General features: G+C 43.2%; 51 non-coding genes across 51 annotated transcripts; all 51 read left to right on the top strand.

The window, feature by feature from the left end:
- The first annotated feature begins 23,279 nt into the window (after positions 1-23,279).
- On the top strand, positions 23,280-23,351 carry TRNAP-UGG (transfer RNA proline (anticodon UGG)). The gene has a single exon. It is a non-coding gene; the product is annotated as a tRNA-Pro (tRNA).
- Positions 23,352-24,156: 805 nt separating this feature from the next.
- TRNAP-AGG (transfer RNA proline (anticodon AGG)) lies at positions 24,157-24,228 on the top strand. The gene has a single exon. It is a non-coding gene; the product is annotated as a tRNA-Pro (tRNA).
- An 89-nt stretch (positions 24,229-24,317) lies between these two features.
- TRNAP-UGG (transfer RNA proline (anticodon UGG)) lies at positions 24,318-24,389 on the top strand. The gene has a single exon. It is a non-coding gene; the product is annotated as a tRNA-Pro (tRNA).
- A 572-nt stretch (positions 24,390-24,961) lies between these two features.
- On the top strand, positions 24,962-25,033 carry TRNAL-UAG (transfer RNA leucine (anticodon UAG)). The gene has a single exon. It is a non-coding gene; the product is annotated as a tRNA-Leu (tRNA).
- Positions 25,034-25,839: 806 nt separating this feature from the next.
- On the top strand, positions 25,840-25,911 carry TRNAP-UGG (transfer RNA proline (anticodon UGG)). The gene has a single exon. It is a non-coding gene; the product is annotated as a tRNA-Pro (tRNA).
- Positions 25,912-26,483: 572 nt separating this feature from the next.
- Positions 26,484-26,555, top strand: TRNAL-UAG (transfer RNA leucine (anticodon UAG)). Its single transcript has one exon. It is a non-coding gene; the product is annotated as a tRNA-Leu (tRNA).
- Positions 26,556-27,201: 646 nt separating this feature from the next.
- TRNAP-UGG (transfer RNA proline (anticodon UGG)) lies at positions 27,202-27,273 on the top strand. Its single transcript has one exon. It is a non-coding gene; the product is annotated as a tRNA-Pro (tRNA).
- Positions 27,274-27,362: 89 nt separating this feature from the next.
- On the top strand, positions 27,363-27,434 carry TRNAP-UGG (transfer RNA proline (anticodon UGG)). Its single transcript has one exon. It is a non-coding gene; the product is annotated as a tRNA-Pro (tRNA).
- An 808-nt stretch (positions 27,435-28,242) lies between these two features.
- TRNAP-UGG (transfer RNA proline (anticodon UGG)) lies at positions 28,243-28,314 on the top strand. Its single transcript has one exon. It is a non-coding gene; the product is annotated as a tRNA-Pro (tRNA).
- Positions 28,315-28,403: 89 nt separating this feature from the next.
- On the top strand, positions 28,404-28,475 carry TRNAP-UGG (transfer RNA proline (anticodon UGG)). The gene has a single exon. It is a non-coding gene; the product is annotated as a tRNA-Pro (tRNA).
- An 808-nt stretch (positions 28,476-29,283) lies between these two features.
- On the top strand, positions 29,284-29,355 carry TRNAP-UGG (transfer RNA proline (anticodon UGG)). Its single transcript has one exon. It is a non-coding gene; the product is annotated as a tRNA-Pro (tRNA).
- Positions 29,356-29,444: 89 nt separating this feature from the next.
- Positions 29,445-29,516, top strand: TRNAP-UGG (transfer RNA proline (anticodon UGG)). The gene has a single exon. It is a non-coding gene; the product is annotated as a tRNA-Pro (tRNA).
- An 808-nt stretch (positions 29,517-30,324) lies between these two features.
- On the top strand, positions 30,325-30,396 carry TRNAP-UGG (transfer RNA proline (anticodon UGG)). The gene has a single exon. It is a non-coding gene; the product is annotated as a tRNA-Pro (tRNA).
- An 808-nt stretch (positions 30,397-31,204) lies between these two features.
- Positions 31,205-31,276, top strand: TRNAP-UGG (transfer RNA proline (anticodon UGG)). Its single transcript has one exon. It is a non-coding gene; the product is annotated as a tRNA-Pro (tRNA).
- Positions 31,277-32,084: 808 nt separating this feature from the next.
- TRNAP-UGG (transfer RNA proline (anticodon UGG)) lies at positions 32,085-32,156 on the top strand. Its single transcript has one exon. It is a non-coding gene; the product is annotated as a tRNA-Pro (tRNA).
- Positions 32,157-32,964: 808 nt separating this feature from the next.
- TRNAP-UGG (transfer RNA proline (anticodon UGG)) lies at positions 32,965-33,036 on the top strand. The gene has a single exon. It is a non-coding gene; the product is annotated as a tRNA-Pro (tRNA).
- A 969-nt stretch (positions 33,037-34,005) lies between these two features.
- Positions 34,006-34,077, top strand: TRNAP-UGG (transfer RNA proline (anticodon UGG)). The gene has a single exon. It is a non-coding gene; the product is annotated as a tRNA-Pro (tRNA).
- An 89-nt stretch (positions 34,078-34,166) lies between these two features.
- On the top strand, positions 34,167-34,238 carry TRNAP-UGG (transfer RNA proline (anticodon UGG)). The gene has a single exon. It is a non-coding gene; the product is annotated as a tRNA-Pro (tRNA).
- Positions 34,239-35,046: 808 nt separating this feature from the next.
- Positions 35,047-35,118, top strand: TRNAP-UGG (transfer RNA proline (anticodon UGG)). The gene has a single exon. It is a non-coding gene; the product is annotated as a tRNA-Pro (tRNA).
- A 572-nt stretch (positions 35,119-35,690) lies between these two features.
- Positions 35,691-35,762, top strand: TRNAL-UAG (transfer RNA leucine (anticodon UAG)). Its single transcript has one exon. It is a non-coding gene; the product is annotated as a tRNA-Leu (tRNA).
- Positions 35,763-36,247: 485 nt separating this feature from the next.
- TRNAP-UGG (transfer RNA proline (anticodon UGG)) lies at positions 36,248-36,319 on the top strand. The gene has a single exon. It is a non-coding gene; the product is annotated as a tRNA-Pro (tRNA).
- A 164-nt stretch (positions 36,320-36,483) lies between these two features.
- On the top strand, positions 36,484-36,555 carry TRNAL-UAG (transfer RNA leucine (anticodon UAG)). Its single transcript has one exon. It is a non-coding gene; the product is annotated as a tRNA-Leu (tRNA).
- Positions 36,556-37,202: 647 nt separating this feature from the next.
- On the top strand, positions 37,203-37,274 carry TRNAP-UGG (transfer RNA proline (anticodon UGG)). Its single transcript has one exon. It is a non-coding gene; the product is annotated as a tRNA-Pro (tRNA).
- An 89-nt stretch (positions 37,275-37,363) lies between these two features.
- Positions 37,364-37,435, top strand: TRNAP-UGG (transfer RNA proline (anticodon UGG)). The gene has a single exon. It is a non-coding gene; the product is annotated as a tRNA-Pro (tRNA).
- Positions 37,436-37,760: 325 nt separating this feature from the next.
- Positions 37,761-37,832, top strand: TRNAP-UGG (transfer RNA proline (anticodon UGG)). Its single transcript has one exon. It is a non-coding gene; the product is annotated as a tRNA-Pro (tRNA).
- A 647-nt stretch (positions 37,833-38,479) lies between these two features.
- TRNAL-UAG (transfer RNA leucine (anticodon UAG)) lies at positions 38,480-38,551 on the top strand. The gene has a single exon. It is a non-coding gene; the product is annotated as a tRNA-Leu (tRNA).
- Positions 38,552-39,198: 647 nt separating this feature from the next.
- Positions 39,199-39,270, top strand: TRNAP-UGG (transfer RNA proline (anticodon UGG)). Its single transcript has one exon. It is a non-coding gene; the product is annotated as a tRNA-Pro (tRNA).
- Positions 39,271-39,359: 89 nt separating this feature from the next.
- Positions 39,360-39,431, top strand: TRNAP-UGG (transfer RNA proline (anticodon UGG)). The gene has a single exon. It is a non-coding gene; the product is annotated as a tRNA-Pro (tRNA).
- Positions 39,432-39,756: 325 nt separating this feature from the next.
- On the top strand, positions 39,757-39,828 carry TRNAP-UGG (transfer RNA proline (anticodon UGG)). Its single transcript has one exon. It is a non-coding gene; the product is annotated as a tRNA-Pro (tRNA).
- A 486-nt stretch (positions 39,829-40,314) lies between these two features.
- On the top strand, positions 40,315-40,386 carry TRNAP-UGG (transfer RNA proline (anticodon UGG)). The gene has a single exon. It is a non-coding gene; the product is annotated as a tRNA-Pro (tRNA).
- Positions 40,387-40,475: 89 nt separating this feature from the next.
- TRNAP-UGG (transfer RNA proline (anticodon UGG)) lies at positions 40,476-40,547 on the top strand. The gene has a single exon. It is a non-coding gene; the product is annotated as a tRNA-Pro (tRNA).
- A 1,044-nt stretch (positions 40,548-41,591) lies between these two features.
- On the top strand, positions 41,592-41,663 carry TRNAL-UAG (transfer RNA leucine (anticodon UAG)). The gene has a single exon. It is a non-coding gene; the product is annotated as a tRNA-Leu (tRNA).
- Positions 41,664-41,987: 324 nt separating this feature from the next.
- TRNAP-UGG (transfer RNA proline (anticodon UGG)) lies at positions 41,988-42,059 on the top strand. The gene has a single exon. It is a non-coding gene; the product is annotated as a tRNA-Pro (tRNA).
- Positions 42,060-42,148: 89 nt separating this feature from the next.
- TRNAP-UGG (transfer RNA proline (anticodon UGG)) lies at positions 42,149-42,220 on the top strand. The gene has a single exon. It is a non-coding gene; the product is annotated as a tRNA-Pro (tRNA).
- A 561-nt stretch (positions 42,221-42,781) lies between these two features.
- On the top strand, positions 42,782-42,853 carry TRNAP-UGG (transfer RNA proline (anticodon UGG)). Its single transcript has one exon. It is a non-coding gene; the product is annotated as a tRNA-Pro (tRNA).
- Positions 42,854-42,942: 89 nt separating this feature from the next.
- Positions 42,943-43,014, top strand: TRNAP-UGG (transfer RNA proline (anticodon UGG)). The gene has a single exon. It is a non-coding gene; the product is annotated as a tRNA-Pro (tRNA).
- Positions 43,015-43,339: 325 nt separating this feature from the next.
- TRNAP-UGG (transfer RNA proline (anticodon UGG)) lies at positions 43,340-43,411 on the top strand. Its single transcript has one exon. It is a non-coding gene; the product is annotated as a tRNA-Pro (tRNA).
- A 325-nt stretch (positions 43,412-43,736) lies between these two features.
- Positions 43,737-43,808, top strand: TRNAP-UGG (transfer RNA proline (anticodon UGG)). The gene has a single exon. It is a non-coding gene; the product is annotated as a tRNA-Pro (tRNA).
- A 486-nt stretch (positions 43,809-44,294) lies between these two features.
- On the top strand, positions 44,295-44,366 carry TRNAP-UGG (transfer RNA proline (anticodon UGG)). The gene has a single exon. It is a non-coding gene; the product is annotated as a tRNA-Pro (tRNA).
- Positions 44,367-44,455: 89 nt separating this feature from the next.
- On the top strand, positions 44,456-44,527 carry TRNAP-UGG (transfer RNA proline (anticodon UGG)). Its single transcript has one exon. It is a non-coding gene; the product is annotated as a tRNA-Pro (tRNA).
- A 1,440-nt stretch (positions 44,528-45,967) lies between these two features.
- TRNAP-UGG (transfer RNA proline (anticodon UGG)) lies at positions 45,968-46,039 on the top strand. The gene has a single exon. It is a non-coding gene; the product is annotated as a tRNA-Pro (tRNA).
- An 89-nt stretch (positions 46,040-46,128) lies between these two features.
- On the top strand, positions 46,129-46,200 carry TRNAP-UGG (transfer RNA proline (anticodon UGG)). The gene has a single exon. It is a non-coding gene; the product is annotated as a tRNA-Pro (tRNA).
- A 164-nt stretch (positions 46,201-46,364) lies between these two features.
- On the top strand, positions 46,365-46,436 carry TRNAL-UAG (transfer RNA leucine (anticodon UAG)). Its single transcript has one exon. It is a non-coding gene; the product is annotated as a tRNA-Leu (tRNA).
- Positions 46,437-47,083: 647 nt separating this feature from the next.
- On the top strand, positions 47,084-47,155 carry TRNAP-UGG (transfer RNA proline (anticodon UGG)). Its single transcript has one exon. It is a non-coding gene; the product is annotated as a tRNA-Pro (tRNA).
- Positions 47,156-47,244: 89 nt separating this feature from the next.
- On the top strand, positions 47,245-47,316 carry TRNAP-UGG (transfer RNA proline (anticodon UGG)). Its single transcript has one exon. It is a non-coding gene; the product is annotated as a tRNA-Pro (tRNA).
- A 325-nt stretch (positions 47,317-47,641) lies between these two features.
- Positions 47,642-47,713, top strand: TRNAP-UGG (transfer RNA proline (anticodon UGG)). Its single transcript has one exon. It is a non-coding gene; the product is annotated as a tRNA-Pro (tRNA).
- Positions 47,714-48,199: 486 nt separating this feature from the next.
- On the top strand, positions 48,200-48,271 carry TRNAP-UGG (transfer RNA proline (anticodon UGG)). The gene has a single exon. It is a non-coding gene; the product is annotated as a tRNA-Pro (tRNA).
- An 89-nt stretch (positions 48,272-48,360) lies between these two features.
- On the top strand, positions 48,361-48,432 carry TRNAP-UGG (transfer RNA proline (anticodon UGG)). Its single transcript has one exon. It is a non-coding gene; the product is annotated as a tRNA-Pro (tRNA).
- Positions 48,433-49,153: 721 nt separating this feature from the next.
- On the top strand, positions 49,154-49,225 carry TRNAP-UGG (transfer RNA proline (anticodon UGG)). Its single transcript has one exon. It is a non-coding gene; the product is annotated as a tRNA-Pro (tRNA).
- Positions 49,226-52,440: 3,215 nt separating this feature from the next.
- On the top strand, positions 52,441-52,512 carry TRNAP-UGG (transfer RNA proline (anticodon UGG)). The gene has a single exon. It is a non-coding gene; the product is annotated as a tRNA-Pro (tRNA).
- Positions 52,513-54,049: 1,537 nt separating this feature from the next.
- TRNAP-UGG (transfer RNA proline (anticodon UGG)) lies at positions 54,050-54,121 on the top strand. The gene has a single exon. It is a non-coding gene; the product is annotated as a tRNA-Pro (tRNA).
- Positions 54,122-60,948: the final 6,827 nt, after the last annotated feature.

The raw sequence follows: 60,948 nt of genomic DNA, 5'->3' as shown, positions 1-60,948 counted from the left end.
TTAATTCACCATCGGTATGCGCGTCGCAACTTAATTCACCATCGGTATGCGCGTCGCAGCTTAATTCACCATCGGTAGGCGCGTCGCAACTTAATTCACCATCGGTATGCGCGTCGCAACTTAATTCACCATCAGTAGGCGCGTCGCAACTTAATTCACCATCAGTAGGCGCGTCGCAACTTAATTCACCATCAGTAGGCGCGTCGCAACTTAATTCACCATCGGTATGCGCGTCGCAACTTAATTCACCATCAGTAGGCGCGTCGCAACTTAATTCACCATCAGTAGGCGCGTCGCATTTTAATTCACCATCGGTAGGCGCGTCGCAACTTAATTCACCATCGGTAGGCGCGTCGCAACTTAATTCACCATCGGTAGGCGCGTCGCAACTTAATTCACCATCGGTAGGCGCGTCGCAACTTATTTTACCATCGGTAGGCGCGTAGCAACTTAATTCACCATCGGTAGGCGCGTCGCAACTTAATTCACCATTGGTAGGCGCGTAGCAACTTAATTCACCATCAGTAGGCGCGTAGCAACTTAATTCACCATCGGTATGCGCGTAGCAACTTAATTCACCATCGGTATGCGCGTCGCAACTTAATTCACCATCAGTAGGCGCGTAGCAACTTAATTCACCATCAGTAGGCGCGTAGCAACTTAATTCACCATCAGTAGGCGCGTAGCAACTTAATTCACCATCAGTAGGCGCGTAGCAACTTAATTCACCATCAGTAGGTGCGTAGCAACTTAATTCACCATCAGTAGGCGCGTCGCAACTTAATTCACCATCGGTAGGCGCGTCGCAACTTAATTCACCATCGGTAGGCAAGTCGCAACTTAATTCACCATCGGTAGGCGCGTCGCAACTAAATTCACCATCAGTATGCGCGTCGCAACTTAATTCACCATCAGTAGGCACGTCGCAACTTAATTCACCATCAGTAGGCGCGTCGCAACTTAATTCACCATTGGTAGGCGCGTAGCAACTTAATTCACCATCGGTATGCGCGTAGCAACTTAATTCACCATCGGTATGCGCGTCGCAACTTAATTCACCATCAGTAGGCGCGTAGCAACTTAATTCACCATCAGTAGGCGCGTAGCAACTTAATTCACCATCAGTAGGCGCGTAGCAACTTAATTCACCATCAGTAGGCGCGTAGCAAGTTAATTCACCATCAGTAGGTGCGTAGTAACTTAATTCACCATCAGTAGGCGCGTCGCAACTTAATTCACCATCGGTAGGCGCGTCGCAACTTAATTCACCATCGGTAGGCGCGTCGCAACTTAATTCACCATCGGTAGGCGCGTCGCAACTTAATTCACCATCAGTATGCGCGTCGCAACTTAATTCACCATCAGTAGGCACGTCGCAACTTAATTCACCATCAGTAGGCGCGTCGCAACTTAATTCACCATCAGTAGGCGCGTCGCAACTTAATTCACCATCGGTAGGCGCGTCGCAACTTAATTCACCATCGGTAGGCGCGTCGCAACTTATTTTACCATCGGTAGGCGCGTAGCAACTTAATTCACCATCGGTAGGCGCGTCGCAACTTAATTCACCATTGGTAGGCGCGTAGCAACTTAATTCACCATCAGTAGGCGCGTAGCAACTTAATTCACCATCGGTATGCGCGTAGCAACTTAATTCACCATCGGTATGCGCGTCGCAACTTAATTCACCATCAGTAGGCGCGTAGCAACTTAATTCACCATCAGTAGGCGCGTAGCAACTTAATTCACCATCAGTAGGCGCGTAGCAACTTAATTCACCATCAGTAGGCGCGTAGCAACTTAATTCACCATCAGTAGGTGCGTAGCAACTTAATTCACCATCAGTAGGCGCGTCGCAACTTAATTCACCATCGGTAGGCGCGTCGCAACTTAATTCACCATCGGTAGGCAAGTCGCAACTTAATTCACCATCGGTAGGCGCGTCGCAACTAAATTCACCATCAGTATGCGCGTCGCAACTTAATTCACCATCAGTAGGCACGTCGCAACTTAATTCACCATCAGTAGGCGCGTCGCAACTTAATTCACCATTGGTAGGCGCGTAGCAACTTAATTCACCATCGGTATGCACGTAGCAACTTAATTCACCATCGGTATGCGCGTCGCAACTTAATTCACCATCAGTAGGCGCGTAGCAACTTAATTCACCATCAGTAGGCGCGTAGCAACTTAATTCACCATCAGTAGGCGCGTAGCAACTTAATTCACCATCAGTAGGCGCGTAGCAAGTTAATTCACCATCAGTAGGTGCGTAGTAACTTAATTCACCATCAGTAGGCGCGTCGCAACTTAATTCACCATCGGTAGGCGCGTCGCAACTTAATTCACCATCGGTAGGCGCGTCGCAACTTAATTCACCATCGGTAGGCGCGTCGCAACTTAATTCACCATCAGTATGCGCGTCGCAACTTAATTCACCATCAGTAGGCACGTCGCAACTTAATTCACCATCAGTAGGCGCGTCGCAACTTAATTCACCATTGGTAGGCGCGTAGCATATTAATTCACCATCAGTAGGCGCGTCGCAACTTAATTCACCATCGGTATGCGCGTCGCAACTTAATTCACCATCGGTATGCGCGTCGCAACTTAATTCACCATCAGTAGGCGCGTCGCAACTTAATTCACCATCGGTAGGCGCGTCGCAACTTAATTCACCATCGGTATGCGCGTCGCAACTTGATTCACCATCGGTAGGCGCGTCGCAACTTAATTCACCATCGGTATGCGCGTCGCAGCTTAATTCACCATCGGTAGGCGCGTCGCAACTTAATTCACCATCGGTATGCGCGTCGGAACTTAATTCACCATCAGTAGGCGCGTCGCAACTTAATTCACCATCAGTAGGCGCGTCGCAACTTAATTCACCATCAGTAGGCGCGTCGCAACTTAATTCACCATCGGTAGGCGCGTCGCAACTTAATTCACCATCGGTAGGCGCGTCGCAACTTAATTCACCATCGGTAGGCGCGTCGCAACTTAATTCACCATCGGTAGGCGCGTCGCAACTTATTTTACCATCGGTAGGCGCGTAGCAACTTAATTCACCATCGGTAGGCGCGTCGCAACTTAATTCACCATTGGTAGGCGCGTAGCAACTTAATTCACCATCAGTAGGCGCGTAGCAATTTAATTCACCATCGGTATGCGCGTAGCAACTTAATTCACCATCGGTATGCGCGTCGCAACTTAATTCACCATCGGTATGCGCGTCGCAACTTAATTCACCATCAGTAGGCGCGTCGCAACTTAATTCACCATCAGTAGACGCGTCGCAACTTAATTCACCATCGGTAGGCGCGTCGCAACTTAATTCACCATCGGTAGGCGCGTCGCAACTTAATTCACCATCGGTAGGCGCGTCGCAACTTAATTCACCATCGGTAGGCGCGTCGCAACTTATTTTACCATCGGTAGGCGCGTAGCAACTTAATTCACCATCGGTAGGCGCGTCGCAACTTAATTCACCATTGGTAGGCGCGTAGCAACTTAATTCACCATCAGTAGGCGCGTAGCAATTTAATTCACCATCGGTATGCGCGTAGCAACTTAATTCACCATCGGTATGCGCGTCGCAACTTAATTCACCATCAGTAGGCGCGTAGCAACTTAATTCACCATCAGTAGGCGCGCAGCAACTTAATTCACCATCAGTAGGCGCGTAGCAACTTAATTCACCATCAGTAGGCGCGTAGCAACTTAATTCACCATCAGTAGGCGCGTCGCAACTTAATTCACCATCAGTAGGCGCGTCGCAACTTAATTCACCATCGGTAGGCGCGTCGCAACTTAATTCACCATCGGTAGGCGCGTCGCAACTTAATTCACCATCGGTAGGCGCGTCGCAACTTAATTCACCATCGGTAGGCGCGTCGCAACTTATTTTACCATCGGTAGGCGCGTAGCAACTTAATTCACCATCGGTAGGCGCGTCGCAACTTAATTCACCATCAGTAGGCGCGTAGCAACTTAATTCACCATCAGTAGGCGCGTCGCAACTTAATTCACCATCGGTATGCGCGTCGCAACTTAATTCACCATCAGTAGGCGCGTCGCAACTTAATTCACCATCAGTAGGCGCGTCGCAACTTAATTCACCATCGGTAGGCGCGTCGCAACTTAATTCACCATCGGTAGGCGCGTCGCAACTTAATTCACCATCGGTAGGCGCGTCGCAACTTAATTCACCATCGGTAGGCGCGTCGCAACTTATTTTACCATCGGTAGGCGCGTAGCAACTTAATTCACCATCGGTAGGCGCGTCGCAACTTAATTCACCATTGGTAGGCGCGTAGCAACTTAATTCACCATCAGTAGGCGCGTAGCAATTTAATTCACCATCGGTATGCGCGTAGCAACTTAATTCACCATCGGTATGCGCGTCGCAACTTAATTCACCATCGGTTTTCGCGTCGCAACTTAATTCACCATCAGTAGGCGCGTCGCAACTTAATTCACCATCAGTAGACGCGTCGCAACTTAATTCACCATCGGTAGGCGCGTCGCAACTTAATTCACCATCGGTAGGCGCGTCGCAACTTAATTCACCATCGGTAGGCGCGTCGCAACTTAATTCACCATCGGTAGGCGCGTCGCAACTTATTTTACCATCGGTAGGCGCGTAGCAACTTAATTCACCATCGGTAGGCGCGTCGCAACTTAATTCACCATTGGTAGGCGCGTAGCAACTTAATTCACCATCAGTAGGCGCGTAGCAATTTAATTCACCATCGGTATGCGCGTAGCAACTTAATTCACCATCGGTATGCGCGTCGCAACTTAATTCACCATCAGTAGGCGCGTAGCAACTTAATTCACCATCAGTAGGCGCGTAGCAACTTAATTCACCATCAGTAGGCGCGTAGCAACTTAATTCACCATCAGTAGGCGCGTAGCAACTTAATTCACCATCAGTAGGCGCGTCGCAACTTAATTCACCATCAGTAGGCGCGTCGCAACTTAATTCACCATCGGTAGGCGCGTCGCAACTTAATTCACCATCGGTAGGCGCGTCGCAACTTAATTCACCATCGGTAGGCGCGTCGCAACTTAATTCACCATCGGTAGGCGCGTCGCAACTTAATTCACCATCAGTATGCGCGTCGCAACTTAATTCACCATCAGTAGGCACGTCGCAACTTAATTCACCATCAGTAGGCGCGTCGCAACTTAATTCACCATTGGTAGGCGCGTAGCATATTAATTCACCATCAGTAGGCGCGTCGCAACTTAATTCACCATCGGTATGCGCGTCGCAACTTAATTCACCATCGGTATGCGCGTCGCAACTTAATTCACCATCAGTAGGCGCGTCGCAACTTAATTCACCATCGGTAGGCGCGTCGCAACTTAATTCACCATCGGTATGCGCGTCGCAACTTAATTCACCATCGGTAGGCGCGTCGCAACTTAATTCACCATCGGTATGCGCGTCGCAGCTTAATTCACCATCGGTAGGCGCGTCGCAACTTAATTCACCATCGGTATGCGCGTCGCAACTTAATTCACCATCAGTAGGCGCGTCGCAACTTAATTCACCAATCAGTAGGCGCGTCGCAACTTAATTCACCATCAGTAGGCGCGTCGCAACTTAATTCACCATCGGTATGCGCGTCGCAACTTAATTCACCATCAGTAGGCGCGTCGCAACTTAATTCACCATCAGTAGGCGCGTCGCAACATAATTCACCATCGGTAGGCGCGTCGCAACTTAATTCACCATCGGTAGGCGCGTCGCAACTTAATTCACCATCGGTAGGCGCGTCGCAACTTAATTCACCATCAGTAGGCGCGTAGCAACTTAATTCACCATCAGTAGGCGCGTCGCAACTTAATTCACCATCGGTAGGCGCGTCGCAACTTAATTCACCATCAGTAGGCGCGTAGCAACTTAATTCACCATCGGTAGGCGCGTCGCAACTTATTTTACCATCGGTAGGCGCGTAGCAACTTAATTCACCATCGGTAGGCGCGTCGCAACTTAATTCACCATTGGTAGGCGCGTAGCAACTTAATTCACCATCAGTAGGCGCGTAGCAACTTAATTCACCATCGGTATGCGCGTAGCAACTTAATTCACCATCGGTATGCGCGTCGCAACTTAATTCACGATCAGTAGGCGCGTAGCAACTTAATTCACCATCAGTAGGCGCGTAGCAACTTAATTCACCATCAGTAGGCGCGTAGCAACTTAATTCACCATCAGTAGGCGCGTAGCAACTTAATTCACCATCAGTAGGTGCGTAGCAACTTAATTCACCATCAGTAGGCGCGTCGCAACTTAATTCACCATCGGTAGGCGCGTCGCAACTTAATTCACCATCGGTAGGCAAGTCGCAACTTAATTCACCATCGGTAGGCGCGTCGCAACTAAATTCACCATCAGTATGCGCGTCGCAACTTAATTCACCATCAGTAGGCACGTCGCAACTTAATTCACCATCAGTAGGCGCGTCGCAACTTAATTCACCATTGGTAGGCGCGTAGCAACTTAATTCACCATCGGTATGCGCGTAGCAACTTAATTCACCATCGGTATGCGCGTCGCAACTTAATTCACCATCAGTAGGCGCGTAGCAACTTAATTCACCATCAGTAGGCGCGTAGCAACTTAATTCACCATCAGTAGGCGCGTAGCAACTTAATTCACCATCAGTAGGCGCGTAGCAACTTAATTCACCATCAGTAGGCGCGTAGCAAGTTAATTCACCATCGGTAGGCGCGTCGCAACTTAATTCACCATCGGTAGGCGCGTCGCAACTTAATTCACCATCGGTAGGCGCGTCGCAACTTAATTCACCATCAGTATGCGCGTCGCAACTTAATTCACCATCAGTAGGCACGTCGCAACTTAATTCACCATCAGTAGGCGCGTCGCAACTTAATTCACCATTGGTAGGCGCGTAGCATATTAATTCACCATCAGTAGGCGCGTCGCAACTTAATTCACCATCAGTAGGCGCGTCGCAACTTAATTCACCATCGGTAGGCGCGTCGCAACTTAATTCACCATCGGAATGCGCGTCGCAACTTGATTCACCATCGGTAGGCGCGTCGCAACTTAATTCACCATCGGTATGCGCGTCGCAGCTTAATTCACCATCGGTAGGCGCGTCGCAACTTAATTCACCATCGGTATGCGCGTCGCAACTTAATTCACCATCAGTAGGCGCGTCGCAACTTAATTCACCATCAGTAGGCGCGTCGCAACTTAATTCACCATCGGTAGGCGCGTCGCAACTTAATTCACCATCGGTAGGCGCGTCGCAACTTAATTCACCATCGGTAGGCGCGTCGCAACTTAATTCACCATCGGTAGGCGCGTCGCAACTTATTTTACCATCGGTAGGCGCGTAGCAACTTAATTCACCATCGGTAGGCGCGTAGCAACTTAATTCACCATCAGTAGGCGCGTAGCAACTTAATTCACCATCAGTAGGCGCGTAGCAAGTTAATTCACCATCGGTAGGCGCGTCGCAACTTAATTCACCATCGGTAGGCGCGTCGCAACTTAATTCACCATCGGTAGGCGCGTCGCAACTTAATTCACCATCAGTATGCGCGTCGCAACTTAATTCACCATCAGTAGGCACGTCGCAACTTAATTCACCATCAGTAGGCGCGTCGCAACTTAATTCACCATTGGTAGGCGCGTAGCATATTAATTCACCATCAGTAGGCGCGTCGCAACTTAATTCACCATCAGTAGGCGCGTCGCAACTTAATTCACCATCGGTAGGCGCGTCGCAACTTAATTCACCATCGGAATGCGCGTCGCAACTTGATTCACCATCGGTAGGCGCGTCGCAACTTAATTCACCATCGGTATGCGCGTCGCAGCTTAATTCACCATCGGTAGGCGCGTCGCAACTTAATTCACCATCGGTATGCGCGTCGCAACTTAATTCACCATCAGTAGGCGCGTCGCAACTTAATTCACCATCAGTAGGCGCGTCGCAACTTAATTCACCATCGGTAGGCGCGTCGCAACTTAATTCACCATCGGTAGGCGCGTCGCAACTTAATTCACCATCGGTAGGCGCGTCGCAACTTAATTCACCATCGGTAGGCGCGTCGCAACTTATTTTACCATCGGTAGGCGCGTAGCAACTTAATTCACCATCGGTAGGCGCGTCGCAACTTAATTCACCATTGGTAGGCGCGTAGCAATTTAATTCACCATCGGTATGCGCGTAGCAACTTAATTCACCATCGGTAGGCGCGTCGCAACTTAATTCACCATTGGTAGGCGCGTAGCAACTTAATTCACCATCAGTAGGCGCGTAGCAATTTAATTCACCATCGGTATGCGCGTAGCAACTTAATTCACCATCGGTATGCGCGTCGCAACTTAATTCACCATCGGTATGAGCGTCGCAACTTAATTCACCATCAGTAGGCGCGTCGCAACTTAATTCACCATCAGTAGGCGCGTCGCAACTTAATTCACCATCGGTAGGCGCGTCGCAACTTAATTCACCATCGGTAGGCGCGTCGCAACTTAATTCACCATCGGTAGGCGCGTCGCAACTTAATTCACCATCGGTAGGCGCGTCGCAACTTATTTTACCATCGGTAGGCGCGTAGCAACTTAATTCACCATCGGTAGGCGCGTCGCAACTTAATTCACCATTGGTAGGCGCGTAGCAACTTAATTCACCATCAGTAGGCGCGTAGCAATTTAATTCACCATCGGTATGCGCGTAGCAACTTAATTCACCATCGGTATGCGCGTCGCAACTTAATTCACCATCAGTAGGCGCGTAGCAACTTAATTCACCATCAGTAGGCGCGTAGCAACTTAATTCACCATCAGTAGGCGCGTAGCAACTTAATTCACCATCAGTAGGCGCGTAGCAACTTAATTCACCATCAGTAGGCGCGTCGCAACTTAATTCACCATCAGTAGGCGCGTCGCAACTTAATTCACCATCGGTAGGCGCGTCGCAACTTAATTCACCATCGGTAGGCGCGTCGCAACTTAATTCACCATCGGTAGGCGCGTCGCAACTTAATTCACCATCGGTAGGCGTGTCGCAACTTAATTCACCATCAGTATGCGCGTCGCAACTTAATTCACCATCAGTAGGCACGTCGCAACTTAATTCACCATCAGTAGGCGCGTCGCAACTTAATTCACCATTGGTAGGCGCGTAGCATATTAATTCACCATCAGTAGGCGCGTCGCAACTTAATTCACCATCGGTATGCGCGTCGCAACTTAATTCACCATCGGTATGCGCGTCGCAACTTAATTCACCATCAGTAGGCGCGTCGCAACTTAATTCACCATCGGTAGGCGCGTCGCAACTTAATTCACCATCGGTATGCGCGTCGCAACTTAATTCACCATCGGTAGGCGCGTCGCAACTTAATTCACCATCGGTATGCGCGTCGCAGCTTAATTCACCATCGGTAGGCGCGTCGCAACTTAATTCACCATCAGTAGGCGCGTAGCAACTTAATTCACCCATCAGTAGGCGCGTCGCAACTTAATTCACCATCAGTAGGCGCGTCGCAACTTAATTCACCATCGGTAGGCGCGTCGCAACTTAATTCACCATCGGTAGGCGCGTCGCAACTTAATTCACCATCAGTATGCGCGTCGCAACTTAATTCACCATCAGTAGGCACGTCGCAACTTAATTCACCATCAGTAGGCGCGTCGCAACTTAATTCACCATTGGTAGGCGCGTAGCATATTAATTCACCATCAGTAGGCGCGTCGCAACTTAATTCACCATCGGTATGCGCGTCGCAACTTAATTCACCATCGGTATGCGCGTCGCAACTTAATTCACCATCAGTAGGCGCGTCGCAACTTAATTCACCATCGGTAGGCGCGTCGCAACTTAATTCACCATCGGTATGCGCGTCGCAACTTAATTCACCATCGGTAGGCGCGTCGCAACTTAATTCACCATCGGTATGCGCGTCGCAGCTTAATTCACCATCGGTAGGCGCGTCGCAACTTAATTCACCATCGGTATGCGCGTCGCAACTTAATTCACCATCAGTAGGCGCGTCGCAACTTAATTCACCATCAGTAGGCGCGTCGCAACTTAATTCACCATCAGTAGGCGCGTCGCAACTTAATTCACCATCGGTATGCGCGTCGCAACTTAATTCACCATCAGTAGGCGCGTCGCAACTTAATTCACCATCAGTAGGCGCGTCGCAACTTAATTCACCATCGGTAGGCGCGTCGCAACTTAATTCACCATCGGTAGGCGCGTCGCAACTTAATTCACCATCGGTAGGCGCGTCGCAACTTAATTCACCATCGGTAGGCGCGTCGCAACTTATTTTACCATCGGTAGGCGCGTAGCAACTTAATTCACCATCGGTAGGCGCGTCGCAACTTAATTCACCATTGGTAGGCGCGTAGCAACTTAATTCACCATCAGTAGGCGCGTAGCAATTTAATTCACCATCGGTATGCGCGTAGCAACTTAATTCACCATCGGTATGCGCGTCGCAACTTAATTCACCATCAGTAGGCGCGTAGCAACTTAATTCACCATCAGTAGGCGCGTCGCAACTTAATTCACCATCGGTAGGCGCGTAGCAACTTAATTCACCATCAGTAGGCGCGTAGCAACTTAATTCACCATCGGTATGCGCGTCGCAACTTAATTCACCATCGGTATGCGCGTCGCAACTTAATTCACCATCAGTAGGCGCATCGCAACTTAATTCACCATCGGTAGGCGCGTCGCAACTTAATTCACCATCAGTAGGCGCGTCGCAACTTAATTCACCATCAGTAGGCGCGTCGCAACTTAATTTACCATTGGTAGGCGGATGGCAAAATTAGTAAAAAAAATTGCTTTGCACAAGCTAACATCTTAAACTGACTTTTGTAGCGGGTTTTACCATGATTTATTAATTAAATAAAATAAATTACTTTGACTTAATCGTTCTTAATAAATCTTCAGAAGGTTAACTTTTTGCTTGATAAATCAAAAGTGTTTCGAACCTTAACTAGCGATCGGCTAGGGTTACGAGAAACGTCTATCTTTCCAAAGGCAGGGCTTTCACCAAAGCTTCACGCAATTGCGGATTTTCTTTATCATTTACTGTGAATCAATCACCTTATATACCCTAAATTTCCAAAAATTGTTATAGAGTCAAACGCTTCAATTCAAACGTCAACAATAGCTATGCTTAAAATGATTTAAGGAATAAAGCTACATAAAACGATTTAACTAGAATTAAAGTAAATTAATGACGATTAAAAAATATAAATTAAATTTATATTAATTATTTAAGAAAAAAACCTCTTAACTGCGTTTCGACTCTGAGAGTTTTATTTTGGTTTCCCAAGCTTGTTTTTTTTTCTCATACGTTTCTGATTTGTTAACTGCTGACGTTGTGAAATAGTAAGTGGCCCTTACACTAAAGTGTGACAATGCTTCAGTGCTTGATACCACAAGGACCGCATTTGCACAGCTATGGGCACTAGATATCTGGCTATCCGGCTGTATGAATGCTCTAGTTTACTTAAAAAAATTTAGCGGTCAAGTGGGGGGACACTTTTCGAATAAACGGATCAGAGTATTTGGAACAGCAAAAATTAGATATGAAGATAACCCCAAACATCTTTCAAGGTTTCATTACAACGGTCACTCGGCGTAATCGGTATACCTTTGACAGTACTAAATTTATTCAGGGGTCCTTGATGTGTGCTTGCGGACAAATTAAGCCGGTAATGATAGGGCTTGATTGTACAGGTTAAATATGGTTGGAATTCAACTTACATTTTAGTGCGAATATGCCAAGAACTTCCAAGAATTTCAAAAAGAACAAGATCTTGACGTTGTTAATGGAGTATTCAACCCTGGTAAGTCGGGCCAACACACATAATAGTAATGCGAAAATTAGTAATGTAATCAATATCAACAAGTAAATCTATAAAGAAATGCAAACACAATTTTATTAATGTCTCCTATACCGTTTTAGCCCGCTATAAACAGAATTTCTTGGAACTTATTAGTGAAGGAATAACTCGGTGCTTCATCTAAATTGATCACACTAGCCCAAAATCCCACTTTTTCGAAATATTTGATTAGAATTATAATATTTGATAATAATGGCACTACAAGGTGGAAACGGGGAATAGGTGATCAAATTTCCTGCTATAGACCGACTTGAAATTCGAAAATTAAATATATATAACTATACTAAAACGATAAAAACATACAGTATAGTTTCATTTTAGATAACCTTTAGCTTATGGTCTTGACAATGAAGAAACCCAAAGATCATCAGTGGCCTGGTTAGTTCCATTGAACGCTTCTCGAAATAACGTGTCCGAATTTAAAGGTAACGTTAACAAAACACAGTTTATATCCAATTTGATTATAAAAAAGTAAACAATAAAAATTTCTAAAAAACTTATGTATTATACTTCCCACACTTTTAGAGTATCTGAAGACCGAGTTTCGTCAATAGGCCAAAAATGACGTTAAAGTCTAATTTTTAGGCAAAAGATGGGGAGCGCATCTTGCTTCCGCTTATTGGCTGTAGGTGATGGTATTAAGATATGTTAACACTCACTGGGGAACCTGGTTCGAAATGATACCGATAATCGAGAAACTAGTTGCAAATGTGGCTACTTGAAGTTGCTTTGCAAATCAACTAAAATAAGTTTTGGATGCTAGTGCCGAGTTTTCGGGGCATTTTATTCTGAGATGAGACTTGTTTGGATGCTAGTTTCAAAGTTATTTCACCTGTTGGTCAAAAGGGTATTTACACTTGCCTTAGTAGACAACACCAAAGGAAGTCCAATCAGAGAGAACCAATAAAGTCGTAAACCATTCCATTAATTAGCAGAAAGATGATGCGCTCCTGCATTTCTTTTCTCAGAAAATAATACTTTGACGTAATTTTTGGCCCATTGACTCTACTCGATCCATAGATAAGATCAAGCCCCTATAAACTTAGAACCTATTGTAATAACATGGAATCTTACCTGTGGGGTAAATGCCCCGTATATATCAGAACTAACATCTGTTATGTAAGGATGTGCTGTTAACGTTGTTATATGTTCGTATTTATGTGGCATCGATGTATGATTCAAGTTCTCCGAGTCATAGCTTACTGTAATAATGCGCCTCTAAAATAAGAAATTGGTTTTTCCAATTCACACACCCAAATTTAGATATAAAGTTTTGAAACAAATGAATTTTGTGGTTTTAAATTTAATTATGGTTAAAGCAAAAACAAAATGTCTTACCCTAAATAAAAGTTCATTCTTGAATTGGTGAAATCTACAAAAATTATTTAATTATGATAATTGCTTCTTTTTTCACTAGTACATTATTGTTTAGTGAATCGTAGAAAAGCCCGTTGCTGGTAATACAACGGACGCTAGCATATCCATGTGCGCAAAAGAAACGCTTTTTCGGGGTTATCTTTATTTAGCATCAGAAATAGAAAATCAATAAAGTTACCATTGAAAATTTAAAGCATATTACTAGCACTTAGCCCCCAACCTCGTTCGAGTAGAGCTAGTACCTTTGCTATGATGGGTTATTTAAGTAAGCTAGATCAACTTCCAAATTATGTATAAGCATATGTGTATATAGTAATGATATACTGTATAAGTAAATTTATGTAGTGAGTGCTTAGATAAAGCCATAAATGTGTCTCTTATTTTGCTGTATTGCGAAATGTAGTTAAAAATATTAAAAAGTACAGCCATACAGCAATTTTCCTTTTTTGTCAACGTGGTAGTCGGTAACATTTTTGTCGGAAAACTTAGAAAATATCCATCATTTATAGAGAGATTATTTTATTTTGGCATATTTAACTCTAAAACGTTTGAAAAGATTTACTCTGAAGACACTTACTCGGGTAACCGGTTCGAAGCAATTTAAACCGCTTCCAAAAATAGTGTGAATAAATGCGATAGTGCAGAAACCAGTTACAAACGCGGTTTTTCGAAGTTGCATCACGCACCAACATGTTACATTACATGAATCAGGTTTGGAGGCTAGTTCTAGATTTCACAAGTGATGAGACTCGTTTTCAGGGATATTTCACCTGGGATGAGACTAGTTTTCAGGGATATTTCACCGAGGAAGAGACTAGTTTTCAGGGATATCACCTGGGATGAGTCTAGTTTTCAGGGATAATTCATCTGGGATGAGTCTAGTTTTCAGTGATAATTCATCTGGGATGAGTCTAGTTTTCAGTGATAATTCATCTGGGATGAGTCTAGTTTTCAGGATCATTTCACCTTGCACCAGTAGCACGTTAAGTCCCAATGACAGTCATGGTAGTGCCTGAGACGTAAAATTTTTAAATTTTATTAGAGGCAAAAACACCTTATCGGCTGACAGCGTTTTCCAGTGTATATCTATAACTTTATTTGGGCTCGAATTTTATGCGGTCGGCCATATTTTTGAGGATCACAGTCCAACAAATTTTCCTTTTCATGGGCGGATGGATTAGTCGGTTTGTAGTTTGTACGACATTCCAACTACTGGTACATATTGAGTCATGTGGACGTCCTGTGCCGAGTCGAAATGTCCTACCCTCCGACTTCTTTTATCTTCATTAAAAACAGACCATTGTCCTTCACTTATCTTTACTGTCATACTGGCCGAAAATATTTTCAGTAGTTAACCGATGCCATTATATGAAAGCATAAGGTTTCATTAGCCAACTTTAGTATCTTAGACCTGCCGATTAATGGCCGGCAGAAATTTAATCTTCAGCCCAACTTTTAAATGCCGTTAAAAAATCAATTGGTTCGGACTTCATTTGTAGGTTTGCAAACTAAAACGTGTTTTTCCTAAACCCTGTTCTGTTGAACGGAGGTTAACCAGACCTAAAATAAATATATTCTGTATATTCTTGGTTCTATAAGTTAAGGTTAGTGTTGGTTAGCTCAAATTATTTAAGGTTGTGTAACTCAAAGTTACTGGGTGTTCAACCATTAGTTTAAATGAAATAGAGTATAAAATAAAATGAAGACAATTCTAATTGTTAAATAAAGCAAAATATTTAGAATAAAATCAACGCTGTCTTGCATTAAGTTAATTCGCTCAGAAATAAACATAATTTATTACTTTTAATTATCATTTTAGATTAATAATTTCTATGCAATATATGCGGTGTTTTATATTTCGTTTAAAGGTACAAAAGCCTTTGTCTAATTAATCAAATCTGATTCTACATTGCGTTCCCGTGATTTAAAATAATTTTGGAGTGAACCGGGTATATTTGAGCTATGTTGTATTCTTGTTGAGCACATGTACTCGTCGGAGAATGCAATTTCAACACCATTGTATGCGTTGTATTATATAGGTTTTAGCTTAGATTTATAATCTGAGGTTGTAGCTACCTTCAACAGAGCATTAGGCTATGCGTTTTAAAAACGAAGTACAAAAGAGAAATAATGTTTTCATTACAAAAGGCCTATCACATGCTATTTATTATAAACGTAGTAAAAGATTTGGCTGCATGCTGTAATTTAAGTCTAAAAGCAGTATATTGGAAAAAGTTTCAAAATGACCGGCTTAAATTGATTTTATAACGGTATTAAGCGACGTCCAACAGTCGTCGACTAAAGTCAACCAATAAAACCTTTTGCTTGCATATATGGAATCGGTTAACTAATACAATTCCCATCCGACAGAATAACAGTTAAGAGAAGGTCAAAGGTCTGTTTTCGTTCAACGAAAAGTAGATTGGCAGGTAGGACATTTCGACGTCGCACCGGCTAGCCACAAAAATAAATTTGTACCAGTCATTGGAAAGCCGGGCGGACTGCCAGCCGACTGGTTGGGCCGACTCTGTTGTGCTACAGGGGATAGTTTTTAGGGATGTTCCTCCTGGAATGAAACTCGTTTCCAAGGACATTTCTCCTGGGACGCGATTAATTTTTAGAAATACTTCACCTGGCATGGAACTAGTATTAAAGGTATAGTGAAATACAAAATCAAGCGATTTTTTATCGATACTTCTATTATCATAAGACCAATCTGCATAGTGAAACATCCAAGAAATAACACCAAATAATTTTAAAATTAAGATTAGTTTATAATTTTAATAATAATTTTAAATAACTACCTCTGACCAATCGCGTAACGCCCAGCCATTTCATTAACAAAATTCTCGCGGCATGCTCCATGTCTCGAGCCACGATTGTCATATCAAGCGCAAATTTTGTCAAATCTAGCGATAAATTTCATTTCACAGAAGAATCGACAAAAAATTACTTGATTTTCCTTTTCATTATCCCTTCGAGGGTATTTTCGCCGACCTTGGCTGACAGCACTAACGAAAGCAGACAACACTGACAGAACCGTCTTAAAGTTTGAGCATGGACAAAGCAATACTGAAGGACGGATGTCAGTGGTAGAAAAATGAAAAATACTTGTTAATTCGGCTTCTAGCTGAAGATACTAGCAAACCGGATTATGGGGGAGCATATGGGGGAAATCAACGTTCTAAAGAGGGAAGCAGCTAACGTCTTATTTTGTCTAGATGGTGCTGGCTTTTTACGGGATTTGACTCAGTATTTTTATAATCCCCCGTCCATTTTGGGGCTGAAAAGAGGGAAGGGAAGCTTATCATTGGTTGTTTAGTGGCTAAGTATGGGGTCTATGAGCTGCCATCGGTCCTTCAGTATTGCCTGTTTGAGCCACGGCTATTGAATTCCCTTCAAAGTGGTAATGAAGATGATTCCAAAACTAAATGAGCAAATCACTTTCGAACCGACTCCCATATAAGTGTCAACATATCTTAAGTCTAATCACTAGACGCTGCGGAAAACTAATATGGCCGTAGCCATCTTGTGCTACCTAAACGTGGAGGATGCTGGGAGGACTTCATTGACGTTGATGAGGATACAAAGGCTACTTTATATGTATAGAGATTCTATTCTATCACATTCTCTTCTCCAGGAAGCACTGCCACTAGTGCAAAAGCTAATTAGTCTATTTATTCACATCTTAAACTTTATGAAAGGTAAGCACGCTGATAGAATACGTTCCTTGTGTACAAACGAAGTTTCAAATATATTCCCTAAACATATTAGGGCCTATATGCATTCGATTTAAGTGTTTTAAATATAACAGATTCGAAACTTCAGTATGTCTGGTTTTAAATTTTTCCTCTTGTCAAAACTACTTACTTTGAATGCATTTTCAGATGGTCATAAATCATGGTGTCATTCATGGCTGATTACCTTTAAAAAATTAAAAATTTACAATTAAATGCAAATTTATGCTTGATACAAAAAGCGTCATAAACCGGATAAACCTGATACGATTATTAAAGGGAGCACAAACCAGGGCTATTTGCCCTATACTCTCCTATGGACCAATCATGGGTTAGGTACGTATAATCATACAGGTAGTGCTTAATTTGTTTCATTCCGGTCAAACTGTTCGTAGTTGACCGAAAAGTAATTACTAGAGGCCGGAGATGATATGAATTAAATGAAGTTTAGTTATTCGTGTCTGCTATGTAGTGATCTTAACGGTTCACAGTGATCCGAGCCCACATTGGACAAATTTCTAAACGATATTAAACTAAAATAAAACCCACCCAAAAACATGAGACATTTTTCTTAAACTAATCATATTTAAGTCGTTTAGTTAATTTCGGCTCGCGTTTTAACTAATTAAAAACCACTGCAGCTAATGAATATTAGTCAAAAATTTTAAATAAATATGACTCGTTCTATGTTATATAGGAAGCAATGATAACATTATTATCACGATCTTTTTTGACCTACAGTGGAAGAGCTAAATATCAAATTTTAGTTCATTTTATTTGAAATTGTTTAATACGGAATAAGGAGGAAGTAGCATAAAAATGCTTTTGTTTCCAGAAAAATATTTATTATGAATTTTGATTCAAAAATTAATTAATTATCGAGCGTAGGCCCATGTGAAGGACGATATTTTGGAAAAAGTGTCAAATTATTCCTGAATTTGATAAATGTGAAGATCGATACTTTGGAAAAAGTGTCAAATTATTCCTGAACTTGATAAATGTGAAGGACGATATTTTGGAAAAGGTGTCAAATTATTTGGAAATATTCCTTTTTTCTATTAATGGCTTTTAAATTATTTTCATGTACTTATTTTTCTTTCAAAGACATCGTTCTTTCTATTCTGTCAAATTTTACTCTCAAAATCAAGCGTGAAAGACTAGCAGACGAAGACAAATTAACCACCGATCAATGCGCCGACTTAACAAATGCTTGTCATTGGATTACAAAAGTCACATGACATTCCGATTAAGCTGAACTAGTGCGAAAAAATCTACCCTGGCAGATCGCGAGCTTATTCGGAAAATCAGCTTCATCTCTAGGCTAAAGCTCGCTCAAGTGATATTCTGGCGGGCATGTGAACGGTCACGCTAGAAACAGAAACACGAGGCAGCTTCATCTCTCATCTTTAAGCTTCATATTCTCGCGCTTGTGTAAACGAGCCTTAACATTTCTATAAGAATACAATGAAGTTCTCGATATATTAATTTCAAAGCCCTAAGAGAAGGCGCCGTCTACTACCACTTTCCACCCGCCTTCCCTCCTCTCGACTATTCGGAAGAAAATGCTGGATACATTAAGACAGTGGGGCTGAGTAACTTCTAGAGAGCTAATGTCGGAGTCATGATGTTAGGTTTTATAAATATATTCGTTTTCACATTCTAGTTCATGCAAGACAACTGTCCAGCGCACACGGCCAGGGTGGTAACGGCCATATATGAGAACGAATGTGGCCTAGCGTGTCAAGTCGCCAGATTTGAACCCGGTCGACAACCTTTGGTCAGCAGTAGTTCAATGCATTGAGAAACGTATTCCGAATAATAACGAAGATCTACTGCTCATGGTTCAAAACGCTTATAATTTCACTTAAAAAATCATTTTTTCCAAGGAAATTCTTTAGGAATTCTGAGATCAATATTCAAAGAAGGTTTAGGGTTTATTTTCTAAAAAAAAATCTTTAGAAATTTTAGAGATAAATTTCCAAAGGTCTAGGGATTGTTTTCCAAAGAACGTCTAGGGAATATTTTCCAACGAAATTCTTCAGGAATTCTTTCCAACGAAATTCTTCAGGAATTCTTGTGATCAATTTCCAAAGAAGGTCTAGGGTTTATTTTTGAATGAAATTCTTTAACTAAATATCCAAAGAATGTCTATGGAATATTTTCCAACGAAATACTTCGTGAGATATAAATCCAAAGAAGCTCTAGGGTTTATTTTCCAACGAAATTCGTTTGCAACTCTAGAGATAAATTTCCAAAGAAGGTCTAGGGTTTATTTTTTAATGAAATTCGTTAAGAATTCTAGAAATGAATTTCAAAGTTCCAGATATATTTGCAATTAATTTTGCTTTACATTTCTAAATAGTTTTGCCCAAATTGTTTAGCTTAAAACTTCCTACATAGACATTGACTTGATGGCTAAAAAATGAAAAACGTTTCACTAGGGCTTGTCACGTAGCTAAGGCTCAGCAAGTGCTGAAATGGTGTATTATATTTACCTATTTTTTACCTTTAATAATCCGTGAGGTCTTTATGAAAAGGATAAATTAGAATAAAAGTAAAATACTCCTAATTAAAATCGTGATGTTAAGATTTACAGGGAGTATAAGCTGGCAGTTGAAACTTTTGCTTATACGAACTTTCTCTTTTGAAAAGTAAAATAAACTTAAAATTAATTCTTTTGTGACATGCTTTACCTTTATTTCGAGCGTAATAAGAGTTCAAATTAGATATTTTTTAGACAATATTGTAGATAAAATTAGATTAAAAGCGATTCTGGTACTCGAAAAACTGTCAGTGAAAATACATTATTAAACTTAACAACAACATCTGTATCTAATGCTTGGCCATTGAAGCGTCCAAAACCGACTTAGTACCCCATAAATTTGCAAAAGATTAAAACTTGCGGCCGCTTTCGGATGTTTTTAAATCGATTAAATGTCTGACTTTATAGGCAGTTTCACACTGCAAGCGAGAACTGCGTGCACGATAAAGGGTGCAGATCAGCATATAAGAACTGCACTCCCGGTTTTGGAATATGGTTCTTCATGTGAGAACTATCCTCGTTTCTAGAATGCTAAATTAATTTACACCATAATGTTCCCTATATTTCCCAAGAAAATTCCTATGATATTTCCCAAGAGAATTCCAAAGATATTCCCTAAAAAATTTCAAACATATTTCCCAAGCATTTTCCAGAGAACAAGTTGGAAAAACCAAAATTTACCTCTCCGAGTCAAAAGGAGGACTACTACTACAAACTTATTGACCTAGATTCAGAATTATTTCTCTTTTTTAAAGTAAAAATTTACGAATTATTAAAGCAATATTCCAAGAATAGCGAACAGACGACATTTACATCCAATAAAGATATGTCTTGGAAACATGGAAATCAGCGTTCATTGTTACCCTTTAAGGGGAAAACAATCGAAACCCGCCTAAGTGGGGGGAAAAATCTAATTGAATTGAAACCCGCCAGCGGGCTATATTTAATATAACTTGATTATTTTATCGTTCGGTCGAATAGGAATTCGCTCCTACGGGGCAGTACCTGTCCAATGTTTTTCAAAATATCAATTATTTCGGAAAAATCTTATAAAACCGCACAGTTATGACGTAGCTTTGTTGCTTTAGTAAGAGAATCGCACTCTTCATGCTCTATGGAGGCTTGGGTTAACCGCAGAAATGTCATTATTAAGTATTTAAAACTACCCTTTATGTCCCAATACGGATTTAAGGGCAAACTTTTAGCAATTTAGGGTTTGTGATAAATAAGTAATAGTCACGTCATAAGTTTATAACACTACATATACTTCGTACTGCTAGAGACTTACTGAGAGCTAGTTCGAGAACGACGCGAGAATTGACTGCACGTGGATTTGAAGCCCATCTTCATATTTATTGTGTACTAAGCCTTTGAAAGTTCCTCATCACTCAGACGTCGCTTTACGAGAATCTTTGAGGCTTCATATATGTCACTTCAAGAAAAGCTTTCAGTAGCCAGAGACAAACTTACGGAACATATCTTATGAACTAATGGTCATACCCACCATGAACTCAATGAAAAACAATTAATATTTACGCGCAAAACATTTCAGGGGTGTACAATAACTTGCCCAATTCCCCTAGGTTTTTTTTTTGGAAATTCTATTAGCACGTCTCTACTCACATCGAATGTGCTTTCGGGTGTTCAAAAATCATACTCTTTGTCATTTTTGCTTGCCTTTAAAAAATTAAAATTTTCTCCTTACTTACGTTTCGTATGCTAAACGACGGCTGCTTTCGGGAATTAAACACAAAATATATGGATAGATGACAGGCCACGAATGAGCGTCACCATTCGTGATATGTTTCAGCGCGCTATGGCGAACACCGTGGGTCAGAAAAAGTGCAGTATTCGATTAATGTTTCTATATTTGAAAAGGTAATGCTTTATTCAATAATTTCTCGTGACGCAAAAACGTTTCTTTGTCCGCTTTTACGCCTCGCAATTACGAACAAAAGTCTAGCTGTTGTGGTTGGATGCGATTTATTTAGAAAGAAGTTAAACTCGTGAGTTTCGCTTTATTCAACGCAATTGCGTGATTTAAATCATTTCTGGGAACCTTTCCAAAAACTTGATATTTCAATTATAACGCCATAAAGAGCAATTTCGAAAGAACTTTATTTAGTCAAGCGAGTTTTTACACGCGAGAAATGAGTTTGTTTTTTCCCGCATATAACTTACTGAGTCCGTTCTTTTGGTCCAAATTCATTTGCAAATCTCAATATTAGAAATAATTTGATATCGTATTGTGTCAGGGTATTTTCTATACTCTGAAAGCACTCCCTCGAAATAATCTAATCTGACAATTCCGGAATTGGATATAACAAATAAAATAGAAATTAGGCGAAACATCATAAACAACATGGCCCAAGGGTTGGGCCTTAATAGTAGTAGCCACATCGTTACATGTTTAATTAGCATATAAAAAGAAATTTATAGACCAAATGACTCAAATTCAAAAGAATACGATCCCACAAATAGGGTCCTCCCTCATTTCCGACCCTTTAGAGATAAATTAAAAGAAGAAAACTCGCAATTTTTGTCAAGCCCTTATGGTACAGTGGTAGAATGTCTTACTGCTGCGCAAGCGACCCGGGATTGATTCCCAGCTACGACTAAGAAATATTTTAAACGAGCTCAGTTCCATCTATGGGTGGGCTGAGGTACTAAAGCGAAAGCTCCGGCCACAACCACAACTACAACTAGCTACGATGTGGCTAAAAAGTCAGGGTACGCTGTTGTCTTCAGGGCTGAAGCTTCAATTAACTTCAAATTGCGAGTGGTCCCGGGTTAAAATACCGCACCGACCCAACTTTTTGCAGAAATATTTTAGTGACTATTTAAATACAACTGATTACTGGGTTGGACTATGAGCTGACCATGTTTCAGTTGCATACATGGTCCGCTGGTCTAGGGGTATGATACTCGGTTTGGGTGCGAGTGGTCCCGGGTTCAAATCCCGGACGGACCCGACTTTTTGCAGAAATAATCTAATGACTATTTAAAGGCAACTGATTACAGGGTTGGACTATGAGTTGACCATGTTTCAGTTACATACATGGTCCGCTGGTCTAGGGGTATGATACTCGCTTTGGGTGCGAGTGGTGCCGGGTTCAAATCCCGGACGGACCCAACTTTTCGATAAAGTAATGTAGTGACTATTTTAATGCAACTGATTACAGGGTTGGACTATGAATTGATCATGTTTCAGTTACAGACATGGTCAGTTGGTCTTCGGGTATGATACTCGCTTAGGGTCCGAGTGGTCCCGGGTTCAAATCCTGGACGGACCCGACTTTTTGCAGAAATAATCTAATGACTATTTAATAGCAACTGATTACAGGGTTGGACTATGAGTTGACCATGTTTCAGTTACATACATGGTCCGTTGGTCTAGGGGTATGATACTCGCTTTGGATGCGAATGGTCCCGGGTTCAATCCCGGACGGACCCGACTTTTCGATGAAGTAATGTAGTGACTATTTTAATGCAACTGATTACAGGGTTGGACTATGAGTTCACCATGTTTCAGTTACATACATGGTCCGTTGGTCTTGGGGTATGATACTCGTTTTGGGTGCGAGTGGTCCCGGGTTCAAATCACGGACGGACCCGACTTCTCGATGAAGTGATGTAGTGACTATTTTAATGTAACTGATTACAGGGTTGGACTACGAGTTGACCATGTTTCAGTTACATACATGGTCCGTTGGTCTAGGGGTATGATACTCGCTTTGGGTGCGAGTGGTCCAGGGTTCAAATCCCGGACGGACCCGACTTTTCGATGAAGTAATGTAGTGACTATTTTAATGCAACTGATTACAGGGTTGGACTATGAGTTGATCATGTTTCAGTTGCATACATGGTACGTTGCGCTAGGGGTATGATACTCGCTTTGGGTGCGAGTGGTCCCGGGTTCAAATACCGGACGGACACAACTTTTTGCAGAAATAATCTAGTGACTATTTAAATGCAACTGATTACAGGGTCGGACTATAAGTTGACCATGTTTCAGTTGCATACATGGTCCGCTGGTCTACGGGTATGATACTCGCTTTGGGTGCGAGTGGTGCCGGGTTCAAATCCCGGACGGACCCAACTTTTCGATAAAGTAATGTAGAGAAAATTTTAATGCAACTGATTACAGGGTTGGACTATGAATTGATCATGTTTCAGTTACAGACATCGTCAGTTGGTCTAGGGGTATGATACTCGCTTAGGGTCCGAGTGGTCCCGGGTTCAAATCCCGGACGGGCCCGACTTTTTGCAGAAATAATCTAATGATACTTGCTTAGGGTCCGAGTGGTCCCGGGTTCAAATCCCGGACGGACCCGACTTTTTGCAGAAATAATCTAATGACTATAATGCAACTGATTACAGGGTTGGAGTATGAGTTGACCATGTTTCAGTTACATACATGGTCCGTGGGTCTAGGGGTATGATACTCGCTTTGGATGCGAGTGGTCCCGGGCTCAAATCCCGGACGGACCCGTCTTCTCGATGAAGTAATGTAGTGACTATTTTAATGTAACTGATTACAGGGTTGGACTATGAGTTGACCATGTTTCAGATACATACATGGTCCGTTGGTCTAGGGGTATGATACTCGCTTAGGGTGCGAGTGGTCCCGGGTTCAAATCCCGGACGGACCCGACTTCTCGATGAAGTAATATAGTGACTATTTTAATGTAACTGATTACAGGGTTGGACTATGAGTTGACCATGTTTTAGTTACATAAATGGTCCGTTGGTCTAGGGGTATGATACTCGCTTTGGATGCGAGTGGTCCCGGGTTCAAATCCCGGACGGACCGGACTTTTCGATGAAGTAATGTAGTGACTATTTTAATGTAACTGATTACAGGGTTGGACTATCAGTTGACCATGTTTCAGTTACGTACATGGTCCGTTGGTCTCGGGGTATGATAATCGCTTAGGGTGCGAGTGGTGCCGGGTTCAAATCCCGGACGGACCCAACTTTTCGATAAAGTAATGTAGTGACTATTTTAATGCAACTGATTACAACGTTGGACTACGAATTGATCATGTTTCAGTTACAGACATGGTCAGTTGGTCTAGGGGTATGATACTCGCTTAGGGTCCGAGTGGTCCCGGGTTCAAATCCCGGATGGACCCGACTTTTTGCAGCAATAATCTAATGACTATTTAAATGCAACTGATTACAGGGTTGGACTATGAGTTGAGCATGTTTCAGTTACATACATGGTCCATTGGTCTAGGGGTATGATACTCGCTTTGGGGGCGAGTGGTCCCGGGTTCAAATCCCGGACGGACCCAACTTTTCGATAAAGTAATGTAGTGACTATTTTAATGTAACTGATTACAGGGTTGGACTATGAGTTGACCATGTTTCAGTTACATACATGGTCCGTTGGTCTAGGGGTATGATACTCGCTTTAGGTGCGAGTGGTGCCGGGTTCAAATCCCGGTCGGACCCGACTTCTCGATGAAGTAATGTAGTGACTATTTTAATGCAACTGATTACAGGGTTGGACTATGAATTGATCATGTTTCAGTTACAGACATGGTCAGTTGGTCTTGGGGTATGATACTCGCTTAGGGTCCGAGTAATCCCAGGTTCAAATCCCGGACGGACCCGACATTTGCAGAAATAATCTAATGACTATTTAATAGCAACTGATTACAGGGTTGGACTATGAGTTGACCATGTTTCAGTTACATACATGGTCCCTTGGTCTAGGGGTATGATACTCGCTTTGGGTGCGAGTGGTCCCGGGTTCAAATCCCGGACGGACCCGACTTTTCGATGAAGTAATGTAGTGACTATTTTAATGCAAATGATTACAGGGTTGGACTATGAATTGATCATGTTTCAGTTACAGACATGGTCAGTTGGTCTAGGGGTATGATACTCGCTTAGGGTCCGAGTGGTCCCTGGTTCAAATCACGGACGGACCCGACTTTTTGCAGAAATAATCTAATGATACTCGCTTAGGGTCCGAGTGGTCCCGGGTTCAAATCCCGGACGGACCCGACTTTTTGCAGAAATAATCTAATGACTATTTAAATGCAACTGATTACAGGGTTGGAGTATGAGTTGACCATGTTTCAGTTACATACATGGTCCGTTGGTCTAGGGGATGATACTCGCTTTGGGTGCGAGTGGTCCCGGGTTCAAATCCCGGACGGACCCGACTTTTCGATGAAGTAATGTAGTGACTATTTTAATGTAACTGATTACAGGGTTGGACTATGAGTTGACCATGTTTTAGTTACATAAATGGTCCGTTGGTCTAGGGGTATGATACTCGCTTTGGATGCGAGTGGTCCCGGGTTCAAATCCCGGACGGACCCGACTTTTCGATGAAGTAATGTAGTGACTATTTTAATGTAACTGATTACAGGGTTGGACTATCAGTTGACCATGTTTTAGTTACGTACATGGTCCGTTGGTCTCGGGGTATGATAATCGCTTAGGGTGCGAGTGGTGCCGGGTTCAAATCCCGGACGGACCCAACTTTTCGATAAAGTAATGTAGTGACTATTTTAATGCAACTGATTACAACGTTGGACTACGAATTGATCATGTTTCAGTTACAGACATGGTCAGTTGGTCTAGGGGTATGATACTCGCTTAGGGTCCGAGTGGTCCCGGGTTCAAATCCCGGATGGACCCGACTTTTTGCAGCAATAATCTAATGACTATTTAAATGCAACTGATTACAGGGTTGGACTATGAGTTGAGCATGTTTCAGTTACATACATGGTCCATTGGTCTAGGGGTATGATACTCGCTTTGGGGGCGAGTGGTCCCGGGTTCAAATCCCGGACGGACCCAACTTTTCGATAAAGTAATGTAGTGACTATTTTAATGTAACTGATTACAGGGTTGGACTATGAGTTGACCATGTTTCAGTTACATACATGGTCCGTTGGTCTAGGGGTATGATACTCGCTTTAGGTGCGAGTGGTGCCGGGTTCAAATCCCGGTCGGACCCGACTTCTCGATGAAGTAATGTAGTGACTATTTTAATGCAACTGATTACAGGGTTGGACTATGAATTGATCATGTTTCAGTTACAGACATGGTCAGTTGGTCTTGGGGTATGATACTCGCTTAGGGTCCGAGTAATCCCAGGTTCAAATCCCGGACGGACCCGACATTTGCAGAAATAATCTAATGACTATTTAATAGCAACTGATTACAGGGTTGGACTATGAGTTGACCATGTTTCAGTTACATACATGGTCCCTTGGTCTAGGGGTATGATACTCGCTTTGGGTGCGAGTGGTCCCGGGTTCAAATCCCGGACGGACCCGACTTTTCGATGAAGTAATGTAGTGACTATTTTAATGCAAATGATTACAGGGTTGGACTATGAATTGATCATGTTTCAGTTACAGACATGGTCAGTTGGTCTAGGGGTATGATACTCGCTTAGGGTCCGAGTGGTCCCTGGTTCAAATCACGGACGGACCCGACTTTTTGCAGAAATAATCTAATGATACTCGCTTAGGGTTCGAGTGGTCCCGGGTTCAAATCCCGGACGGACCCGACTTTTTGCAGAAATAATCTAATGACTATTTAAATGCAACTGATTACAGGGTTGGAGTATGAGTTGACCATGTTTCAGTTACATACATGGTCCGTTGGTCTAGGGGTATGATACTCGCTTTGGGTGCGAGTGGTCCCGGGTTCAAATCCCGGACGGACCCGACTTCTCGATGAAGTAATGTAATGACTATTTTAATGTAACTGATTACAGGGTTGGAGTATGAGTTGACCATGTTTCAGTTAAATACATGGTCCGTTGGTCTAGGGGTATGATACTCGCTTTGGGTGCGAGTGGTCCCGGGTTCAAATCCCGGACGGACCCGACTTTTCGATGAAGTAATGTAGTGACTATTTTAATGCAACTGATTACAGGGTTGGACTATGAGTTGACCATGTTTCAGTTGCATACATGGTCCGTTGCGCTAGGGGTATGATACTCGCTTAGGGTGCGAGTGGTCCCGGGTTCAAATACCGGACGGACATGACTTTTTGCAGAAATAATCTAGTGACTATTTAAATGCAACTGATAACAGGGTCGGACTATAAGTTGACCATGTTTCAGTTGCATACATGGTCCGCTGGTCTAGGGGTATGATACTCGCTTTGGGTGCGAGTGGTGCCGGGTTCAAATCCAAGACGGACCCAACTTTTCGATAAAGTAATGTAGTGACTATTTTAATGCAACTGATTACAGGGTTGGACTATGAATTGATCATGTTTCAGTTACAGACATGGTCAGTTGGTCTAGGGGTATGATACTCGCTTAGGGTCCGAGTGGTCCCGGGTTCAAATCCCGGACGGACCCGACTTTTTGCAGAAATAATCTAATGACTATTTAATAGCAACTGATTACAGGGTTGGAGTATGAATTGATCATGTTTCAGTTACAGACATGGTCAGTTGGTCTAGGGGTATGATACTCGCTTAGGGTCCGAGTGGTCCCTGGTTCAAATCACGGACGGACCCGACTTTTTGCAGAAATAATCTAATGATACTCGCTTAGGGTTCGAGTGGTCCCGGGTTCAAATCCCGGACGGACCCGACTTTTTGCAGAAATAATCTAATGACTATTTAAATGCAACTGATTACAGGGTTGGAGTATGAGTTGACCATGTTTCAGTTACATACATGGTCCGTTGGTCTAGGGGTATGATACTCGCTTTGGGTGCGAGTGGTCCCGGGTTCAAATCCCGGACGGACCCGACTTCTCGATGAAGTAATGTAATGACTATTTTAATGTAACTGATTACAGGGTTGGAGTATGAGTTGACCATGTTTCAGTTACATACATGGTCCGTTGGTCTAGGGGTATGATACTCGCTTTGGGTGCGAGTGGTCCCGGGTTCAAATCCCGGACGGACCCGACTTTTCGATGAAGTAATGTAGTGACTATTTTAATGCAACTGATTACAGGGTTGGACTATGAGTTGACCATGTTTCAGTTGCATACATGGTCCGTTGCGCTAGGGGTATGATACTCGCTTAGGGTGCGAGTGGTCCCGGGTTCAAATACCGGACGGACATGACTTTTTGCAGAAATAATCTAGTGACTATTTAAATGCAACTGATAACAGGGTCGGACTATAAGTTGACCATGTTTCAGTTGCATACATGGTCCGCTGGTCTAGGGGTATGATACTCGCTTTGGGTGCGAGTGGTGCCGGGTTCAAATCCAGGACGGACCCAACTTTTCGATAAAGTAATGTAGTGACTATTTTAATGCAACTGATTACAGGGTTGGACTATGAATTGATCATGTTTCAGTTACAGACATGGTCAGTTGGTCTAGGGGTATGATACTCGCTTAGGGTCCGAGTGGTCCCGGGTTCAAATCCCGGACGGACCCGACTTTTTGCAGAAATAATCTAATGACTATTTAATAGCAACTGATTACAGGGTTGGAGTATGAATTGATCATGTTTCAGTTACAGACATGGTCAGTTGGTCTAGGGGTATGATACTCGCTTAGGGTCCGAGTGGTCCCTGGTTCAAATCACGGACGGACCCGACTTTTTGCAGAAATAATCTAATGATACTCGCTTAGGGTTCGAGTGGTCCCGGGTTCAAATCCCGGACGGACCCGACTTTTTGCAGAAATAATCTAATGACTATTTAAATGCAACTGATTACAGGGTTGGAGTATGAGTTGACCATGTTTCAGTTACATACATGGTCCGTTGGTCTAGGGGTATGATACTCGCTTTGGGTGCGAGTGGTCCCGGGTTCAAATCCCGGACGGACCCGACTTCTCGATGAAGTAATGTAATGACTATTTTAATGTAACTGATTACTGGGTTGGACTATGAGTTGACCATGTTTCAGTTACATACATGGTCCGTTGGTCTAGGGGTATGATACTCGCTTTGGGTGCGAGTGGTCCCGGGTTCAAATCCCGGACGGACCCGACTTCTCGATGAAGTAATGTAGTGACTATTTTAATGCAACTGATTACAGGGTTGGACTATGAGTTGACCATGTTTCAGTTGCATACATGGTCTGTTGCGCTAGGGGTATGATACTCGCTTAGGGTGCGAGTGGTCCCGGGTTCAAATACCGGACGGACATGACTTTTTGCAGAAATAATCTAGTGACTATTTAAATGCAACTGATAACAGGGTCGGACTAGAAGTTGACCATGTTTCAGTTGCATACATGGTCCGCTGGTCTAGGGGTATGATACTCGCTTTGGGTGCGAGTGGTGCCGGGTTCAAATCCAGGACGGACCCAACTTTTCGATAAAGTAATGTAGTGACTATTTTAATGCAACTGATTACAGGGTTGGACTATGAATTGATCATGTTTCAGTTACAGACATGGTCAGTTGGTCTAGGGGTATGATACTCGCTTAGGGTCCGAGTGGTCCCGGGTTCAAATCCCGGACGGACCCGACTTTTTGCAGAAATAATCTAATGACTATTTAATAGCAACTGATTACAGGGTTGGAGTATGAATTGATCATGTTTCAGTTACAGACATGGTCAGTTGGTCTAGGGGTATGATACTCGCTTAGGGTCCGAGTGGTCCCTGGTTCAAATCACGGACGGACCCGACTTTTTGCAGAAATAATCTAATGATACTCGCTTAGGGTTCGAGTGGTCCCGGGTTCAAATCCCGGACGGACCCGACTTTTTGCAGAAATAATCTAATGACTATTTAAATGCAACTGATTACAGGGTTGGAGTATGAGTTGACCATGTTTCAGTTACATACATGGTCCGTTGGTCTAGGGGTATGATACTCGCTTTGGGTGCGAGTGGTCCCGGGTTCAAATCCCGGACGGACCCGACTTTTCGATGAAGTAATGTAGTGACTATTTTAATGCAACTGATTACAGGGTTGGACTATGAGTTGACCATGTTTCAGTTGCATACATGGTCCGTTGCGCTAGGGGTATGATACTCGCTTAGGGTGCGAGTGGTCCCGGGTTCAAATACCGGACGGACATGACTTTTTGCAGAAATAATCTAGTGACTATTTAAATGCAACTGATAACAGGGTCGGACTATAAGTTGACCATGTTTCAGTTGCATACATGGTCCGCTGGTCTAGGGGTATGATACTCGCTTTGGGTGCGAGTGGTGCCGGGTTCAAATCCAGGACGGACCCAACTTTTCGATAAAGTAATGTAGTGACTATTTTAATGCAACTGATTACAGGGTTGGACTATGAATTGATCATGTTTCAGTTATAGACATGGTCAGTTGGTCTAGGGGTATGATACTCGCTTAGGGTCCGAGTGGTCCCGGGTTCAAATCCCGGACGGACCCGACTTTTTGCAGAAATAATCTAATGACTATTTAATAGCAACTGATTACAGGGTTGGAGTATGAATTGATCATGTTTCAGTTACAGACATGGTCAGTTGGTCTAGGGGTATGATACTCGCTTAGGGTCCGAGTGGTCCCTGGTTCAAATCACGGACGGACCCGACTTTTTGCAGAAATAATCTAATGATACTCGCTTAGGGTTCGAGTGGTCCCGGGTTCAAATCCCGGACGGACCCGACTTTTTGCAGAAATAATCTAATGACTATTTAAATGCAACTGATTACAGGGTTGGAGTATGAGTTGACCATGTTTCAGTTACATACATGGTCCGTTGGTCTAGGGGTATGATACTCGCTTTGGGTGCGAGTGGTCCCGGGTTCAAATCCCGGACGGACCCGACTTTTCGATGAAGTAATGTAGTGACTATTTTAATGCAACTGATTACAGGGTTGGACTATGAGTTGACCATGTTTCAGTTGCATACATGGTCCGTTGCGCTAGGGGTATGATACTCGCTTAGGGTGCGAGTGGTCCCGGGTTCAAATACCGGACGGACATGACTTTTTGCAGAAATAATCTAGTGACTATTTAAATGCAACTGATAACAGGGTCGGACTATAAGTTGACCATGTTTCAGTTGCATACATGGTCCGCTGGTCTAGGGGTATGATACTCGCTTTGGGTGCGAGTGGTGCCGGGTTCAAATCCAGGACGGACCCAACTTTTCGATAAAGTAATGTAGTGACTATTTTAATGCAACTGATTACAGGGTTGGACTATGAATTGATCATGTTTCAGTTACAGACATGGTCAGTTGGTCTAGGGGTATGATACTCGCTTAGGGTCCGAGTGGTCCCGGGTTCAAATCCCGGACGGACCCGACTTTTTGCAGAAATAATCTAATGACTATTTAATAGCAACTGATTACAGGGTTGGAGTATGAATTGATCATGTTTCAGTTACAGACATGGTCAGTTGGTCTAGGGGTATGATACTCGCTTAGGGTCCGAGTGGTCCCTGGTTCAAATCACGGACGGACCCGACTTTTTGCAGAAATAATCTAATGATACTCGCTTAGGGTTCGAGTGGTCCCGGGTTCAAATCCCGGACGGACCCGACTTTTTGCAGAAATAATCTAATGACTATTTAAATGCAACTGATTACAGGGTTGGAGTATGAGTTGACCATGTTTCAGTTACATACATGGTCCGTTGGTCTAGGGGTATGATACTCGCTTTGGGTGCGAGTGGTCCCGGGTTCAAATCCCGGACGGACCCGACTTTTCGATGAAGTAATGTAGTGACTATTTTAATGCAACTGATTACAGGGTTGGACTATGAGTTGACCATGTTTCAGTTGCATACATGGTCCGTTGCGCTAGGGGTATGATACTCGCTTAGGGTGCGAGTGGTCCCGGGTTCAAATACCGGACGGACATGACTTTTTGCAGAAATAATCTAGTGACTATTTAAATGCAACTGATAACAGGGTCGGACTATAAGTTGACCATGTTTCAGTTGCATACATGGTCCGCTGGTCTAGGGGTATGATACTCGCTTTGGGTGCGAGTGGTGCCGGGTTCAAATCCAGGACGGACCCAACTTTTCGATAAAGTAATGTAGTGACTATTTTAATGCAACTGATTACAGGGTTGGACTATGAATTGATCATGTTTCAGTTACAGACATGGTCAGTTGGTCTAGGGGTATGATACTCGCTTAGGGTCCGAGTGGTCCCGGGTTCAAATCCCGGACGGACCCGACTTTTTGCAGAAATAATCTAATGACTATTTAATAGCAACTGATTACAGGGTTGGAGTATGAATTGATCATGTTTCAGTTACAGACATGGTCAGTTGGTCTAGGGGTATGATACTCGCTTAGGGTCCGAGTGGTCCCTGGTTCAAATCACGGACGGACCCGACTTTTTGCAGAAATAATCTAATGATACTCGCTTAGGGTTCGAGTGGTCCCGGGTTCAAATCCCGGACGGACCCGACTTTTTGCAGAAATAATCTAATGACTATTTAAATGCAACTGATTACAGGGTTGGAGTATGAGTTGACCATGTTTCAGTTACATACATGGTCCGTTGGTCTAGGGGTATGATACTCGCTTTGGGTGCGAGTGGTCCCGGGTTCAAATCCCGGACGGACCCGACTTCTCGATGAAGTAATGTAATGACTATTTTAATGTAACTGATTACAGGGTTGGAGTATGAGTTGACCATGTTTCAGTTACATACATGGTCCGTTGGTCTAGGGGTATGATACTCGCTTTGGGTGCGAGTGGTCCCGGGTTCAAATCCCAGACGGATCCGACTTTTCGATGAAGTAATGTAGTGACTATTTTAATGCAACTGATTACAGGGTTGGACTATGAGTTGACCATGTTTCAGTTGCATACATGGTCCGTTGCGCTAGGGGTATGATACTCGCTTAGGGTGCGAGTGGTCCCGGGTTCAAATACCGGACGGACATGACTTTTTGCAGAAATAATCTAGTGACTATTTAAATGCAACTGATAACAGGGTCGGACTATAAGTTGACCATGTTTCAGTTGCATACATGGTCCGCTGGTCTAGGGGTATGATACTCGCTTTGGGTGCGAGTGGTGCCGGGTTCAAATCCAGGACGGACCCAACTTTTCGATAAAGTAATGTAGTGACTATTTTAATGCAACTGATTACAGGGTTGGACTATGAATTGATCATGTTTCAGTTACAGACATGGTCAGTTGGTCTAGGGGTATGATACTCGCTTAGGGTCCGAGTGGTCCCGGGTTCAAATCCCGGACGGACCCGACTTTTTGCAGAAATAATCTAATGACTATTTAATAGCAACTGATTACAGGGTTGGAGTATGAATTGATCATGTTTCAGTTACAGACATGGTCAGTTGGTCTAGGGGTATGATACTCGCTTAGGGTCCGAGTGGTGCCTGGTTCAAATCACGGACGGACCCGACTTTTTGCAGAAATAATCTAATGATACTCGCTTAGGGTTCGAGTGGTCCCGGGTTCAAATCCCGGACGGACCCGACTTTTTGCAGAAATAATCTAATGACTATTTAAATGCAACTGATTACAGGGTTGGAGTATGAGTTGACCATGTTTCAGTTACATACATGGTCCGTTGGTCTAGGGGTATGATACTCGCTTTGGGTGCGAGTGGTCCCGGGTTCAAATCTCGGACGGACCCGACTTTTCGATGAAGTAATGTAATGACTATTTTAATGTAACTGATTACAGGGTTGGAGTATGAGTTGACCATGTTTCAGTTACATACATGGTCCGTTGGTCTAGGGGTATGATACTCGCTTTGGGTGCGAGTGGTCCCGGGTTCAAATCCCGGACGGACCCGACTTTTCGATGAAGTAATGTAGTGACTATTTTAATGCAACTGATTACAGGGTTGGACTATGAGTTGACCATGTTTCAGTTGCATACATGGTCCGTTGCGCTAGGGGTATGATACTCGCTTAGGGTGCGAGTGGTCCCGGGTTCAAATACCGGACGGACATGACTATTTGCAGAAATAATCTAGTGACTATTTAAATGCAACTGATAACAGGGTCGGACTATAAGTTGACCATGTTTCAGTTGCATACATGGTCCGCTGGTCTAGGGGTATGATACTCGCTTTGGGTGCGAGTGGTGCCGGGTTCAAATCCAGGACGGACCCAACTTTTCGATAAAGTAATGTAGTGACTATTTTAATGCAACTGATTACAGGGTTGGACTATGAATTGATCATGTTTCAGTTACAGACATGGTCAGTTGGTCTAGGGGTATGATACTCGCTTAGGGTCCGAGTGGTCCAGGGTTCAAATCCCGGACGGACCCGACTTTTTGCAGAAATAATCTAATGACTATTTAATAGCAACTGATTACAGGGTTGGAGTATGAATTGATCATGTTTCAGTTACAGACATGGTCAGTTGGTCTAGGGGTATGATACTCGCTTAGGGTCCGAGTGGTCCCTGGTTCAAATCACGGACGGACCCGACTTTTTGCAGAAATAATCTAATGATACTCGCTTAGGGTTCGAGTGGTCCCGGGTTCAAATCCCGGACGGACCCGACTTTTTGCAGAAATAATCTAATGACTATTTAAATGCAACTGATTACAGGGTTGGAGTATGAGTTGACCATGTTTCAGTTACATACATGGTCCGTTGGTCTAGGGGTATGATACTCGCTTTGGGTGCGAGTGGTCCCGGGTTCAAATCCCGGACGGACCCGACTTCTCGATGAAGTAATGTAATGACTATTTTAATGTAACTGATTACTGGGTTGGACTATGAGTTGACCATGTTTCAGTTACATACATGGTCCGTTGGTCTAGGGGTATGATACTCGCTTTGGGTGCGAGTGGTGCCGGGTTCAAATCCAGGACGGACCCAACTTTTCGATGAAGTAATGTAGTGACTATTTTAATGCAACTGATTACAGGGTTGGACTATGAGTTGACCATGTTTCAGTTGGATACATGGTCTGTTGCGCTAGGGGTATGATACTCGCTTAGGGTGCGAGTGGTCCCGGGTTCAAATACCGGACGGACACAACTTTTTTCAGAAATAATCTAGTGACTATTTAAATGCAACTGATTACAGGGTCGGACTATAAGTTGACCATGTTTCAGTTACAGACATGGTCAGTTGGTCTAGGGGTATGATACTCGCTTAGGGTCCGAGTGGTCCCGGGTTCAAATCACGGACGGACCCGACTTTTTGCAGAAATAATCTAATGACTATTTAATAGCAACTGATTACAGGGTTGGACTATGAGTTGACCATGTTTCAGTTACATACATGGTCCGTTGGTCTAGGGGTATGATACTCGCTTTAGGTGCGAGTGGTCCCGGGTTCAAATCGCGGACGGACCCGACTTCTCGATGAAGTAATGTAGTGACTATTTTAATGCAACTGATTACAGGGTTGGACTATGAATTGATCATGTTTCAGTTACAGACATGGTCAGTTGGTCTAGGGGTATGATACTCGCTTAGGGTCCGAGTGGTCCCTGGTTCAAATCCCGGACTTACCCGACTTTTTGCAGAAATAATCTAATGATACTCGCTTAGGGTCCGAGTGGTCCCGGGTTCAAATCCCGGACGGACCCGACTTTTGCAGAAATAATCTAATGACTATTTAAATGCAACTGATTACAGGGTTGGAGTATGAATTGATCATGTTTCAGTTACAGACATGGTCAGTTGGTCTAGGGGTATGATACTCGCTTTGGGTGCGAGTGGTCCCGGGTTCAAATCCCGGACGGACCCGACTTCTCGATGAAGTAATGTAGTGACTATTTTAATGTAACTGATTACTGGGTTGGACTATGAGTTGACCATGTTTCAGTTACATACATGGTCCGTTGGTTTAGGGGTATGATACTCGCTTTGGGTGCGAGTGGTCCCGGGTTCAAATCCCGGACGTACCAGACTTTTTGCAGAAATAATCTAATGATACTCGCTTAGGTTCCGAGTGGTCCCGGGTTCAAATCCCGGACGGACCCGACTTTTTGCAGAAATTATCTAATGACTCTTTAAATGCAACTGATTACAGGGTTGGAGTACGAGTTGACCATGTTTCAGTTACATACATGGTCCGTTGGTCTAGGGGTATGATACTCGCTTTAGGTGCGAGTGGTGCCGGGTTCAAATCCCGGTCGGACCCGACTTCTCGATGAAGTAATGTAGTGACTATTTTAATGCAACTGATTACAGGGTTGGACTATGAATTGATCATGTTTCAGTTACAGACATGGTCAGTTGGTCTTGGGGTATGATACTCGCTTAGGGTCCGAGTGGTCCCAGGTTCAAATCCCGGACGGATTCGACTTTTTGCAGAAATAATCTAATGACTATTTAATAGCAACTGATTACAGGGTTGGACTATGAGTTGACCATGTTTCAGTTACATACATGGTCCCTTGGTCTAGGGGTATGATACTCGCTTTGGGTGCGAGTGGTCCCGGGTTCAAATCCCGGACGGACCCGACTTTTCGATGAATTAATGTAGTGACTATTTTAATGCAACTGATTACAGGGTTGGACTATGAATTGATCATGTTTCAGTTACAGACATGGTCAGTTGGTCTAGGGGTATGATACTCGCTTAGGGTCCGAGTGGTCCCTGGTTCAAATCACGGACGGACCCGACTTTTTGCAGAAATAATCTAATGATACTCGCTTAGGGTCCGAGTGGTCCCGGGTTCAAATCCCGGACGGACCCGACTTTTTGCAGAAATAATCTAATGACTATTTAAATGCAACTGATTACAGGGTTGGAGTATGAGTTGACCATGTTTCAGTTACATACATGGTCCGTTGGTCTAGGGGTATGATACTCGCTTTGGGTGCGAGTGGTCCCGGGTTCAAATCCCGGACGGACCCGACTTCTCGATGAAGTAATGTAATGACTATTTTAATGTAACTGATTACTGGGTTGGACTATGAGTTGACCATGTTTCAGTTACATACATGGTCCGTTGGTCTAGGGGTATGATACTCGCTTTGGGTGCGAGTGGTCCAGGGTTCAAATCCCGGACGGACCCGACTTCTCGATGAAGTAATGTAGTGACTATTTTAATGCAACTGATTACAGGGTTGGACTATGAGTTGACCATGTTTCAGTTGCATACATGGTCTGTTGCGCTAGGGGTATGATACTCGCTTAGGGTCCGAGTGGTCCCTGGTTCAAATCCCGGACTTACCCGACTTTTTGCAGAAATAATCTAAAGATACTCGCTTAGGGTCCGAGTGGTCCCGGGTTCAAATCCCGGACGGACCCGACTTTTTGCAGAAATAATCTAATGACTATTTAAATGCAACTGATTACAGGGTTGGAGTATGAGTTGACCATGTTTCAGTTACATACATGGTCCGTTGGTCTAGGGGTATGATACTCGCTTTGGGTGCGAGTGGTCCCGGGTTCAAATCCCGGACGGACCCGACTTCTCGATGAAGTAATGTAATGACTATTTTAATGTAACTGATTACTGGGTTGGACTATGAGTTGACCATGTTTCAGTTACATACATGGTCAATTGGTCTAGGGGTATGATACTCGCTTTGGGTGCGAGTGGTCCCGGGTTCAAATCCCGGACGGACCCGACTTCTCGATGAAGTGATGTAGTGACTATTTTAATGTTACTGATTACTGGGTTGGACTATGAGATGACCATGTTTCAGTTACATACATGATCCGTTGGTTTAGGGGTATGATACTCGCTTTGGGTGCGAGTGGTCCCGGGTTCAAGTCCCGGACGGACCCGACTTCTCGATGAAGTAATGTAGTAACTATTTTAATGCAACTGATTACAGGGTTGGACTATGAGTTGACCATGTTTCAGTTGCATACATGGTCTGTTGCGCTAGGGGTATGATACTCGCTTTGGGTGCAAGTGGTCCCGGGTTAAAATCCCGGACGTACCAGACTTTTTGCAGAAATAATCTAATGATACTCGCTTAGGTTCCGAGTGGTCCCGGGTTCAAATCCCGGACGGACCCGACTTTTTGCAGAAATAATCTAATGACTCTTTAAATGCAACTGATTACAGGGTTGGAGTACGAGTTGACCATGTTTCAGTTACATACATGGTCCGTTGGTCTAGGGGTATGATACTCGCTTTAGGTGCGAGTGGTGCCGGGTTCAAATCCCGGTCGGACCCGACTTCTCGATGAAGTAATGTAGTGACTATTTTAATGCAACTGATTACAGGGTTGGACTATGAATTGATCATGTTTCAGTTACAGACATGGTCAGTTGGTCTTGGGGTATGATACTCGCTTAGGGTCCGAGTGGTCCCAGGTTCAAATCCCGGACGGATTCGACTTTTTGCAGAAATAATCTAATGACTATTTAATAGCAACTGATTACAGGGTTGGACTATGAGTTGACCATGTTTCAGTTACATACATGGTCCCTTGGTCTAGGGGTATGATACTCGCTTTGGGTGCGAGTGGTCCCGGGTTCAAATCCCGGACGGACCCGACTTTTCGATGAATTAATGTAGTGACTATTTTAATGCAACTGATTACAGGGTTGGACTATGAATTGATCATGTTTCAGTTACAGACATGGTCAGTTGGTCTAGGGGTATGATACTCGCTTAGGGTCCGAGTGGTCCCTGGTTCAAATCACGGACGGACCCGACTTTTTGCAGAAATAATCTAATGATACTCGCTTAGGGTCCGAGTGGTCCCGGGTTCAAATCCCGGACGGACCCGACTTTTTGCAGAAATAATCTAATGACTATTTAAATGCAACTGATTACAGGGTTGGAGTATGAGTTGACCATGTTTCAGTTACATACATGGTCCGTTGGTCTAGGGGTATGATACTCGCTTTGGGTGCGAGTGGTCCCGGGTTCAAATCCCGGACGGACCCGACTTCTCGATGAAGTAATGTAATGACTATTTTAATGTAACTGATTACTGGGTTGGACTATGAGTTGACCATGTTTCAGTTACATACATGGTCCGTTGGTCTAGGGGTATGATACTCGCTTTGGGTGCGAGTGGTCCAGGGTTCAAATCCCGGACGGACCCGACTTCTCGATGAAGTAATGTAGTGACTATTTTAATGCAACTGATTACAGGGTTGGACTATGAGTTGACCATGTTTCAGTTGCATACATGGTCTGTTGCGCTAGGGGTATGATACTCGCTTAGGGTCCGAGTGGTCCCTGGTTCAAATCCCGGACTTACCCGACTTTTTGCAGAAATAATCTAATGATACTCGCTTAGGGTCCGAGTGGTCCCGGGTTCAAATCCCGGACGGACCCGACTTTTTGCAGAAATAATCTAATGACTATTTAAATGCAACTGATTACAGGGTTGGAGTATGAGTTGACCATGTTTCAGTTACATACATGGTCCGTTGGTCTAGGGGTATGATACTCGCTTTGGGTGCGAGTGGTCCCGGGTTCAAATCCCGGACGGACCCGACTTCTCGATGAAGTAATGTAGTGACTATTTTAATGTTACTGATTACTGGGTTGGACTATGAGATGACCATGTTTCAGTTACATACATGATCCGTTGGTTTAGGGGTATGATACTCGCTTTGGGTGCGAGTGGTCCCGGGTTCAAATCCCGGACGGACCCGACTTCTCGATGGAGTAATGTAATGACTATTTTAATGCAACTGATTACAGGGTTGGACTATGAGTTGACCATGTTTCAGTTGCATACATGGTCTGTTGCGCTAGGGGTATGATACTCGCTTAGGGTCCGAGTGGTCCCTGGTTCAAATCCCGGACTTACCCGACTTTTTGCAGAAATAATCTAATGATACTCGCTTAGGGTCCGAGTGGTCCCGGGTTCAAATCCCGGACGGACCCGACTTTTTGCAGAAATAATCTAATGACTATTTAAATGCAACTGATTACAGGGTTGGAGTATGAGTTGACCATGTTTCAGTTACATACATGGTCCGTTGGTCTAGGGGTATGATACTCGCTTTGGGTGCGAGTGGTCCCGGGTTCAAATCCCGGACGGACCCGACTTCTCGATGAAGTAATCTAATGACTATTTTAATGTAACTGATTACTGGGTTGGACTATGAGTTGACCATGTTTCAGTTACATACATGGTCCGTTGGTCTAGGGGTATGATACTCGCTTTGGGTGCGAGTGGTCCCGGGTTCAAATCCCGGACGGACCCGACTTCTCGATGAAGTGATGTAGTGACTATTTTAATGTTACTGATTACTGGGTTGGACTATGAGATGACCATGTTTCAGTTACATACATGATCCGTTGGTTTAGGGGTATGATACTCGCTTTGGGTGCGAGTGGTCCCGGGTTCAAATCCCGGACGGACCCGACTTCTCGATGAAGTAATGTAGTGACTATTTTAATGCAACTGATTACAGGGTTGGACTATGAGTTGACCATGTTTCAGTTGCATACATGGTCTGTTGCGCTAGGGGTATGATACTCGCTTAGGGTCCGAGTGGTCCCTGGTTCAAATCCCGGACTTACCCGACTTTTTGCAGAAATAATCTAATGATACTCGCTTAGGGTCCGAGTGGTCCCGGGTTCAAATCCCGGACGGACCCGACTTTTTGCAGAAATAATCTAATGACTATTTAAATGCAACTGATTACAGGGTTGGAGTATGAGTTGACCATGTTTCAGTTACATACATGGTCCGTTGGTCTAGGGGTATAATACTCGCTTTGGGTGCGAGTGGTCCCTGGTTCAAATCCCGGACGGACCCGACTTCTCGATGAAGTAATGTAGTGACTATTTTAATGTAACTGATTTCTGGGTTGGACTATGAGTTGACCATGTTTCAGTTACATACATGATCCGTTGGTTTAGGGGTATGATACTCGCTTTGGGTGCGAGTGGTCCCGGGTTCAAATCCCGGACGGACCCGACTTCTCGATGAAGTAATGTAGTGACTATTTTAATGCAACTGATTACAGGGTTGGACTATGAGTTGACCATGTTTCATTTGCATACATGGTCTGTTGCGCTAGGGGTATGATACTCGCTTAGGGTGCGAGTGGTCCCGGGTTCAAATCCCGGACGTACCAGGCTTTTTGCAGAAATAATCTAATGATACTCGCTTAGGTTCCGAGTGGTCCCGGGTTCAAATCCCGGACGGACCCGACTTTTTGCAGAAATAATCTAATGACTCTTTAAATGCAACTGATTACAGGGTTGGAGTACGAGTTGACCATGTTTCAGTTACATACATGGTCCGTTGGTCTAGGGGTATGATACTCGCTTTAGGTGCGAGTGGTGCCGGGTTCAAATCCCGGTCGGACCCGACTTCTCGATGAAGTAATGTAGTGACTATTTTAATGCAACTGATTACAGGGTTGGACTATGAATTGATCATGTTTCAGTTACAGACATGGTCAGTTGGTCTTGGGGTATGATACTCGCTTAGGGTCCGAGTGGTCCCTGGTTCAAATCCCGGACTTACCCGACTTTTTGCAGAAATAATCTAATGATACTCGCTTAGGGTCCGAGTGGTCCCGGGTTCAAATCCCGGACGGACCCGACTTTTGCAGAAATAATCTAATGACTATTTAAATGCAACTGATTACAGGGTTGGAGTATGAGTTGACCATGTTTCAGTTACATACATGGTCCGTTGGTCTAGGGGTATGATACTCGCTTTGGGTGCGAGTGGTCCCGGGTTCAAATCCCGGACGGACCCGACTTCTCGATGAAGTAATGTAGTGACTATTTTAATGTAACTGATTACTGGGTTGGACTATGAGTTGACCATGTTTCAGTTACATACATGGTCCGTTGGTTTAGGGGTATGATACTCGCTTTGGGTGCGAGTGGTCCCGGGTTCAAATCCCGGACGTACCAGACTTTTTGCAGAAATAATCTAATGATACTCGCTTAGGTTCCGAGTGGTCCCGGGTTCAAATCCCGGACGGACCCGACTTTTTGCAGAAATAATCTAATGACTCTTTAAATGCAACTGATTACAGGGTTGGACTATGAGTTGACCATGTTTCAGTTACATACATGGTCCCTTGGTCTAGGGGTATGATACTCGCTTTGGGTGCGAGTGGTCCCGGGTTCAAATCCCGGACGGACCCGACTTTTCGATGAATTAATGTAGTGACTATTTTAATGCAACTGATTACAGGGTTGGACTATGAATTGATCATGTTTCAGTTACAGACATGGTCAGTTGGTCTAGGGGTATGATACCCGCTTAGGGTCCGAGTGGTCCCTGGTTCAAATCACGGACGGACCCGACTTTTTGCAGAAATAATCTAATGATACTCGCTTAGGGTCCGAGTGGTCCCGGGTTCAAATCCCGGACGGACCCGACTTTTTGCAGAAATAATCTAATGACTATTTAAATGCAACTGATTACAGGGTTGGAGTATGAGTTGACCATGTTTCAGTTACATACATGGTCCGTTGGTCTAGGGGTATGATACTCGCTTTGGGTGCGAGTGGTCCCGGGTTCAAATCCCGGACGGACCCGACTTCTCGATGAAGTAATGTAATGACTATTTTAATGTAACTGATTACTGGGTTGGACTATGAGTTGACCATGTTTCAGTTACATACATGGTCCGTTGGTCTAGGGGTATGATACTCGCTTTGGGTGCGAGTGGTCCAGGGTTCAAATCCCGGACGGACCCGACTTCTCGATGAAGTAATGTAGTGACTATTTTAATGCAACTGATTACAGGGTTGGACTATGAGTTGACCATGTTTCAATTGCATACATGGTCTGTTGCGCTAGGGGTATGATACTCGCTTAGGGTCCGAGTGGTCCCTGGTTCAAATCCCGGACTTACCCGACTTTTTGCAGAAATAATCTAATGATACTCGCTTAGGGTCCGAGTGGTCCCGGGTTCAAATCCCGGACGGACCCGACTTTTTGCAGAAATAATCTAATGACTATTTAAATGCAACTGATTACAGGGTTGGAGTATGAGTTGACCATGTTTCAGTTACATACATGGTCCGTTGGTCTAGGGGTATGATACTCGCTTTGGGTGCGAGTGGTCCAGGGTTCAAATCCCGGACGGACCCGACTTCTCGATGAAGTAATGTAGTGACTATTTTAATGCAACTGATTACAGGGTTGGACTATGAGTTGACCATGTTTCAGTTGCATACATGGTCTGTTGCGCTAGGGGTATGATACTCGCTTAGGGTCCGAGTGGTCCCTGGTTCAAATCCCGGACTTACCCGACTTTTTGCAGAAATAATCTAATGATACTCGCTTAGGGTCCGAGTGGTCCCGGGTTCAAATCCCGGACGGACCCGACTTTTTGCAGAAATAATCTAATGACTATTTAAATGCAACTGATTACAGGGTTGGAGTATGAGTTGACCATGTTTCAGTTACATACATGGTCCGTTGGTCTAGGGGTATGATACTCGCTTTGGGTGCGAGTGGTCCCGGGTTCAAATCCCGGACGGACCCGACTTCTCGATGAAGTAATGTAGTGACTATTTTAATGTTACTGATTACTGGGTTGGACTATGAGATGACCATGTTTCAGTTACATACATGATCCGTTGGTTTAGGGGTATGATACTCGCTTTGGGTGCGAGTGGTCCCGGGTTCAAATCCCGGACGGACCCGACTTCTCGATGGAGTAATGTAATGACTATTTTAATGCAACTGATTACAGGGTTGGACTATGAGTTGACCATGTTTCAGTTGCATACATGGTCTGTTGCGCTAGGGGTATGATACTCGCTTAGGGTCCGAGTGGTCCCTGGTTCAAATCCCGGACTTACCCGACTTTTTGCAGAAATAATCTAATGATACTCGCTTAGGGTCCGAGTGGTCCCGGGTTCAAATCCCGGACGGACCCGACTTTTTGCAGAAATAATCTAATGACTATTTAAATGCAACTGATTACAGGGTTGGAGTATGAGTTGACCATGTTTCAGTTACATACATGGTCCGTTGGTCTAGGGGTATGATACTCGCTTTGGGTGCGAGTGGTCCCGGGTTCAAATCCCGGACGGACCCGACTTCTCGATGAAGTAATCTAATGACTATTTTAATGTAACTGATTACTGGGTTGGACTATGAGTTGACCATGTTTCAGTTACATACATGGTCCGTTGGTCTAGGGGTATGATACTCGCTTTGGGTGCGAGTGGTCCCGGGTTCAAATCCCGGACGGACCCGACTTCTCGATGAAGTGATGTAGTGACTATTTTAATGTTACTGATTACTGGGTTGGACTATGAGATGACCATGTTTCAGTTACATACATGATCCGTTGGTTTAGGGGTATGATACTCGCTTTGGGTGCGAGTGGTCCCGGGTTCAAATCCCGGACGGACCCGACTTCTCGATGAAGTAATGTAGTGACTATTTTAATGCAACTGATTACAGGGTTGGACTATGAGTTGACCATGTTTCAGTTGCATACATGGTCTGTTGCGCTAGGGGTATGATACTCGCTTAGGGTCCGAGTGGTCCCTGGTTCAAATCCCGGACTTACCCGACTTTTTGCAGAAATAATCTAATGATACTCGCTTAGGGTCCGAGTGGTCCCGGGTTCAAATCCCGGACGGACCCGACTTTTTGCAGAAATAATCTAATGACTATTTAAATGCAACTGATTACAGGGTTGGAGTATGAGTTGACCATGTTTCAGTTACATACATGGTCCGTTGGTCTAGGGGTATAATACTCGCTTTGGGTGCGAGTGGTCCCTGGTTCAAATCCCGGACGGACCCGACTTCTCGATGAAGTAATGTAGTGACTATTTTAATGTAACTGATTTCTGGGTTGGACTATGAGTTGACCATGTTTCAGTTACATACATGATCCGTTGGTTTAGGGGTATGATACTCGCTTTGGGTGCGAGTGGTCCCGGGTTCAAATCCCGGACGGACCCGACTTCTCGATGAAGTAATGTAGTGACTATTTTAATGCAACTGATTACAGGGTTGGACTATGAGTTGACCATGTTTCATTTGCATACATGGTCTGTTGCGCTAGGGGTATGATACTCGCTTAGGGTGCGAGTGGTCCCGGGTTCAAATCCCGGACGTACCAGGCTTTTTGCAGAAATAATCTAATGATACTCGCTTAGGTTCCGAGTGGTCCCGGGTTCAAATCCCGGACGGACCCGACTTTTTGCAGAAATAATCTAATGACTCTTTAAATGCAACTGATTACAGGGTTGGAGTACGAGTTGACCATGTTTCAGTTACATACATGGTCCGTTGGTCTAGGGGTATGATACTCGCTTTAGGTGCGAGTGGTGCCAGGTTCAAATCCCGGTCGGACCCGACTTCTCGATGAAGTAATGTAGTGACTATTTTAATGCAACTGATTACAGGGTTGGACTATGAATTGATCATGTTTCAGTTACAGACATGGTCAGTTGGTCTTGGGGTATGATACTCGCTTAGGGTCCGAGTGGTCCCTGGTTCAAATCCCGGACTTACCCGACTTTTTGCAGAAATAATCTAATGATACTCGCTTAGGGTCCGAGTGGTCCCGGGTTCAAATCCCGGACGGACCCGACTTTTGCAGAAATAATCTAATGACTATTTAAATGCAACTGATTACAGGGTTGGAGTATGAGTTGACCATGTTTCAGTTACATACATGGTCCGTTGGTCTAGGGGTATGATACTCGCTTTGGGTGCGAGTGGTCCCGGGTTCAAATCCCGGACGGACCCGACTTCTCGATGAAGTAATGTAGTGACTATTTTAATGTAACTGATTACTGGGTTGGACTATGAGTTGACCATGTTTCAGTTACATACATGGTCCGTTGGTTTAGGGGTATGATACTCGCTTTGGGTGCGAGTGGTCCCGGGTTCAAATCCCGGACGTACCAGACTTTTTGCAGAAATAATCTAATGATACTCGCTTAGGTTCCGAGTGGTCCCGGGTTCAAATCCCGGACGGACCCGACTTTTTGCAGAAATAATCTAATGACTCTTTAAATGCAACTGATTACAGGGTTGGAGTTCGAGTTGACCATGTTTCAGTTACATACATGGTCCGTTGGTCTAGGGGTATGATACTCGCTTTAGGTGCGAGTGGTGCCGGGTTCAAATCCCGGTCGGACCCGACTTCTCGATGAAGTAATGTAGTGACTATTTTAATGCAACTGATTACAGGGTTGGACTATGAATTGATCATGTTTCAGTTACAGACATGGTCAGTTGGTCTTGGGGTATGATACTCGCTTAGGGTCCGAGTGGTCCCAGGTTCAAATCCCGGACGGATTCGACTTTTTGCAGAAATAATCTAATGACTATTTAATAGCAACTGATTACAGGGTTGGACTATGAGTTGACCATGTTTCAGTTACATACATGGTCCCTTGGTCTAGGGGTATGATACTCGCTTTGGGTGCGAGTGGTCCCGGGTTCAAATCCCGGACGGACCCGACTTTTCGATGAATTAATGTAGTGACTATTTTAATGCAACTGATTACAGGGTTGGACTATGAATTGATCATGTTTCAGTTACAGACATGGTCAGTTGGTCTAGGGGTATGATACCCGCTTAGGGTCCGAGTGGTCCCTGGTTCAAATCACGGACGGACCCGACTTTTTGCAGAAATAATCTAATGATACTCGCTTAGGGTCCGAGTGGTCCCGGGTTCAAATCCCGGACGGACCCGACTTTTTGCAGAAATAATCTAATGACTATTTAAATGCAACTGATTACAGGGTTGGAGTATGAGTTGACCATGTTTCAGTTACATACATGGTCCGTTGGTCTAGGGGTATGATACTCGCTTTGGGTGCGAGTGGTCCCGGGTTCAAATCCCGGACGGACCCGACTTCTCGATGAAGTAATGTAATGACTATTTTAATGTAACTGATTACTGGGTTGGACTATGAGTTGACCATGTTTCAGTTACATACATGGTCCGTTGGTCTAGGGGTATGATACTCGCTTTGGGTGCGAGTGGTCCAGGGTTCAAATCCCGGACGGACCCGACTTCTCGATGAAGTAATGTAGTGACTATTTTAATGCAACTGATTACAGGGTTGGACTATGAGTTGACCATGTTTCAATTGCATACATGGTCTGTTGCGCTAGGGGTATGATACTCGCTTAGGGTCCGAGTGGTCCCTGGTTCAAATCCCGGACTTACCCGACTTTTTGCAGAAATAATCTAATGATACTCGCTTAGGGTCCGAGTGGTCCCGGGTTCAAATCCCGGACGGACCCGACTTTTTGCAGAAATAATCTAATGACTATTTAAATGCAACTGATTACAGGGTTGGAGTATGAGTTGACCATGTTTCAGTTACATACATGGTCCGTTGGTCTAGGGGTATGATACTCGCTTTGGGTGCGAGTGGTCCCGGGTTCAAATCCCGGACGGACCCGACTTCTCGATGAAGTAATGTAGTGACTATTTTAATGTTACTGATTACTGGGTTGGACTATGAGATGACCATGTTTCAGTTACATACATGATCCGTTGGTTTAGGGGTATGATACTCGCTTTGGGTGCGAGTGGTCCCGGGTTCAAATCCCGGACGGACCCGACTTCTCGATGGAGTAATGTAATGACTATTTTAATGCAACTGATTACAGGGTTGGACTATGAGTTGACCATGTTTCATTTGCATACATGGTCTGTTGCGCTAGGGGTATGATACTCGCTTAGGGTCCGAGTGGTCCCTGGTTCAAATCCCGGACTTACCCGACTTTTTGCAGAAATAATCTAATGATACTCGCTTAGGGTCCGAGTGGTCCCGGGTTCAAATCCCGGACGGACCCGACTTTTTGCAGAAATAATCTAATGACTATTTAAATGCAACTGATTACAGGGTTGGAGTATGAGTTGACCATGTTTCAGTTACATACATGGTCCGTTGGTCTAGGGGTATGATACTCGCTTTGGGTGCGAGTGGTCCCGGGTTCAAATCCCGGACGGACCCGACTTCTCGATGAAGTAATGTAATGACTATTTTAATGTAACTGATTACTGGGTTGGACTATGAGTTGACCATGTTTCAGTTACATACATGGTCCGTTGGTCTAGGGGTATGATACTCGCTTTGGGTGCGAGTGGTCCCGGGTTCAAATCCCGGACGGACCCGACTTCTCGATGAAGTGATGTAGTGACTATTTTAATGTTACTGATTACTGGGTTGGACTATGAGATGACCATGTTTCAGTTACATACATGATCCGTTGGTTTAGGGGTATGATACTCGCTTTGGGTGCGAGTGGTCCCGGGTTCAAATCCCGGACGGACCCGACTTCTCGATGAAGTAATGTAGTGACTATTTTAATGCAACTGATTACAGGGTTGGACTATGAGTTGACCATGTTTCAGTTGCATACATGGTCTGTTGCGCTAGGGGTATGATACTCGCTTAGGGTCCGAGTGGTCCCTGGTTCAAATCCCGGACTTACCCGACTTTTTGCAGAAATAATCTAATGATACTCGCTTAGGGTCCGAGTGGTCCCGGGTTCAAATCCCGGACGGACCCGACTTTTGCAGAAATAATCTAATGACTATTTAAATGCAACTGATTACAGGGTTGGAGTATGAGTTGACCATGTTTCAGTTACATACATGGTCCGTTGGTCTAGGGGTATGATACTCGCTTTGGGTGCGAGTGGTCCCTGGTTCAAATCACGGACGGACCCGACTTTTTGCAGAAATAATCTAATGATACTCGCTTAGGGTCCGAGTGGTCCCGGGTTCAAATCCCGGACGGACCCGACTTTTTGCAGAAATAATCTAATGACTATTTAAATGCAACTGATTACAGGGTTGGAGTATGAGTTGACCATGTTTCAGTTACATACATGGTCCGTTGGTCTAGGGGTATGATACTCGCTTTGGGTGCGAGTGGTCCCGGGTTCAAATCCCGGACGGACCCGACTTCTCGATGAAGTAATGTAGTGACTATTTTAATGCAACTGATTACAGGGTTGGACTATGAGTTGACCATGTTTCAGTTGCATACATGGTCTGTTGCGCTAGGGGTATGATACTCGCTTAGGGTGCGAGTGGTCCCGGGTTCAAATACCGGACGGACACAACTTTTCGATAAAGTAATGTAGTGACTATTTTAAAGCAACTGATTACAGGGTTGGACTATGAATTGATCATGTTTCAGTTACAGACATGGTCAGTTGGTCTTGGGGAATGATACTCTCTTAGGGTCCGAGTGGTCCCAGGTTCAAATCCCGGACGGACCCGACTTTTTGCAGAAATAATCTAATGACTATTTAAATGCAACTGATTACAGGGTTGGAGTATGAGTTGACCATGTTTCAGTTACATACATGGTCCGCTGGTCTAGGGGTATGATACTCGCTTTGGGTGCGAGTGGTGCCGGGTTCAAATCCCGGACGGACCCAACTTTTCGATAAAGTAATGTAGTGACTATTTTAATGCAACTGATTACAGGGTTGGACTATGAATTGATCATGTTTCAGTTACAGACATGGTCAGTTGGTCTTCGGGTATGATACTCGCTTAGGGTCCGAGTGGTCCCGGGTTCAAATCCTGGACGGACCCGACTTTTTGCAGAAATAATCTAATGACTATTTAATAGCAACTGATTACAGGGTTGGACTATGAGTTGACCATGTTTCAGTTACATACATGGTCCGTTGGTCTAGGGGTATGATACTCGCTTTGGATGCGAGTGGTCCCGGGTTCAATCCCGGACGGACCCGACTTTTCGATGAAGTAATGTAGTGACTATTTTAATGCAACTGATTACAGGGTTGGACTATGAGTTGACCATGTTTCAGTTGCATACATGGTCCGTTGCGCTAGGGGTATGATACTCGCTTAGGGTGCGAGTGGTCCCGGGTTCAAATACCGGACGGACATGACTTTTTGCAGAAATAATCTAGTGACTATTTAAATGCAACTGATTACAGGGTCGGACTATAAGTTGACCATGTTTCAGTTGCATACATGGTCCGCTGATCTAGGGGTATGATACTCGCTTTGGGTGCGAGTGGTGCCGGGTTCAAATCCCGGACGGACCCAACTTTTCGATAAAGTAATGTAGTGACTATTTTAATGCAACTGATTACAGGGTTGGACTATGAATTGATCATGTTTCAGTTACAGACATGGTCAGTTGGTCTAGGGGTATGATACTCGCTTAGGGTCCGAGTGGTCCCGGGTTCAAATCCCGGACGGACCCGACTTTTTGCAGAAATAATCAAATGACTATTTAATAGCAACTGATTACAGGGTTGGAGTATGAATTGATCATGTTTCAGTTACAGACATGGTCAGTTGGTCTAGGGGTATGATACTCGCTTAGGGTCCGAGTGGTCCCTGGTTCAAATCACGGACGGACCCGACTTTTTGCAGAAATTCTAGAGGGCCGGTAGGCCCTTCTAGATAAGATCCCACACCCTCCCGTAATGTTAAATGAAAATTCACAGATTTTCGCTGATTTTCCCATAGGAATAACATGGGGTTTTTGGTGCTCCTGTACATCGAATCATTTAAAAACTAAAGCGAAGTTACGTTTCGGAATACTTTCAAATTAACAAGTAACTATTCAAGGTGTGCCTTTTTCAAGTTTCATCAAAATTAATTAAGTCTAAGTATGTTAATTTAATTAAAAATGTAAGTACCTCAAAAGATTATTCTACAGCAGACGACGCTAGTTGTTCAATACTCTACAGTAGACGACGCTAATTTGCCATTTCACCGCCTTGAAACTTTAACTTGATATATTTCAATAAATATAACACTATATTTATTAAAAATTTCTCTGGCGGGTCTATTTTTCGTTTAATTATGTGTCTCGGTTGAAATTCTATACTTAAGATACCTTTTTAATTTATATTTTAGATGTTAGTTTCGACCAAGGCTTAAGTTGCCTTACTTAGACCATGGATTTATAATAGAAGCTTACGCTTCATGGATATTTCACTGTAGCCTTCAGTAAGGCATAAGGATAGATGGATCAGTGATGGAAATAAGGATTTTTTTTAAAACTGGACCTGTGGCCTAGGTATTTTAATTAAAATAACTGGCCACGGTGCCACTCACTGTAAACGTACAAGGGCAATGAACGCAATGTCATGGATAATTGTAATCGTAGAGTGGACTGTAAAAGATACGGATTTGATAGTTTAAAAATCGTGGCAGGATGTTGGTTTTGAAGTTGACTATTAAGCTCGGGTTCTAAAACGAATTGTGAGCCGTATCTTATAAGAATATGTAGAAGTGTAGAACCATTTTTAACCTCGTCCTAGAAGTGAAAAATTTCGCATTTCAGGCAAAAAATTGTTTTATAATAGATTAATACAAATGCAGACTGAAGGAACAGATATTATATAAAAAAGGACTTGGTTTGCCCAAGCCTGAAAAACAAAACGATAAGAGTTTTTTCCAGTTGACTGAAGCGCGGATATTTTATTTTTCTATATAATTTTAAAGACAATCCGTATTTTACTACTCTTTAGAATTTAATTCAATCTCCTGATTTTACTGGTAATGGATTTATTTCCTATAAATTAATTGAAATAAAAAATTACTTATCTCAGATTTTTCAACAATTCCATTTTCGTAAAATTTTATCCTGAAAAATCTGAGGTAAGTAATTTTTTATTTCAATTAATTTATAGGAAATAAATCCATTACCAGTAAAATCAGGAGATTGAATTAAATTCTAAAGAGTAGTAAAATACGGATTGTCTTTAAAATTATATAGAAAAATAAAATATCCGCGCTTCAGTCAACTGGAAAAAACTCTTATCGTTTTGTTTTTCAGGCTTGGGCAAACCAAGTCCTTTTTTATATAATAATCTAATGATACTCGCTTAGGGTTCGAGTGGTCCCGGGTTCAAATCCCGGACGGACCCGACTTTTTGCAGAAAAAATCTAATGACTATTTAAATGCAACTGATTACAGGGTTGGAGTATGAGTTGACCATGTTTCAGTTACATACATGGTCCGTTGGTCAAGGGGTATGATACTCGCTTTGGGTGCGAGTGGTCCCGGGTTCAAATCCCGGACGGACACGACTTCTCGATGAAGTAATGTAATGACTATTTTAATGTAACTGATTATTAGGTTGGACTATGAGTTGACCATGTTTCAGTTACATACATGGTCCGTTGGTCTAGGGGTATGATACTCGCTTTGGGTGCGAGTGGTCCCGGGTTCAAATCCCGGACGGACCCGACTTCTCGATGAAGTAATGTAGTGACTATTTTAATGCAACTGATTACAGGGTTGGACTATGAGTTGACCATGTTTCAGTTGCATACATGGTCTGTTGCGCTAGGGGTATGATACTCGCTTAGGGTGCGAGTGGTCCCGGGTTCAAATACCGGACGGACACAACTTTTTTCAGAAATAATCTAGTGACTATTTAAATGCAACTGATTACAGGGTCGGACTATAAGTTGACCATGTTTCAGTTACAGACATGGTCAGTTGGTCTAGGGGTATGATACTCGCTTAGGGTCCGAGTGGTCCCGGGTTCAAATCCCGGACGGACCCGACTTTTTGCAGAAATAATCTAATGACTATTTAATAGCAACTGATTACAGGGTTGGACTATGAGTTGACCATGTTTCAGTTACATACATGGTCCGTTGGTCTAGGGGTATGATACTCGCTTTAGGTGCAAGTGGTGCCGGGTTCAAATCCCGGTCGGACCCGACTTCTCGATGAAGTAATGTAGTGACTATTTTAATGCAACTGATTACAGGGTTGGACTATGAATTGATCATGTTTCAGTTACAGACATGGTCAGTTGGTCTTGGGGTATGATACTCGCTTAGGGTCCGAGTGGTCCCAGGTTCAAATCCCGGACGGACCCGACTTTTTGCAGAAATAATCTAATGACTATTTAATAGCAACTGATTACAGGGTTGGACTATGAGTTGACCATGTTTCAGTTACATACATGGTCCGCTGGTTTAGGGGTATGATACTCGCTTTGGGTGCGAGTGGTGCCGGGTTCAAATCCCGGACGGACCCAACTTTTCGATAAAGTAATGTAGTGACTATTTTAATGCAACTGATTACAGGGTTGGACTATGAATTGATCATGTTTCAGTTACAGACATGGTCAGTTGGTCTAGGGGTATGATACTCCCTTAGGGTCCGAGTGGTCCCGGGTTCAAATCCCGGACGGACCCGACTTTTTGCAGAAATAATCTAATGACTATTTAATAGCAACTGATTACAGGGTTGGACTATGAGTTGACCATGTTTCAGTTACATACATGGTCCGTTGGTCTAGGGGTATGATACTCGCTTTGGATGCGAGTGGTCCCGGGTTCAATCCCGGACGGACCCGACTTTTCGATGAAGTAATGTAGTGACTATTTTAATGCAACTGATTACAGGGTTGGACTATGAGTTGACCATGTTTCAGTTGCATACATGGTCCGCTGGTCTAGGGGTATGATACTCGCTTTGGGTGCGAGTGGTGCCGGGTTCAAATCCCGGTCGGACCCGACTTCTCGATGAAGTAATGTAGTGACTATTTTAATGTAACTGATTACAGGGTTGGACTATGAGTTGACCATGTTTCAGTTACATACATGGTCCGTTGGTCTTGGGGTATGATAATCGCTTAGGGTCCGAGTGGTCCCGGGTTCAAATCCTGGACGTACCCGACTTCTCGATGAAGTAATGTAGTGACTATTTTAATGTAACTGATTACAGGGTTGGACTATAAGTTGACCATGTTTCAGTTACATACATGGTCCGTTGGTCTAGGGGTATGATACTCGCTTTGGATGCGAGTGGTCCCGGGTTCAAATCCCGGACGGACCCGACTTCTCGATGAAGTAATGTAGTGACTATTTTAATGTAACTGATTACAGGGTTGGACTATGACTTGACCATGTTTCAGTTACATACATGGTCCGTTGGTCTAGGGGTACGATACTCGGTTTGGGTAATAATCAATATTTAAACTATAAAATTAAAATATACATGAAATTAGAAAATGTGTGTTTAAAAGACCCCACTTGTCTGTTGAAATGACGGTGAAGGTCCCCACTTGTAAATTTATCGAGTGTGAAAAATGAAATTGAAATACTTGATGGAACCATTAGGCTTTGACACTAATTCAAAACCTAATAATTTATACACAAATGTCCCCAGATATAAGGTTGGAAGACGGTTTAGGTCCCCACTTGTAAACCTGAAATGAGCTCAAAACTTAAGTGTTAAGCCTTTAAAAGGTCCGATTACCTAAATTTCATTATAATAATCAATATTTAAACTATAAAATTAATATATACATGAAATTAGAAAATGTGTGTTTAAAAGACCCCACTTGTCTGTTGAAATGACTGTGAAGGTCCCGACTTGTAAATTTATCGAGTGTGAAAAATGAAATTGAAATACTTGATGGAACCATATAGGCTTTGACACTTATTCAAAATCTAATAATTTATACACAAATGTCCCCAGATATAAGGTTGGAAGACGGTTTAGGTCCCCACTTGTAAACCTGAAATTAGGTCAAAACTTAAGTGTTAAGCTATAAGTAGGAATGATTACTTAAATTTCATTCTGATAATCAATATTTTAGCTATAAAATTATAATATACATGAAATTTGAAAATTTTGTTTAAAAGACCCCACGTATTTGTTGAAATGACAGTGAGGTAAGTAAGTTTTTTGAGTGTTAAAAAATACTAAAGAAAATTTTGCATTTATTCTATTAGTTGAATCTTACAACTTTCCTGAAGCACCGAAATATCGGTATGTTATCGATTGGGCGTGTTATCAAAACAGCATTGTCCAAAACGGCTTTTTCATAAATGCGTTTGCCATTATAGCCATTTCTCGTTTCAGCGCATTTTGATTACAGCGTTTACATATTTAGCGTTGTTTCGTATTGTTGAAGGTATAAGTATTAGAGCTCGGCATTATCTATCCATCATCCACGTTATTTTATCCATAATCCATAATTATCAACAGAAGTTGTATATTAAATCGAATTATGTCTACAACATTTATCTATAAATAATCGATTATTCACTAATTTTCGGATAACGGATGGATGATGCCGAGCTCTAATTAGTATTGATTTCAGCTTTAGGTTTGAATTTTGAAGGTTGTCAAACAAACAATTTCGTGGTCTAGTGTGTTAATGCGTTTTAATGTTTGGTTGGGATGGATTATTTGAACTCCTATAAATGACCTTCCACCTTATCCAAAATACCCTCCTATTAATTAGCTAAAAATTAAATTTTGTTAAAAAGAAGAGAGGACTTATGGCAATAAAATACAAGTACTTTATTAGGTGTAAATTGCCTAATAAAAATACACTTGAGATGAGAGCTTTCGGCTCGAGAGCCTTCATCAGTCTCGAGCCGAAAGCTCTCATCTCAAGTGTATTTTTATTAGGCAATTTACACCTAATAAAGTACTTGTATTTTATTGCCATAAGTCCTCTCTTCTTTTTAACAAAATTTAATTTTTAACGTTACACTATGGCTTCGAAAAAGTTTAACATTTATTAATTAGCTGCCACCTTTTCCAAAATATTCTCCTATTAATTAGCTGCCATTTTTCCAAAATATTCTCCCATTAGCTGCCACCTTTTCCAAAATATTCTCCTATTAGCTGCCACCTTTTCCAAAATATTCTCCTATTAATTAGCTGCTATTTTTTCCAAAATATTCTCCTATTAATTAGCTGCCATTTTTTCCAAAATATTCTCCTAATAATAAGCTGCCACCTTTTCCAAAATATTCTCCTATTAATTACCTACCACCTTTTCCAAAATATCCTCCTAATAGTTAGCTGCCACCTTTTCCAAATTATTTTCCTATTAATTAGCTGCCACCTTTTCGAAAATATACTCATATTAATTTGCTGCCACCTTTTCCAAAATATATTCCGCGAACCAGTCCATAACCTAAGGATCACAAACGGTTATGAAACGCTGTAGTGCTAAACCGCTGGTTGGGAAAATAGCGCTATATTGAGAAACGCGGAAACAGCAACCGCTGTTTTGGGAAATAGCGCTGTATTGAGAAACGCGGAAACAGCAACCGCGGTTTTGCTTCCACGCGGTTTTGCAAACCGCTGTTTTGGGCACCGCTTTATTGCAAAACGCTCTTTTGAAAACCGCTCAACTACCCGTGAGCCGTAATAAACCACAAGCCTTCGAACAATTACGCGGTAATAGTGATTATAAATGTAATTTCCCGACATGCCAAGCGATATTTTTGCAACCAAAAGCGCTTGTTTTGCATTTGACCAAAGAACACTTAAAGAAAGGTGACATAGTCACGTGCCCATTTTATAATTGTGAAAAAAAATATAACAAACTGAACTCATTTACTTGCCATTTGGCACGTTGTCACAAGGACTTGGCTATTAATAAGAATATGCGAGATAATAACTCAATAAACATAATCAACAAGGACGCAGAAGAAACTGACTTACAAACCGATGAAATTGATTTAAAAACTAATGAAAGTGATTTAGTTCTTCACGAACCTGATGTAGAAGAATTAAAATTAAAAACACTTGACAGCTTGCACTTACGAGACGGCAATAAAGAAACATCGCAACCTCATGATCTGTGCCTAAAAAATCTCATGTTGTTTTATCTGAAACTGCAAGCGAAGAAATTTGTCCCTAGTTCAACAATTCAATTTATAGCCGAGGAAATGATTAAATTAGAAGCAGAACAGAATTCCCTCATTGTCGAAACTATATCAAACGTTCTTAAATCTTCAGGGGTAGGCGATGAAGTATTAGCAAACATCATGACAAAACTGTCAACATCCATACTCGCACCAAAATCAAACGTAGAGTTAGCTTCTATTCACCGTCGTCATGGTTATTATGAAAAGTATTTTAATTATGTGGAGCCAATTCCAGTTTTCTTGGGATATTCGGAGGGATTTAAAACGTTTTACCACTATGTTCCAATTCAAAAGTCCCTTTCATCACTTTTATCAAATGTTGATGTACAGGAAAAATTACAGTTTCCAAAACCGACCTACGAAACGGGTGAAAATCAGATCCTCAGGGATATAAGTGATGGGAAAATCTTTAAAAAATCGCATCTAGAAAATGTCGAGAATTCTACTCAGCTTCTCATATTTCAAGACAGTTTTGAGACTGTTAATCCTTTAGGGTCAGCTAAGTGCAAACATAAAATTGTCGGTGTTTATTACACACTTGTTAACATTCCTCCAGAACTTCGATCTTCAATTGATCACATACATTTAGTATCACTAACTAAGGAAAAAAACATTTACTCTTTTGGGATTAGAAAATGCTACGAAAAACTAGTTTACGATTTGAAAAACCTGGAAGACGATGGACTTAATCTTGGTGAAGGAAAAAAGATAAAAGTATATCTTGTAAGCCTTCTTGGTGACAATCTAGGCAATAACGAAATTGGTGGTTTTCAAAAAAATTTCAACAGTGGCAATTACTGTCGGTTTTGCTTAGTATCTCTGCTGAAGAAGCAAATGAATTCAAAAACTTCGGAAAAAGAACGATAGGTTCTTACAATGACGATGTTAAAGAACTTGAACGTGATTCAAGCTTAATTATAAGAAGAGGTGTAAAATTTAATTCTCCTTTCAATGAATTGAAACATTTTCACGTTTGCGATCCTGGACTAGCTCCTTGCTTAGCGCATGACCTATTTGAAGGAGTAGTCGCATATGATCTGTATCTATTCATATCGCAGTGGGTGAAAGAAAAATGGTTTTCGTGGCACTATTTTAACTGGCTTGTTACTAATTTTCCTTACAAAGGAAAGGTTTTAGGTAATAAACCTTGTCATGCTAAACCAAATTGCCAAAAGCTGACTGGGGACGCGTCACAAATCTGGTGTCTGTTAAGGCTCCTTTCTCTAATATTGAAAGATAGAGTTCAAGATAAAAATCCAGTTTGGATACTTTTTAAGCAGATTCTAGAAATTGTTACAGCCCCTGCAATTTCAAAAAACGAAGTCGCCGAACTACAGATTCTGCTTCAAGATTACAAAAGAGACTTGCTAGCATTATTTCCCGATTACAAAATAAAACCTAAGCACCACATTTTTTTGAGCATTGCCCAGGACTAATTTTACAATTTGGGCCACTTATTCGATTGTGGACATTAAGATTTGAAAGCAAGCACAGTGTATACAAGAGATACGCCAATAGTACAAAGAATTTCATCAATATCACGAAAACACTAAGCGAAAAGCATCAGCATCTGCAAGCATATTTAAGCTCGGGTTCTCCATTTCCACCAGATATTCAAGTTCCAAGTTCCACATTGTTGGGTTTTTTAATGTAATTTTAAGGTATCCCTGCGAAGTTGATCTCCAGAAGAGGCAGCGCGACGTAAATTCTTCCATAGGCGTTCCTTTTTACGGATTGCGCGTCTGGTGGCAAGAGAGATCCAGGTCTTGAAAGTACGTTTGGCCGAGTGGTTGAACAAGGGCACATTTTTTGAGACATAATCAAAGAGTGATTTCTTGAAGAAGTTCCATGCATCTTCGCTTGGTAGTTGAGTAAGGGGGGCCCTGTCGTGGGCAGTTAATAAAAAGTTTAGCCGAGTACATTCTCCCCGGCTATAGTCGTAATTATAGTAGAATTTTTTCGGTGGAGAAGCGCTTGTTGCATGTAGTGGGTACTTCGCACTGATGGTCAGATGGTCACTGCCTCCAACATGGCGGAGGGGAGTGATAGTGGGAGTGACGTTGGCTTTAGTGATGAGGAGGTCCAAAACATTAGTTGTGAGAGCGACACTTTGGCTGAAGCGTATTGGAAATGTGATATGTTGGCTGAGTGCAGGGGAGTGCAACATATCAATAAAGTCTTGGTGAATAGGAGTTGAGCCTTTAGTAGTCGTGACGGACGTCCAACAGATTGACGGGAGGATGAAGTCTCCAGTGATTATAAGTTCAGATGTACGTTTTGATAGTGTTTTGATATCATGGAAGAGATTATAAGTGCCAGTTTTCGATGAATTGGGAGGACAATAGATGCCGGCTAGGGTGATCCAGGAAGCTGAAGAGGTAGGTTTAAGTTCGAGCCATAATGATTCAGCATGGGTCACTTGGACGGCAAGCTAGTGAAAAATAATGCCATGTCGTATGTAGACCATAACCCCACCACCAGTACGTCCCGAACGGTCTTGACGCAGTAAATTGTAGCCCGATAAGTTGTAGATTGCGTCAGTTTGAGTGGAGGTTGCCCAAGTTTCAGTAATACAAATACAGTCAGCGTTCCAGGTAGATGAAAGGATTTTCAGTTCTTGGCGTTTACCAGAAAAATGTTGAGCATTGAAAGAGATCACAGTCAGGTTTAAGGTGGGGGGCTGGACTAATATTTTTTTTGAACCGTGGGTGGATGAGACAGATGGTGGTAAAGAGGAATTAGGATACTGTTGGGGAAAGTCACATGCCCCGCAGATGGTGCAAAAGAAGGGGCTACAGGTGGGGTAACGCGTTGGGTGGGAAGATAATGTAGAGTTGTACGTGAGTTGAGTTTAACAATCTGACCTTGGCGAATTGCTATGCCAGCCTCACCGTTGGCTCGCCGTTCACGAAGTCCAGCTACCAATCGCCGGTGAGTCACGATTCAGTACGATCGGGCGCGACCGGAAATTCCAAGGTATACTGGTGTTTCCAGGCAGTGATACCGAAAACGAAGTATTGGCGGTGACTGACTGATTGAAATTCAAAAATTAGGGGACGATTATGTCCGTGTTGAAAGCGGCCAAGGCGCATCACACGAATATAGTTACGCTAGGCGTAAGTAAACTCTAATTCGCGTAGAATGTCATTGGAGAAGCGCATCTCCTCAACAGGGTTGTTTGAGTCAGGAACGTGGAAAAGGATCGCGTTACGCTTACGGCGAGCGATTTCAAGATTTTCATCAATAAATTTTTGTTTATAAGGTTGAGCAAGACCAGTTGGAGAGAATTCAGAGTCCCGGCGTTGGTTTCTGATGTAATCATGAGGGGGAGGGGTTCTGGTCTGACGCTGATTATCCTACGTATAGGGAGTCTCGATGAAGGACAATTGGTTATGGTGTAGGTTAGAGGTAGTAGAGTCACGTGGGCTGACTTGATGACAGGTAGTAGAAGCTGGGTTCGCACTAAAATCAGTAGGATTAAAAGTCAGGTCATGTTCAGCAGGAACATTTGTAAAGATGTTAGGTGGACTCTGAGGTGTAATAAAGGCAGAAACGCAGCAATTAAGACGGAGGATTTCATCGCTTTGGATTTCAAGTTGCTTGGAGAGGATGGCGTGGAAATCTTTAAGAGCATCAATTTCTTCTGAGATTAGTTTGAGTGGTTCAGCTGTATCACTAATTTACTCACGTAATTGTGATTGCACCTGATTTATATTTGTTTTTAATTCGGTTAAGTCGCGGTAAGGCGAGGCTTGTAGTTGCGGAAAGTCGCTCAATAGACGTTCAGAGATATCCTTGTAGTGATTCTTAATACCTGAAGAAGGGGAAGTGCTTTTCATTTGGCGTAAGTCTTCCGAGAGCATATTACAGATTGTTTCAGTAGCGGCATCACGAAGGCAAGTGGGTCAAGCTGTTGTTTTACGGCGGTGAGATCTAGGGAGAAGGTAGCCACTGTACGTAGTATAGAGGGTCCATATAAAAGGCAGT

The sequence above is a fragment of the Phalangium opilio genome, unplaced genomic scaffold, assembly GCF_054372755.1.
Source record: "Phalangium opilio isolate 3A_F unplaced genomic scaffold, DU_Popi_V2 ptg000098l_1, whole genome shotgun sequence".
NCBI classification, from domain to species: Eukaryota; Metazoa; Arthropoda; class Arachnida; order Opiliones; family Phalangiidae; genus Phalangium; species Phalangium opilio.
The sequence above is the reverse complement of the archived record's forward strand: the minus strand, read 5'-3'. Positions and strand labels throughout refer to the sequence as shown.